At 37.1% G+C, this 72089-nt stretch overlaps 2 protein-coding genes, 1 long non-coding RNA gene and 1 pseudogene across 3 annotated transcripts in view; 3 read left to right on the forward strand and 1 right to left on the reverse strand.

Annotated features, from left to right (window-relative positions):
* The window catches only part of LOC129022354 (olfactory receptor 4K5-like), a 4122-nt gene extending 3611 nt beyond the window's left edge, over positions 1-511 (forward strand). Inside the window, exon 1 of the mRNA XM_054468463.1 lies at positions 1-511. This exon is cut by the window's left edge and continues 3611 nt beyond it. The gene's annotated coding sequence lies outside the window, so the exon portion shown is untranslated.
* A 12498-nt stretch (positions 512-13009) lies between these two features.
* Positions 13010-14656, forward strand: LOC129022355 (olfactory receptor 4K1-like). The gene has a single exon (XM_054468464.1). The coding sequence runs from the start codon at positions 13024-13026 to the stop codon at positions 13957-13959; it is 936 nt and encodes a 311-aa protein (XP_054324439.1). The 5' UTR covers positions 13010-13023; the 3' UTR covers positions 13960-14656.
* Positions 14657-26296: 11640 nt separating this feature from the next.
* On the reverse strand, positions 26297-38178 carry LOC129022359 (uncharacterized). Its single transcript, XR_008496381.1, has 4 exons — positions 38088-38178; positions 37107-37255; positions 28269-28387; positions 26297-26442 (listed from the first exon to the last, which is right to left on the reverse strand). It is a non-coding gene; the product is annotated as an uncharacterized LOC129022359 (long non-coding RNA).
* A 790-nt stretch (positions 38179-38968) lies between these two features.
* Positions 38969-40013, forward strand: LOC129022352 (olfactory receptor 4K15-like; annotated as a pseudogene).
* The last annotated feature ends 32076 nt before the right edge of the window (positions 40014-72089 follow it).

Genomic DNA, 72089 nt, shown 5'->3' on the forward strand with positions numbered 1-72089 from the left:
ACATAGACCTCTTCCGTCACTTCAAAGAAACTTTCCTGGGCTGTCTCCCCTGTGATCTTAGCCCTGGCACCAATGGTCTGTCCCCATCACTCCACTTTTTCATTTCAAGATTGTTGTAAAGTTTATCAGCTGTTTAAATGGCCTTTGTAATAATTTAAAAAAATTAATGTGGTTGGATTTGTGAATCATTTTTGGTATAATTTTGGGTGTATGTGTCTGATTTAAGAAATCCTTCTGTCTGTCAAGATCATAAAGATATTATATAGACTTTCTTCTGTAAATTAAAACATATTTTGCTTTTTATACTTAAGAATTCCATCCCTTTGTAGTTCATTTTGTACATTTTGGGAGCTAGGAATCTATTTTTATATATTTGTAAATATGCAGAAATCAGACTTGGTATCATTTATTTAATAGTTCATCATTTCCCTCAATTTGCAATACTACCTCTCTTATATTTTCGGCTTCAGTGTATGTATGGATTTGTTACTAGACTCTATTCTGTTTTGTTAATGTATGTGTTTAGCCCTGCACCCATATTACACTGTTTTAATTTAATATAGTTTTAAAATAAATCTTGATGTCTGATAGATTAAGTTCTCTCATCTCTTATTTTTCGCAGCGTCCTTGTTAGTTTTATCCCATTTATGTTCTGTAAACATTTTACAATCAGCTTGTCAGATTTCTTAAAATATTATTTCAGGATTTTGTTGTAATTGCATTGGATTCATGTGTTAATTAACATACAAAGATATTTATTATATTCATTGTGTATCAACATATTTATTAGCTTATAGAGAATTGATCTCTTTTACAAATAAATCTTGAAAAAAATATGTCAACAAAAAATTACAATTATTTACGTAAAAAATGTAACTTGCAAAACAACAAATACTCTAAGCTTATGTACAAATTTAAAGATGTGCACTTAGAGAAAATTATAAAACTTAACAAAAGGTAGTAATGAAGAGCGTATTAGTAAATAAAACTTAAATAAATGAAGATAGACATTATATTAATAAATAGAAAAACAGTATCGTAAAAGATGTCAATTCTCTCTTAGGGTATTTTTTTAGAGTTACTTTTTATTCTCCTTGTAGTAGCTAATTCCTATTACCAGTTGCTAATTCTTTATATTAAGTATTCTCTGTTCAAATTACTCATGTGGGTTCTGTCTCCTGACTAGACTCTGACACATACAGATACTTTTAAGTATTTTGAAGATATCGAAAAATCAGAAGCATCTCATCAAATATGTTAATGAGAGAAATCAGGAGCTAGTTGAATAAAAAAAGTCAGTAGCTTCATCTATTTATGCACTAAAGTGAAATTCATCTATGACATGCTTGAAAATATACAAAATGATAGGGCTGGGCGCGGTGGCTCACGCCTGTAATCTGAGCACTTTGGGAGGCCGAAGTAGGCAGATAACCTGAGGTTGGGAATTTGAGACCAGCCTGACCAACATACAGAAAACCCCTCTCTACTAAAAATAGAAAATTAGCCGGGCGTAGTGGCGCATGCCTATTGTCCCAGCTACTCGGGAGACTGAGGCAGGAGAATCGCTTGAACCTGGGAGGCGGAGGTTGCGGGGAGGCGGAGGTTGCCGTGAGCCAATATCGCGCCATTGCACTCCAGCCTGGGCAACAAGAGCGAAACTCCATATCAAAAAAAAAAAAAAAAGATAGCATTTATAAAGTGAATGCTATCATTTGGTAAACTCAAATTTATTTCTTGACTTTTTAATACTCGCCATCCTGACTGGTGTGAGATGGTATTTCATTGTGGTTTTGATTTGCATTTGATGCTGGTGAAACTGTGGAGAAACATTAATGCTTTTACACTGTTGGTGGGAGTGTAAATTAGTTCAACCATTGTGCAAGATGGTGTGGCTATTCCTCAAGGATCTAGAACCAGAAATACCATTTGACCCAGCAAACCCATTACTGGTTATATACCCAAAGGAATATAAATCATTCTATTGTAAAGACACATGCACATGTATGTTTATTGCAGCACTATTCCTACAAATTTTTCAAATTACTCTAGTTCCAATAAAAACAAGAGACATTCCTAATGCTAATAGCAATGAATTTCCAATTTAATTAATTCTTATTTAAAGGAAACTATTAAAGGCACATAGCATTGTATTTCGGTTAGGATTGTGATATTATATACTGTAGAATCCCACCTTAAATTTTGTTTAAAATATAAAAAATAAAGCAACTATCAATATAACTGGGTAATCAACTTTTTACTACACACATTTCAAAGTAATAGGATAGTATTAAAAATTCTTTTTTTTTCTCTCTGGTTTACAGAGCCTATAGACTTTCCCTGCACTGCTGACAAATTGACAGAGAAATATCTTTAACTGAATAAAATGGCAGAAGAAGTGAACATTTTAGTAAATGTGGAAATAACTCTAGTCAATTGAAAAAGTGTAAAGGAAAGTGTCTTGAGTTGGCTGTCAAAAACTGGGATTTGAACACTGATTATATTACTATTTTGTGACATTGAACAGATTACTTAGCTTTTGATCAAGTCACCAATCTCTTCATTCTTTTAATTTTTAGCTATTTCTCTTAGAATAAAGAAAAGAAAAAAAAACAACCTTTTTGGTTCAAACAGGCTCTGTATTATATGGCTTCCTCTTCACGATAACCCACACCATGAGTTAATTAACATATTTCTCCCTGGCTAAGCCAAACTCTACCATATTAGGGGATTTGTTTATGGTAGATGAATATATTCCTAAATTGCTTTTGATAATCTGAATATTTTAAAAAGTAAGAAGGGAAGCTACCAAACCCAGGGCAAACTTTTGTTTCCTGAGATCTCATAATTTAAGCTGCTATGCTTATGAACTAAGTTGATGAGTAGTCCTTCTGACAAGGAACAGCCCTTCAGACAATGCCCAGCACAGAAGCTGTTCGAAGGAGCTGATGTGATGCCTCAGACTTTACAGAGAGACAGTGTCATGGCTAGTGGGGAGAGTACCCCAAAAGGCCAACGGGATAAAAGATGAAGCTTTAGTTCCATTGACTAAGTATAGACAACTAGCAACAGTATGAGTCAAGTTAGTCACAGGACAAGGAGGAAAGTATCAGAGGTACACTTTCCAGGAATGCAGAGTAACAGAGTCCTCCAGGAAAAAACAGAGTAGGTGATTGCAAAGGCACTTCAGGGTGGTCTTTAGAGGAACATAAAGGAGGGGTGTGGGTGGAATGGATCTGTCAGCAGAGCCAAGATCCAGTATTTCACCATAGGTGTTTTACTTTTTAAACAAATTTACGTTTCATCATAAATATTTTTCCATGGAGAAGATCCTTGCCACATTGTATGTTGTATTTGCAATATCTTGAAATTCCAATAGATTTAACCTCATATCGAGTACATGAAGGATATCATAAAACTACTAATATGTCAACAAAAAGTTGTGGAAAACCTCTCAACTTTGTCTTGTGATGGAGTTCTCACCCTTAAAAAGTCACATTTCTTACTCCATAACTTTCTGAATATTTATAGTTTGTTCAGCTTTTTCAAACTCTTTTACTCTCTGTCATAATATAGTCCTTAGGGAACTTAATGGTCATGATAATCTATAGAACATCATATTAGTCACACATCGAAGGCATGCACTGATTAGACCTGTGAGTAGGAAGTGACATACAAGAAGGTTAGCAATAACCCTTAGATGTTTTCAGAATTCTGCCAAATCATTTAGGTGTTGAGTCCAATACACTAGGGCAGGCCATCCTCCCACTACATAAAATACACATTAGTTTGTTTTATATTCTTTACCACCAAGAAAGAGGCACAGTTCTTGCAAGATCATTGAATGTTATAGGCAGCATAAAAACTGCTTTGTAAATATTACTTTAGATCAACTTTAGGTTGATTCATAGGATTTCCAGTTTTCAGTGGGTCCTTGTACTAATTCTGGTCTTCAGTGCAAACTGCCCTGCCATTTAGGCTATGTCAACCAGGAATCCAATGAAATGGAGATATCCATGATAAATAAGGACATTGTGTAGATTACTTACAAAAGTCAATTAGATAAATAACAATACTTTGAGGATTCCAGATAAAAAACTCTGCAGAAGACAACTGCTTACTGTTTAAACAATAGATCTTAGTATGCTGTTGGGTCTTATCTGGGACTAAGTACCTGATCATTGATTTCCAAGTGACTGCCTATGTGAAAAGCACTGCTCATCGTGAACTGTTATCAGATTTATTAAATCATAATTTCTAGCTGCCACAGCAGCAAGCCATCACACATTGGAAATGGCATGTGTAGGACCATGCTGAAGCAGGTATAAAGGCACTAGGAATTGGTATGAACAGGTAGTCTAAATCCCTTATCAAGTATTTCTGTGGCATTAATATATTTTCTTAAGGTCAATATTATGGCCTCATGGGAGAGTTTCTATGGATGACTTCATTCTATGTCCCGGTGCAAGCCAAAAAATGGACTGCTGCTGCATTACAACTCACTCAGATGACCTTCACAGACCCTCAGGAGGAAGAATTCTCTCATGGGCCACAGCCATAAAAAATGGACTTGCTGTCGCATTACAACTCACTCAGATGACCTTCACGGACACTCAGGAGGAAGAATTCTTTCATTGGCCAGAGCCATAAAAAATGGACTGCTGCTGCATTACAACTCACTCAGATGACCTTCACAGACCCTCAGGAGGAAGAATTCTCTCATGGGCCACAGCCATAAAAAATGGACTTGCTGTCGCATTACAACTCACTCATATGACCTTCACGGACACTCAGGAGGAAGAATTCTCTCACTGACCAGAGCCATAAACATTGCACTTAGTTATCAAATTTAGATGGAGAATTGGTCACAAGTAAAAATAAACATGAATTCATGGGCTTTGAAAATGGCTTTGCTAGCTTGTTAGGGGTCTTGAAGATCAAAATTGAAAATTGGAGGAATGTAGTCTGGGAGGGAAGAATGAGGATGAACCTATGTGAGTGGGCTCTAAGTGTGTAGATTTTTGTACTTCACAACAATGCCTATCAGGGACCAAAAACATGGACTCTCTTTTATCAAGGTTAGTCTCATACCACTGCTACATCTCCTGAATGCTTGGTCTGCTGGCAGAAAGGAGTCATGCTGCAACCTTGTTATGGTGCCATTCCTCAGAGAGACCACATCCATTTGGTGGCAAATCAACCGTATCACACCCCTTCCTCTGAAGGGGAGGTAGTGATTTGTCTTTATTGGAATTCATTCCTACTCCTGATGTGAGTTTTCTTTCTATACCTGTAGTCCTCCTCCCCAGACACAATTCCAGGGCGCACAGAGTGTTTGATATATGGATATAGGATTCCACAAAGATTGCCTCTGGAATTATAGACAAAAGTATTTACAGTGAAGAAACTGGAATTTATTGAATTTACAGTGAAGAGGTGTGACAATAGAGACATATCATGGATCCATTTTTCTGGGAAGCTTCCAGCCACAAAGAAGATTGGAATGGCCTTTAAAAGCCTCAGATAAGAGGCTGTTGTTGAGATTATACTCACATTTTTTGAGATGTGAACTCCAAAATGAAATACACTCATTGAAATGACAGTTAATTTGCAATTTTATGTCACCAGTAGCTAAAATACTCACAATCAGATAACAAGGAATAACAAGGAATAGACAAGGAATAGATTGGACTCTCTCTCCAACATTCCCATTGATCCATTTATGGATTTTGTGCTTCCTCTCTCAACAATTCTAGGATTTACTATGATCTTTCTTATTTATTTATTTATTTATTTATTTATTTATTGCTAGTGGTTTATTGAATATCTTGCTTCTATGGCTAGAAGCATACTTCAGTTATGGAAAGCTTTTAGCCAGGATCTCTTCGGCTATTGTTTTAGTCTTGTTCTCTCTTCTTCTGTGACTTCAGTCATGTTTGTCTTTTTCCAATGTGTCTCTAATTCATGTTTTTTCTTTGCCACCTTTGCCAATTTAACAGACAACAGAAAGCTTATTTTTTTCTTTTTATTCCTATTTGTTTATTTTACATTTCTCTAAATAAGAAACAGGGTTTTTATTTTTAATTGGGCATATTTTTTGTCTCTTAAAATGTTACCTGTTTTCTGCTTTAAATATGTTCACTAAGTATAAAATGTATGTTTCTAATTAGATTTTCATTGACAATGAATTAACATATTTCCTCCCCAAATTACTCCAAATTATGTTGACATTTTTTCAATCTGTAAGGTAAAGAGATCTTATTATTGTCATAGAGTTGTAGAGTATTTCTTTTCTTTTGAACTCCTTGTGCATCTGCTCATTTTCCTACTTATTGATATTTCTTTATCTTAATTACTAATAATATTTTTATTTACAAGGAATTAGTCTCATTGGTCATATGTGTTGCACATATTTTATAGTTTGCTTTTTTATTTAATGTTGATTGTGGGGTTTTTTGATATACCAAATCTAAAAATGATTAAGTCAATCAATTATATCCATTACATAGCCATATATTTATGGCTTCTTTAACATCATGCTTTAGAGGCCTTACCAACTCCAAGATTATAAAAAAACTTCACATACTTTTTTCTAATTTTTAAAACTTAATCTTTGATCCAATTAAAATTTATTTTTCTTTTATTACTGTATGCAGATAGAAATTTACTTTTTCCCATGAATTTCATTTATATAGTAATCTACATTTCTTTAAATTATTATAAATAACTATTATTATAAACTATAATTTATATATATTTGGTTATATTTCTGGATAGTATTCTGTTTCATGTATTCTTTATATATAAATATATATAATTAAAAATAATATATACATTTTATACGTATCACACTCTGTGTGTGTGTGTGTGTGTGTGTGTGTGTGTGCGTGTGTGTGTGTGTGCGTGTGTGTGTATGGGGGGAGAGAGAGAGAGAGACAGAGAGCATGGACCAAAATATTTCACCTTGGAGCTTTTCTTATTTTATTTGGTAAAGTTACTTCTGGTTATTTTTCTCTTGCCAATATTTCTTGTCTACTCTCACACAATTTATCTCCTAGTAACCTTTGTAGGCTATTTTAATAATGATTATTTTACGTAATCAAAAGAAACGATTTCTAATCACCCTGAGCAAAACGTAATTATTAGGAGGATTTGGCATTATCTGCATGTTTGATAGTACATTTAGAGAAGCAGCCTCATAAAATGAGCAGAACCATTAGAAGCCAGACAGCATGAAAAACAGTCAAGATTATGCTTGTCTGGTAAAAACAAAAGCTTGTTGACACTGTGTCTTTCCTGAATCATTGCTGCTGAAATCTAACCTTATTTTACTATTGTGATAGACCATTAACTGTCTGTTTGTCATTGTATACCTCCCTTAAGATACTAAATTAGGCTTTATGCTTTTGAATTTTTCTTTGCAGTCTGGATATTTTAAAACTTTAATTCATGTGTGTCCATTGATTTGGTTTATAAAAGTTCGAACACAATTTTACAATCTTTAACTTTTTTTCCCTCAACATTATGTTTTTAACCATACATATTCCTGTACAAAATATTATTTAACAATTTTAATTACTGAATGTATTTCATCACACTAAAATATTATATTTCCCCACTCTCGAATTTATATATATACGTACTTAGGTTTTTTCCAGTATATCTCTCCTTCAGTCAGTGCTGCAATATGTGTCATTGTGCTCAAATGCTTATATATGTGAATGTTTTACTAAGGTGTACACATACACACAGGATAGATAGGAAGATAGGGAGAAACGCTAAGTAATAGGGAATCTTACCTTCAATTTTTTTACTTAAAGATGACCACTTGAAACATCAGAACCTGTGGAGATCTAGAAAACTTACACAAAATATAGTTGAAAAAGGCTGTTGATGTATTTTGGGAGATAAATAAATTTATATAGGGAATAAATGAGAGCCTCTTTAAATATTTGAAGAAACATAATATTGAAGTGCAATAGATTTACTCTTGAAATTACAGACGGTAGAAACAGTGGAGCACAGATTGAACTGTCTTATGAAGAAGTGGGCTCCTTGTGATTGGAGGAAACACCCTGAGGCGAGGTGATCATTTTTAAGATTGTGTGATTGTTTTATTAACAGAAAATCAGGAGTTGAATACCTGAATACTTCCTTTGCTGACTGATATTCAGTTAAAACCAAGTAATCTTTTGCTTTCATATGTATACACTAGTTGGCAAACAAACAAACAAACATTTTTTTCTTTTCCATTTCTGGAAAATTATTTTGTAAAACATAATTACTCCCACTGGGAAGTGACCTCAGATCTCTAAAGGGTGATTTCTTGCTTCACCAATGAAATCAGTTTTCTAGCATGAGGTTAAAAGGCTTTATATTGTATTGCCTTAAGATATTGTAATTGCTCGGTTGAGTGCGAGGCGATCAGAGCCCTCACTACCTCAGGACAGGACCTGAGAGGTTTCCTTCCATACGGCATAGTGTAGGGAACCAAGTTAAAATGCATCAAGTTAAGATTATATTCCAAATATTTTCAGTATGAAGACTCATAGCAGAAAGTGGGAAATGGAAACAAACTAGAGGACACCAAACTGGAGAAAATAAGGAAGAAGTCAAAGACTTGGACAACTTTTTCAAAGTGTAAGTATTATACACTCATTGTGAACATATTGTTGCACTACAGAAAAAATTGAGATCTCTTATAGATGCAAAATCAGCAACTAGAAGATAGCAAAGTGGAAGTTACTGATGTCTCAAATTGAAAACTCCCTCTGGAAGAACATTCCTGTTCTCCACTTCTCTGTCTATATCATTCTTCCACTGCACTGCTTTTGGGCAACCCTGGTAAGAAAAGGATCAGAATCTGATAAACAGAGGAACATATGTTACAACCATTGTCTGTCCCTTCTCTGACCCGATTATGCTTTCTGTTCAGTGACTCTGTAGCCATTAGTTTAACAAATATTTATTGACTATCAAACTTTGCCTCCAATGAAGAAAGGTGTAGCTATACACAGTAGAATAATGGTCAGTAGTATATCCTTTATTGTTTGCTTCTAGGGTTATAGGTAATCAAGTATTACACATTAAAATAAATACAAGAAAAAGTATTCATACTTATGATTTCAGAGTTCCATTAACACATTGTATAGTAGATATTAATGTAACAGCAACCCTTTCGTATCCAACTTGGTTTTACACCAAGAATAGGGAAATTTTCTTATGGTGTATTGTGGGATCTGAAAACACTCCTATCTCTGAGGTATAGTGGCAATGAGGGAATGAATGATTCAATAATGAGGAAGCTTCTAGGTGCTCTGTGGACTGTCCAAAGAATGCTGACTTTTATAAACTCCATGTGTTTCCATAACTGCCTCTGCACTTAGAATTTTAGAGATGAAACTAGTTTTAGAGATAATCCAGTTTTATCTTTTAAGTTCAGTCACACAGCTAGAAAGTAGCAAATGTTATTTGTCTATACTATTGGTTAACTACCTTAATTATTAAGAAGAAAATGAGATATAATGTTGAACCTGATCTGTTCTACTTGCATTAAAAAAATCATAGGAAGTTAGTTTGAAGAGGAATTTCTAGTTGTTTCCTATATTTTGAAAAATTAAGACTAAAAACCTTATCATTTATTAGACATTGAAAAGATATAATTTGTGGGAAATTTGGATATTTTCAAAAAATATATTTTTCAAAGATAGGATGATTTTTGAAAAAGGAATAATACCACTAACATTATTTAACAATTTTTTGTTAATCATGTTTTATTCTCTTTCTTCTTCCTTCTCCTTCTCCTTTTCCTTCTTTTTTCTTTTTCCTCCTCCTCTTCCTCCTCTTGCTCCTTCTCTTCTCCCTCTTTCTCCCCCTTTGTCTTCTTGAGCACCCTCTTTCATCTCTTTCAATCCCCACTCCCGTGTAAATGTCTATTATGTTCCACTCTGAAAGGTTACAAGTGACATCGCCATTTCACATGGTAGAAAAGGAGTTGAGAAAATTCAAGGAACTGTTCATTCCATTAGAAATTTTAGGAGCTGAGATTGAATCCAAGCCTGTCCCACTTTAGAGCCCCACCACCCTACCACTCATAAGATTTAGCTTTGTTTGTCCAAAAGCATCTCTCAGTCTACTGTAGGAGTCATTACTACAAGTATACAACTTACTAGTAGTATAAACTTGGGCAATTTACTTAGCCTAAGCTTCTCTGTGCCTCAGTTCCCTCAATTATAAAATGCATATTTGAACAGTAGCTACTTTGTAGGGTTATTTTGAGCACTAAATGAGTACAAATGCATGCCATATGCTTAGGAGACTTCTTAGAACATAGAAAATGCTATAAATGTTATTAATATTATTTTTATATAAAGCACATTTTCTAATATTTGCTATAATAGATGTATGTACAAAATACTGTGTGATTCATTTAAGTGGCAAATCTTATCACAAATGACATTTCAATTATGGAGCATTTTTTACTGTAATTATAATGGTTCATTATTACTACTGTATAAAGAACTGGTATATATTCTATACCAGTAGTAGTAGAATCTAAATTTATTTGCATGCTCTGTGTCAGGATTTTTTTTGCTTAATAACCTATAAAAATAATTTTTTACTCCATTAAATAACTATATTTAATAGGCTTTTCACAATGAACTGAATGCTATAAACAGTTCCTCATGGTGTCAAATTTTATCTTTTAAAATTCATAACTATAGCTCTTTAGGAATTTTTTTACTCTTAGGAATGGGAATATCTTTCTTTTTCAGTGTTTCTTTGCTTCCTCGTTTCCCCTGCTCATGTATACACATGATTAGACATGCCAGCATTGCCCCAAATCTACCACATGGAAATGAGATCCCATCATGGAAACATGTAGTTAGGTCAGTTCATGCCTCATTGATCTGTTTACATCCTTGAGTAACTTAGGTTTCTGTATTCTTCTTTTTTTGAGATGGAGTCTCACTCCATCACCCAGGCTAGAGTGCAGTGGCATGATCTCGGCTCACTGCAGCCTCCACCTCCTGGGTTCAAGTGATTCTCCTGTCTCAGCCTCCCGAGTAGCTGGGACTACAGGTGTGTGCCACCACACCCGGCTAATTTTGTATTTTTAGTAGAGATGGGGTTTCACAATGATTGCCAGGCAGGTCTCGAACTCTTGACCTCGTGATCTGCCCACCTCAGCCTCCCAAAGTGCTGGGATTACAGGCGTGAGCCACTGTGCCTGGCTTGCATTGTACTTAAAACTACATATCATAACCAATGCAAACATGGAAGCCCCTGAAGGTGTAGGATACAGTGCTTCAAAATCCAGGTTAAAACTACATAATGAAAGCTTGAAAACAGTTTAAACACTTTTTAATTTGGTTTACGATTACTTATACAATTTTAACTTTTAAAATATAAAATATTTATTCTTTTGGTCATGTCTAAATAACCTGGTTCTAACAAACCACTGAAGAATATGGAGGGGTGCAGAGCTTCAGTTAGTATAAGGACAAATGAATATCTGTTGTGTACTGTTGGATACACAGAGCCAAGGTCAAAAATGTTTCTTGAACCACTTCAGGAAGGTTGTGTAGGGTTTTCTCTGTGACCAAGTGGCCACGTGTTAAGCAAAATGTCAAAAAACATTTAAGAGCAATTTATTTACTAGTTAACTTTTCTGAGAATTTCTTATGCATTTGAAATGAACTATATAAGATATTTTTTAAAGGACCATTCCTGAAAGGTGTTAGAGATTTTGACAAATTCAAGTTTGTCAGGTATGTATAGAAAGAGATAAAACACAGTCAAGAAAGAGACTGAAAACAACATTGTTGGTTATTGTTTCATTTACAGTTAATTGGTTTTTATGTGACATAAGGTGAACTTTGATTAACTATTTGTTAAAAGGTTGAAAGAAATTGTTCTTGACCTTTAGAGAAACTTTCAGAGTGTCACCATTGGCTCTTCCTTCTTTATTATAGCAAATTGTTTCTATTGTTTTCTTTTCTTTTTTCTTCTTTTCTTTACTTTTTTTTTTTTTTTTTTTTGAGACAGAGTTTCACTCTTGTTGCCCAGACAGGAGTGCAATGGTGTGATCTTGTCTCACTGCAACCTCCGCCTCCCAGGTTCAATCAATTCTCCTGCCTCAGCCTCCCGAGTAGCTGGGAATACAGGCACCCACCACCACGCCCAGCTAATTTTTTTGTACTTTTAGTAGAGACAGGGTTTCACCATGTTGGCCAGGCTGATCTTGAACTCCTGACCTCAGGTGATCCACCTGCCTTGGCCTCTCAAAGTGCTGGGATTACAGGCGTGAGCCACCATGACTGGCTGCTTCTATTGTTTCTTAAAATACTTCCAAGGACATTATGATTCTCAGTCCCATTTTGTCTTGTATTTAAGGCTAATTGCATTCATGATTTGCTCCTGATCGACCATTCGTTAATTTAATTTTTGTTGTTTCTTAGCATGCCCTCTCCTCCAGCCAGGCCACTCAACTCACAGCTTCCTGAATGAAGTAAATCTTTATATTTTTATCTTTGTATCTTTATTCACGTTATTCATTTCACTTGAAATAATAGACTTTTCCTTCATTTTTGGCTAGGAAATTTCAAACTTTAGAGAAGTTTTAGCACAAATAGAAATTAATCCAGCTAAAACTTATTTTACCACTTTGGCATAATCTCTTTAATCTTAATGAACATTTATGCTATTAATGTATTTCACTTATACTTTCCTGTTTCTGATTTTATATTTTAGTTTTTTTAGTATGTGTAGTTTTTTCTAATTATGACAGGGATTCATATCTAATCCTCTTTTTCACACTCTTTCAACTTTCATAGCTGTCATGGGTGTTAAATACTAGTCAACTGAGTATTTACATACATAAATATATATAACCTAATTAAATTGACTATTTCTTTTGTTTATAATTGACTATATTTCTTTTGTTTACAAACTAGAGGTATTGTAATGCCAATCATTGTGACATTTTTCTGATTTCTTTTTTTTAGGTAACTGCATATTGGATACATGGCTCACACAAATGAATTGATGGTGTCTGAGTTTGTACTTTTGGGACTCTCTAATTCCTGGGAACTTCAACTTTTCTTTTTTGCCATCTTTTCTATAGTCTATGTGACATCAGTGCTAGGCAATGTCTTAATTACTGTCATTATTTCTTTTGACTCCCATTTGAACTCTCCTATGTGTTTCTTGCTCAGTAATCTTTCTTTCATTGATATCTGTCAGTCTAACTTTACCACCCCCAAGATGCTTGTAGACTTTTTTGTTAAGTGCAAGACTATCTCCTTTGAGGGTTGCATGGCCCAGATATTCCTTCTTCACAGTTTTGTTGGGAGTGAGATGATGTTGCTTGTAGCTATGGCATATGACAGATTTATAGCCATATGTAAGCCTCTGCACTGCAGTACAATTATGAACCAGAGGCTATGTATAATTTTTGTGTCTATTTCCTGGGCAGTGGGCATTCTTCATTCTGTGAGCCACTTGGCTTTTACGGTGGACCTGCCATTCTGTGGTCCCAATGAGGTGGATAGCTTCTTTTGTGACCTTCCCTTGGTGATAGAGCTGGCTTGCATGGATACATATGAAATGAAAATTATGACCCTAACGAACAGTGGCCTGATATCATTGAGCTGTTTTCTGGCTTTAATTATTTCCTACACGATCATTTTGATCAGTGTCCGACACAGGTCCTCCAGTGGGTCATCTAAAGCTCTTTCTACATTAACTGCCCACATCACAGTGGTGATTATTTTCTTCGGGCCTTGCATTTATTTCTATATATGGCCTTTTAGCAGACTTTCTGTGGACAAATTTCTTTCTGTCTTCTACACTGTCTGTACTCCCTTGTTGAACCATATCGTCTACTCTCTGAGGAATGAAGATGTTAAATCAGCCACGTGGAAACTGAGATACCATCATGTGAACTCCTGGAAAAACTAGAGATCACTATAAAGGAGCATAATCCCGAATTAGAATGAAGACCCTCCAGTGTATCTCAGTGTCATGCCAACCACCTTTGCTAGACATATGGGTTACTGAGTTACAGAATTGGCTTTTTGTTTTAAATGCAAGGGAACTGCATCAAGTCAGTCTCTGGTTCTATTTAAATATAATGTTAACTATTTTTTCCTTGTTTATAATTCTAAAGTACAAATTGTCTTGAAAATATTTAGTAATATTTTAAAATATTTTATAAAGAATTTAGAGATACCAATGTGCATAAAATGTTATTCATGTTACTAAGCTTGTGATTCTCTTCAATTGAATACATGATATATTTAGACCTGACAATCAAAATGTACAGGCATACTGAATTTCTGATATCTTTACCCAATTTATTCATAACATTACAACATACATTGACATAGTAGAAAAAGTATTACATTTTACCACGTGGATTCCACCTTATTGTTATACATTTTTAGCTTTTCTTTATCTTATGTATTATTTTAGTAATTTATAATTTGGTTATTATATATTTGTATATTTATAGTTTTCCCAAATTCTATTTTATTCCTATTTTTTTCTGTTTTCCTTTAGATTGTTTGACATAAATTTTTGCTTTCTACAAAATTTTCTAGGTATTTGGTGCCATCATCAACATATATATGTGTGTGTGTGTGTATATATATACATATACATATATGTGTGTATATATATACATGTGTGTATATTTTTCACAAGTTTATTTTTAAAGTAGAATAAATTGGCTATAATGAATTCCACATTATTCACAGAAAATTTCAAATATCTTTGAAAGTGTTTGCAAATATGGCAGATGTTGAATATTTAAGTTCAAAGAAAAAGTTAAGTATCTAAAACATACAAATGTACAGAATGACATAAATCATTTGCTACTGAAGACCCAAAGTGAAATCTATTCTTTCATATTTGTTTGAAAACAGCAGAGAGAAAAGTAAAATTTATGTACCTCTAATACTAGTGATTAAAAGCATCTCTTAAGTATTGTTTCATTTCCCAGCTAAAAGTTTTCTTACGTACTTCTCCCTGAGATTTGCATTATGAAAAGTCCTTGTAATAGAAAGACTAATTGTATTTTACAATAACAATGAATAAAAGAACTACTTAATGGAAAATATAAAGCCTTTGATTGTCATCACTCTAGACTCCTATTTTAATTATAAGAGTTATGTTAGTGGCTATGTGTACAGATATTAACTGTGCATGCTAAGTCCTAGTAGAAGCAAAATTTTAGATATAGACACACTGTCCTGTTAAATCATCATACTGTTTAGCTGGGTTTTTTTTTTGAGCTTCGGATTATTTTTGGTCAACTTCATTTGTACACTGCCAAACATAACGACTTGTTAAACTTGACTATCTGTTATATTTTTTATATGGTACCAAAAACATTTTGGACACACAATAAACATGAAAGTCGTGATGATATTTTTGGTAGTATTATTTTCTCCTCGCTACAGTGGAAGTGAAAAGGTGTTGACTTTGTACTTCAAAAATGAGGTCATTTCACTGCTCTCATTCTCAGTATTCTCATATGTAAAATAAAGTTGTTAAAAATAGCTATTTTGCAGGAACCATGTGACACAAAAGGAAGTAATGGAAATAGAGGCACTTTATGAAGCATAAAATATACAAATAGCTTTAGTGCTATTACTTTTGAAAAGGTAATTCTGCAGGCACCTGGATGGGTATGAATTCAGTACAGGTAGCTTTTTGCTCCTTCTGCCTGTCAAGTAAACAAAACTGATAATGTATGGGCACACTCCCTCTGTTTTCCCTTATTAAAATGTACAACTATAAATTAGAATTTTGCAGTGATCATTTATTAGCACCAACTTAGAAACCAAATTAAATATATTCAATAACAAATAAATGTACACTGTGTACCAAATACACTATCAGATTATACAAATATGAATTAATCCTTTCCATCAAAATCTTAGTATCAAATATGGCAGAAATTAAACACAAATACTTAAAATACAATCTAGGTTTTGATGAATGTCATAGTGGAGAAAATGTACTATAGAAATGAGAAAGAAAATTGATTTCTTACTCCTGAAGTAAAAAAGACATGGAAAGAATAGATTTGGATTTCAATGTTTGGATGTTGTATTAGTTTACTAGGGCAGCCATAACAAATTTCTACAAAATGGGTGGCTAAAAAAAAAAGAAATTTATTATGTCGTAATTCTGGAGACTATGTATCACAATTAAAATATATTTCCTTTAAGATTGAGAATGAGACAGAAGATATTATTATCATGATTTCTGTTCAATGTGCTGAAGATTCCAGACAGTTTGAGACAAAATAGCAATAAAATATATGCTTAGAAAAAATATATTTTTAGAAAAACATTTTTTTCTGTATATATATATATATACACTTCTGTATATATTTAGAAAATATTTTAAGCTATTAAAGTTAACTAGTGCATTTAGCAATCACTGTAGTCCTTACAGGTCCTTACAGGTCCTAGGCCCAGCCTGAGGAGTTGCCTGGAGTTCACATGTCTATGTTACTCCAAACAAGGAGCTTACATTGTGTCTCCTCCTGCCCTATTATCGAAGCTGCTGCAGTGTAATGGCATCTTGAGACTGAAGCCACTGCTAGTGGCTTCTCATTTGGGGGCCAGTAGCCACTGTATCTTCCCATATCCTAGGCTTCACTGCCTCTACACCACACCTACTCATGGTAGTGCACCATTCTGCAGCTGAGCAGCTACAACTTCTAACCCCATGGAAACAAACTGCCAAGAAGGCAATCCATCTTTCCATCCCAGTGACTGCAGTATCTTGGCTCTGTCTACTCAGAGCCTAGGACCAGCACAACAGCTGTAACCTTAGTACCTGAGCCCATGTGGCACCCTGTTCCCCAAAGAACAGGCACTCATGCCCAGTGATGAGGCTGTACCCAAGCTAGCACAGCAGCCTCACAAACTCCTGCAGCCTAAGACATTTTCTTATGAGGAAATCCCCCCATATGGGACTTCATGGCTGTATCTTGCTGCTTGGACTATCAGCATATTTCTCAGAATATTTCTCAACCTTGCAGGCCAGGAGAAAATGGGATAATATATTCAAAGTGCTGAGAGAAAAAAATAAAACTTCTAGTCAAGAACGGTATACTCATCAAAGTTATTCTTTAAATATAAAGTCTTTCCCAGACAAGCAAAAGCTGAGGGAATTCATCATCACTAGAATAGCTGTACAAGAAATGCTTAAAAGACGGTTTCAAAGGATGTTAATTGCCACCATGAGGTGAAAGGATGTTAATTACTACCATGAAAGTATTTAAACTCACTGGTAGAAGTAAACTCATAATTAAATTCAGAGTGCTACATTATTGTAGTGGTGGTATACAGCATGAAGGTTAAAAGTCAAAATGGTCAACAATAACCATAGCTACAATAAGTTTTTAAGAAATAAACCATATAAAAGATGTGAATTAAGACAAGAAAATTATAAATTGGGTTGGAGGGTAAAAGTCTAGAATATTTGCAGGCAATCAGAGTTAAATTGTTATTAGCTTAAAGTAAACCTTTAGAACTATAAGATTTGTTATGTAAGCCCTAGAGTAACAAAAAAGAAAAAAGTTACAGCATATATGCAAATGAAAAAGAGAATGGAATAAAACCATGAAACCACGAAAGCAAACAAAAGAGAGGAAGAAAGAAACAAAGACCTACAAAATAACCAGAAAACAATGAACAAAATGGCAACAGTAAATCCGTAACTATCAATAATAACCTTCAATATAAATGTATTGAATTCTGTAATTAAAAGATGGCTGAATGCATTTTAAAAACATACAACTATATACTGCTTACAGGAGACTTACTTCACCTGTAAGAACACATATTGACTAAAAATAAAGAAGAGAAAATTATACGCCATGTAAATGGAAATCAAAAGAGAGCAAGAGTAGCTATACTTAGATCAGATAAAGACTTTAAGTCAAAAACTGTAAAAAGAGACAAAGATGGTCATGATATAATGATGAAGGGGTCAATTCAGTAAGGGGATATAACAACTATAAATATATATGAATCTCAAACCAGAATACCCAGACATATAAAGCAAATATTATTAGATGTAAAGGGAGAGATAGACTCTAACGCAATAATAATAGAGGACTTCAATATCTCACTTTCGGCAAAAGACAGATCATCCAGACAAAAATTCAGCAAAAAAAAAAACAACAAATATAAAGCACACTCTAGATCATGTGGACCTACCAGATATTCACAGAACATCCCACTCAATAGCTGAAGAGTATGCATTCTCCTCATCAGCACATGGAAGTGTCTTCAGGGTAGATCAGATGTTAGGCCACAAAACAAATCTCAGCAAATCTGTAAAAATCAAAATCAAGTATCTCTTTTGACCATGATGGAATAAAACTAGAAATCACTAACAGTAAAAACTTTAGAAACCATTTAAATACATGTAAATTTAACAACATACTCCTCTATAACAAATGGATTAAAGAATAAGTTAAAAAGAAAATTCAAACACTTCATGAGACAAATGAAATTGGAAACACAGTATATGAAAACTTATGGAATACAGCAAAAGCAGTTCCAAGAGGGAAGTTTATAGCAATAAACACCTACACCATAAAAGACAAAAAATCTCGAATAAACAGTCTAACCTCATACCTCAAGGAACTAGAACAACAAGAACAAACACAAAATTAGTAGAAAAAAGACATAAATGAGAGCAGATATAAGTGGAATAGTGACTAAAACGATACAGAAATCCTTGAACAGAAACAAACCTTTAATTAGATTAACTTAGAAAAGTAGATGGAAGGTTCAAATAAAATCAGAGATAAAAAAGTATACATTACAACTGATGTAACAGCAATACAAAGGATTATAAGAGACTATTAGGAACAACTATATGCCAACATATACATATACAACCTACCAAAATTGAATTATGAAAAAGTAGAAAATCTGAAGAGACCAATAGCGAGCAACAACATAGAATCTATAATAAAAAGTCTCCCATCAAAGAAAAGCTCCAGATATGACGGCTTCACTACTGAAATCTACCAAACATTTAAAAGATGTTATCAATACTTTTCAAACTATTTCAAAATAATTGAAGATGAGAGAATTCATCCAAACTCATTCTACAATGCTGGCATAACTCTGATACAAAAACCAGTCAAGGACACAACAAAATATGAAACTACAGGACAATATCTCTGATAAAAATAGATGCAAAAATCCTTAAGAAAATACTAGCAAACCAAATTCAACAGCACATTAAAAAGATCATTCACCATGATGAAATGGGATTCATTCTAGATAATACAACCTACATAATACAATAAATGTGATATATCACATTAACAGGATCAAGGACAAAAGCTAATCTATCACTTTGATAAACAGAAAAAGTATTTGACCATATTCAACAATGCTGTTTGATTAAAACTCTCAACAAAATGTACCTCAACACAATAAAGGCCAAAAACGACAAACTACAGCTAACTGGAGAAAAATTGAAAGCTTTTCCTCTAGGATCTGAAACAAGACACAGATGCCAATTTTCACCACTTTTATTCAACATAGTACTAAAGTCCTAGCCAGAGAAATTAGGCAAGAGAAATAAATAAAAGGGATCTAAATTGGAAAGAAGGAAGTCAAACTGTTTCTATTTCATGATTTTATACGTAGATTTTATATAAAGGTTCAACCAAACCGCTCTAAGAAGTGATAAATAAATTCAGTAAAGTTGCAGGATACAGCATCAACCAAAAATATCAGTAGCATTTCTTTTTTTAAATAACTTTTATTTTAAGTTCAGAGGTACATGTGCAGGTTTGTTACATAGGTAAACTTGTGTCATGGGAGTTTGTTGCACAAAATAATTTCATCACCCAAATACTTATTTGTTCTATTGGCTGCAGGACGACTATAGTTAATATTGCATATTTCAAAATAATTAGAGAAGAGGATTTTAAAAGACCTTACCACAAACTAATGATCAATGTTTTAGATAATGAATATGCTGAATACCCTGATTCTATCATTATTGAATATATGCATGTATTGAAACATCACACTGTGCCCCATAAATATGTGCAATTATTATGTGACAATTAAAAGAAAAATAAAACTTTTCAAAAATTAAGATGGAAGAAACCTGGGTTGCTCAATCTCTGACAGTGACCAGTCACCAACCATAACACTACTGAGCATAGGTACATGAGCAGATATATCATTTCATGTGGCTAAGTGCCTAAAATTTTATGATATTTTGTTACAATAGCTAGAATTACTCAAACTAATAACAAAGAGAGTGAGATATAAGCCTGGGTAGAAAAATCAATTTTAGAATGATGTTGTTAAGTCTTACTAAGAAATCTCAACTTTGCTAAAAGGACAATGGAAAGATTGCGGTATTTTAGGAGGTTTAATGTTATATATTTAGACTAAGCAATTTGATTTTTTACAGAAAATGTATTACAAATAAAAAATCATAAAGATAATAAGATAAGTTGATGACACCTATTGCATTAATCCAGTGTGTAATGAAGTTGGGCTAGTTGAGGATCATAGTAAAATAGAATTGAACAGGCTCAGAAGTATTTAAAGTTTATATAGATAATGCCTATTACTTGACTACATTTGACGGTAAGGGAGAAACAAAATTGGTGCAAAATTTTCTTGTTTGAGGAGCTAGCAAGACAATACACAACTCCAGGAGTTCATTCATTTAAAAAATGTCTTCATGATTTGTTATATAAGGGAAAGATACGTTGAATATTGTCCATAATGAATTTGAAGTGTGCATATGAAAACAAGTGGAGATGCTCAGTAGGTAATTGAATATATAAAAAAATACAGAAAAAAAGCATGCTATTTAAAAAAAAACTACCTTTAGCACCTTCTCACAGGAGAGTGACAAAATTCCCCCTAAAACCAGAAGCCATTTATTTAGTGAAATAGCTTGGTGGGTCACATTTTTGTAAGTGTTGAGCAAGAAGCGGACCCATTACAATGGGTCAAGAAGTGTATTAGTCAAGGTCACAGAAGAAAACATATAACATATTTGGCAAAGGTTTTCAATATAATATGAGAATCAACTATCTATAAAAATCTTGGCAGGATTAAATGAAGCATCCTACCACCAGAACCAGCAGGAAACTTTATTACTCTTGGCCTGAAGAGGCAAGTAGAGGGTTAGAAATTGTTGAGAGCTAGAGCCATAAAGGGACCTACAAGGTATAAATACTCAAGGATAGATTACTGGAAGAATTCTAGTGAAGTGGCAGGGAGGAGAAACCAAGTAAAATCCAGACCTTTCTCTCCTTTTTCCCTCTAATCTCCTGCCAGCTCCTTTTATTCTCCAATCTCAATAAAGGCTAGAGGCAGAAAAGCCCAGATAATGTAGCCATGACAATGAGCCAACAGGGGCCTAGAACAGAAAAGGGTGGAGAATGAAACAAACAACTAAAGAAAACTTCAAGAGAAATCAATGGGAAATGATGACCTGGGGACAACTGACATGATGTAACAGTTGATTTCAAGAATTTAGGGTATAAATGGGAAGAGATGAATTTATAGTTGGGAGATGATGTGTTAAGAAAGTTAGATACTTAAGAGAGAAAGTTGAAGGAATTCATAGTAATGGTAATGGGTTTGGTTTTACAAAGTAAGAAATGAGTTTATACAGTACATATATACATATCCTAAGAGCCCATGTAAAGAAGAAAATCCAAATATCTTGTTCTAGGGTGTGAGAATGATCATCAAGACTGTTTTCTGTGCTTCCTTCCCCTTATCATTACATAGGTCCATAATGGTTAAATCTCTTTACTGTCCAACTGTACAAGAAGGGACCTAATTCTGAGTGGTCTATTTTGTTTCATTTCTATGCAAATTATCCGGCATTAAAATTCAGTTTAAAAAATTAGCTCAGCTCCTATTGTGCCACCAGGATGATTTAAATTCTGTTTTTTCTTAAAAGAAAAGGAGCAGAACATCTCTAAATCTTTGTATTTCAAATATTTGGTTTCAGTTTTGGGTCTGGTTCTCAACACTGACCACTAGTATTAACATACAGTTTATTAGAGGAAACTTGTGTGAAATTTTCTATAACAATAGTCACAACAACATATAATGAAAAGAAAAAAATGCAACATCAACTAGGATGGGATGCTAGCGTCGACTGTTCATTTTTACTCCTGGTATTACAACCTATATTTTCACTGTTTAAAAAAAATAATTCAAGTTCCACATGAACCCAGCGGTACACTAGCAATATGACAAAAACGTAGCCACTTATCTCAGTAAAACAAAAATTTTACTACTTTTCATGGTGCCTTGCAGACTCATTTTTTTCAGAAACTGCTTATCATTTGTTTATTTATAATATTCAAGATGCCCATAGGTGATATGGAATGAAATGACAGCCAATTGTATTCATTAGATTTTGCTCCATATTAAGCCACCTCAAAATTTATTGAATTAAACTAGGAACCATTTTATATTTGTTCACAAACCAGGTGACTACCTTTTCTGGTCTGGGCCAAGATGTTTGATCTCTACTAGGATATCTGGTAAATCTGGGTGAGCTGGACAATCTATACTGACCACCCTCATATGTCTGGTAGCTGCCAGGTTAGCAACATGAGCTGGTTTACTGTCAGCCAGGCCCCAAATTCTCTCCACATGGTCTCTCATCTGTCATCAGCTGGAGCTGACTTTATACCTGAATGAGAGCTTGTTTCACATTATCAGGGGTTTTGTGAGGTAGTTATTATACACTTGGTGGCTTGAAATCTGCCATAGTGGGAGTATTTGTACCACAGACACAGGAAAATACTACAAATCAGAGCCTTCTCTGCCCACTTTACCCCAAGAACCAGCTCCTAAACATTTACCAGGACATCATTGCTTCTTGTCTTCCAAAAGACTGGCTTAGGCTCAATTCCATGGTGGCCTCAGTATTCCAATAGTAACAATAGAGGACAGTCCCAATGCAAAACTCTCTTGTGCTATTATTCCTTTCGGCAGAACAAGACACATGGCCAAGTCCAGAGTCAGTGCAGAATACCACTCATCAATTTAAAGGAACCAACTATTGATTCACAGAGTAACTGGGGTGAATCTCAAAGGCATTATGTTGAGTAAAAGAAGCCAGTGTCAATAAAAACATATGTATGACCCCATTATAACATTCTCATTTTTTAAAAAAAGAGTTTTATGGTATTTTTGAAAGGTAAAAAGTAACCACCTCATGGCCGCTTGTACATTCATTTATTCAGTGGAATCAATAATATTCTGTGGGCATCTATTATTTGCTAGGTTCTGGGCCAGGTGTTGGGGTGATGATAGTGATCCTAAGACACTCAGTTTTTCCCCACATGAGTCCCACAGTCTTGGAGTGGAGATGCAGGAAGGAGAGAGAAACAAAAACATGTAAGAAAATCAAATGAGCAAATTAAGTTTAATGAGTGTTATGAAGGTAGTAAATAATGTGAGATGAGAAAAAACAAAGGAGTGAAGAGGGGGGAATGGTGCTCAGAAAAAGCCTCTCTGTGCTCTGTGTAATGAATAATCTTTTATTTAGTTCCAGTGAGAAGGATACACAATAGAGGAGCCAAAGGAAACAATATTCAGGCAGACAAAAGAGAAATGGAAACTCCCTGAAGTGGAAAGGAATTGTGTGTTCCAGAAAATGAAAGCAGGAATTTAGTGAATGACCAATGAGTGAGAAGAGATAAAGCTGAAGGTTAATATGTAAAATACAGGATAGCAAGCGCTCATTATGGAGATTGGATTATACTTCTAGAGCAATGGGGACTATGATGGTCCCTTGGTGTCTATGGGGAGTTGATTCCAAGACCCCCGCAGATACCAAAACCCATAGATGCTTCAGTCCCCGGTATAAAGTGGTGTAGCATTTGCATATAACCTATGCACATTCTCCCGTATAGTTTTAAATAATCTCTAAATTACTTATAATATCTAATACAATGTCTACATACCACTTTGTTTAAGTGAATTCAATGTAGTACTTGGTGTGTTGCAAACTTCAGTTTTGATTTTGAAGATTTGTGGAATTTTTTTTTCTTAATACTTTTGATCTGTGATTGATTGAATCCATAGACACAGAACCCATGTATACAGAGGAATGACTGCATGTTTATCATTTTAAAGTTGTTTGACTTATTTATCTTATTTTTAAAGACTGCTCTGAGCATTCAGGAGAAATTGACCGGAAAAAAAATCAGTGCAGAGAGTTGGAGATTATTAGAAGCCCTTTGAAACATTTAAGGAGAAAGAAAGGGAAGGTTTAGACAAGGGAAATTGTAATAGAAAGCTTTGATGGAAGTGGGAGTGAGAAAATGGAAGGAGTGAAGTTTCTAGTTGAAACCACTGCGGGAAGACAAATGCCATTACCTGGGTTAAGGGAGACTAAAGGAGGACTAGATTTGGAAACAGAAGAACTGAAATGCCTGTGAAAATTAAAGAGAAGATGTGAGGAAGAAACGTGGTCTATCAGTCTGGGCTGACGATTGGGCTCCTTTCCTCAATTAGGCTCATCAAATTTCCTGGGCACTCACTCTGTGTCACAACATTTACTTTTGTCTTTGTCGCCTGCTCTTCTCTGTAGATTTCCTAAGTCCTTCTACAGCTCTAATGGGATATGTTTCCACAATATCCCAAAGCAAGCTATTTTTATATCTGGGCAGTTTTACCCACTTATGTCTGTTGTATGGTCAAGTACTGTGTAGTGATAATTAAAATATTGGATAATTTTGGCAAAATATTGTGTTGTATGGAATTTGAAAACCTTTGACATAAAAATTTTCAAGAAAAGAAAGATGATTAGAGAAAACAAAATTCTAATTTTCTTAGACCCATTGCCGGATTTATATTTCTTTGGATCTAGTTTTCTTCAGGCCCTGTGCATGTGTGCTAGTGCTTACTGGCACAGTCACTATAGATAAGGACAAAGAAAGCATAGAGGCAGAACATTAAATGAGGGCAAATGTAGTTGTTGCAAACTTTGAGGTCTCTATATTTCTGTCTCATGACATATGTTCTCATTTGCAATTATGGGCAAACAATTTAAAAGTTCTTACCATCTTGATATGGGGGAGGAGCAACCAAAATAGTGTTAATAACTACCATAGCAAGATGAATTCACTTAATAAAGTTCGTTTTTTAATTGGCTTTTGCAATTCATGGGATTGGCTATCTGAGACTTTGGGGAGTATATAGTTCCCCAAATAGTTCCTTTATAGACTCCTGTGATTTCCTTTTTAAAATTATTTTTTAAAAAGTTTTGGAAGCTTCTCCTCTTCACCTTTTTGTTACTTTCCTGAGATTTATCTCAAAATAGGTATGTGGAATTTAATCGCATCAAGCTTAAAAGCTACTATACATGTTGCCATTCAGAGAGAAACGGATTCTGGGCTAAAGTTATTACCAAATCAAGGCAACCTGGGTTTTTGAGCATGAGGACTTGGGGTTTGGGTGTGAGAGCCTAATATAAAACAAAATAGTGAATTATTGCTGATTATTGTTACTGCTAACACAAGCATGGGATTGAAGTAGCAAGATAAAAGCGAGCATGCTGATGTATAGTTCAGAAAGAGCAGAGAATATAATTGGGCACAACTTTGTTATTTTAGAGGTAGGAGGATCACTTGAGGCCAGGAGGTCAAGGCTGCCGTGAGCCATGATCACATAGTTGCACTACAGCCTGAGCGAGAGAGCAAGACGCTGTCTCTTAAAATGATAATAATAATAATAATAATTTATTTTAAAGACCAGGTAGACATCCTTAGATAGAGGTTTTCCGTAATCAGATCCTTATTTAAGCAATATATAGCAGTTAAACATATGTTCTTTGTGCATTCAAACCTTCAGACTACCAGTGTGCCTTGTGACACTAACTTTAGCACTAAATTGTAGCTGCTTCTAACACAAGGTTAGGATTATAATAATATCTACTTTATAGTATTGTAAGGATAATAAGGTAATTATTGGTTACATATCACTGCAAGATAACTAAATCAATCTCATCATAAATTCACATATGTTCTCTTACCCATTATACATGTTTTTAGAACTTAACCGTCTCTCTCAGACTTATTTTATTACTTATAAAGTTTTGTGAGTCAAATATTATGAGAATATTTTTTAAAGATATACAAATAGAAAACAAAAGTAGCAAAAAAATTGATCTAATAGATAATAAAAATGGACCCCTATTAGATTAATAAAGAATAAAACAAAAGGATATTACTAAATAAGACAGAAAATTTGAAAACATGGAAGCTCTATTTGGTAAAAAAATTACTGAACAACTTTTAGAAAGCAATTTGCTGTATTTATCAAATTATGTCCATATTCATGAGCTGATAATTGTATTTCTAGGAGTCTATCTTGAATAATTTCTTCCCTAATTCTGTAACATAAAATTAAATGCAAATATATATACATATATACATATGTATATTGGAAATGATGAACTGTAGAAAATATAGCCTCATGAAGAAATGGGTAAAGCAAGTCATAAGGAGAAAAAGAAACTGTTGATTTTCTCAGTGCAAGAGTGTCCTCTGAACACCTACTATCTACCCACAAAAACTGAAAATTAAAATTAAAAAATTAATAAAGTGTCATCTGAAACAGACTGACATTGTTTCCTCTTTCTGAGAAAACGTTGCTCCACTCACATAATGAGCTAGAATAATTCTGACTTCAAAATTTGAAAAGGGTCATATAAGAAGGAAAAATTGTAGGCCAATCTTACTCAAAAACAAAAATACAAAATTCCTTTAAAAACAGAGCAATACAAATTCAGGAAAATAGAATAATAAGATAGTATCCATTTGAGATTACACAGCAATGCAATGTTGATGATGAACTGAATGAATGAACATTTGATAATAATTTAATACAATTCACTGTATTAACAGAATAAAAGAAAAACTGTATATATGATATATATACAGTTACTTCAGTAGGTGCAAAAACTGTTTAAAAATAATAATTATTGTTGTAAAGAAAACTTTCATAAACAAAGAATATAAAAAGTATATATGGCCGAAAAGTTTAATATCAGCCATAAGCACACAATGCTATCTAGGAATGACGCTGTTATCTACTCCACTTATTTGAAATATCAACGCAGAAGGCAAAAATAATTTTAACAAAAAAGCCAAAAATGTAAACATAAAGTAGAAGGAGGTGAGGTTCACAGCACATGAGGTGAGGAGGTGAGGTTCACAGCACATCTCATTCAAGAGGACTTTAGAGGCCAACTAGTTGTTGGTTATCAGATTCATCTGATCATCAGAATCCCTGGAAATTTTTTTTTCTTTTCAATTTTTATTTTAGATACAGGGGATAAATGTGTAGATTTGTTACAGGGGAATCTTGTGTGATGCTCACACATGTGATGAGATCCATACTCCAAACCTCACATACTGAGTATGGATCTCACAGGTAGTGAGCATAGTACCTGATAGGTGGTTTTTAAACCAAGCTCCCTTTTCACCCTCTAGTAGTCCACAGTGTCTATTGTCACCATATTTGTATTTATATGAGCTCAATGTTTAACTCCTAGTTATAAGTAAGAACATGCAGTACTTGGTTTTCTGTTCCTGAGTTAATTTGCTTAGGATTATGGCCTTCAGCTCTACCCATGTTGCTGCAAACAACATGATTTTATTCTTTTCTATAGCTGCAGAGTATTCCATGGTGTATATTTACCATTTTCATAAATCCAAACTATTATACCACTGATGGACATCTGGGTTGATTCCATGTCTTTGCTATTGTGAATAGTGCAGTGATGAGCATACAAGTCCATGTGTGTTTTTGGTAGAATCATTTGTTTTCTACTGAATATATATCCAGTCAAAATGGTAAAAGAAAAAACACCCTACAAAATAGAGTGTTATGCCACCAAAAATATTAAAGTAAGGAGCTAATCTAAAATCCCTCTTCCATAAAGAAATGAAAATTTGACAAAAATTTACAGAGCCACTGTTTCCATATCCCGGAGATTAAGGAAAGGCTTAGAGCAACCCAGGGAACATTTATTAAAGAAAAGTAGTTTGGTTCTTAACAGTGAATACTAAAAAGAGCCCGTTAGGTTGCAAGTAAAAGTCCTAGACAGTAACTTGAATACATATGAAGAAATAAAGAGGACTAATAAAGGTAAAGGCATATGTAAATGTAAAATACATAAATATATATTTTATTCGTAATACTTTTTTCTCTTACCTGATTTAGAAGGTAACTTCACAAAGAAACACCTACAAATCCACTTGTTGTTCAGCACAACATGTATAAAGATGTAATTTGTATGACAATAACAGCCTGGAGAAAGGGTAAAAACAGAACTATATGGAAGCAAAGTTTTAAAAATATTATTGAAGTTAAATAGATATTAATCCAAACTTGATTGTTGTAAGTTAAGGTGATAATTGTAAGCCCCAGGGAAACCACTAATACAAGATAATTAAAACGATATACTAGCAAACATATGTTTAACATGAAACAAGACTATAATAAGAAATAGAGAAACATAAAAGATACAAGACATATAGAAACAAATAACAGAGTAGCAGATGCCCTACCTTATTATTAATGACTAAATGTAAATAGATTAAATACTTCAGTTAAAAGGCAGATATAAGCAGAATGGATTGAAAACATGACTTATCTATATGATGCCTATAAAAAACTCACTTTTGATTCAAACATACAAATAGGTTGACAGAAGATTCATGAAAAAAATATATAGTATGCCAACAGCCATAAGCAAAAGAGAGTTGGAGTGGATATATCAACATCAGATAAAATGGACTTTATAACAAAACATCTTTTTATATATATATATATAAAATACTTTTAAGTTTTAGGGTACATGTGCACAACGTGCAGGTTAGTTAAATATGTATACATGTGCCATGTTGGTGTGCTGCACCCATTAACTCGTCATTTAACATTAGGTATATCTCCTAATGCTATCCCTCCCCCCTCCTCCCACCCCACAACAGGCCCCGGTGTGTGATGTTCCCCTTCCTGTGTCCATGTGTTCTCATTGTTCAATGCCCACCTATGAGTGAGAACATGCGGTGTTTGGTTTTTTGTCCTTGCGATAGTTTAATAGAGAGAGAAGGACATTGTGTAATGATACAAGCATAAACCCCTCAAGAAGATTAAACAATTTTGTACACATATGTGTATGTGTTTATTTATTTCATTAAATGGCAACAGAGTCCTAAAATACATAAAGAAAAAACTTACATAATTCAAGGGAGAAATAGAGTTCGACAATAATAGATAAAAATTTTAATACTTTTAAGTAGAGCACTAAGATAGAAGATCAGCAAGGAAATAAAAGACTTGAAAAACTCTGTAAGTCACCTAGACTTAATGTATTTATAAAACACTCCACCAAACAACAGTGGAATACATAGTTTCCTCAAGTGCACATAGAACATTCTCCAGGATAGACCATGTATTAGGCCCTAAACCAAGTCTCACTAAATTTAAAAGGATTAGAATCATGCAAACTATGTTTTCTGATTACAATGGAATGAAATTAGAGATCAGTAACACAATAAAACTTGAAAAATTAACAAATAGTGGAAGTTCAGCAACATATTCCTAATATCCATTGGACCAAAGAAAGAATTAAGAGAAATTATAAAATGCTTTAAGATGAAAATGAAAACACAGCATACCAAAACATATGTAAATCTTTGTGACTTTGAATTAGGCAATAATTTCTCTGATTTCACACCTAAAACACAAGTAACCAAAGAAAAATAGATATTTAATTTTATCAAAACTAAAAACTGTTGAGGTTTAAATGACACAACCTAGAAAGTTCAAAGAAAACTCACCAACTGAAAAAAAAATTGTGAAGTTATGTCTGACACGGGTCTTGTATCCAGAATATATAAAGAACTCTCAAAAATAACAACTAAAGACAAATAACCTACTTAAAAATGGGCAATGGATTTGAATAGACTTTTCTCCAAACAAGACATGCACATAACCTTAACCACATAATATTGCTCAACACCATTAGTCATTAATAAAATGGAAATTTAAACTACAATGATATACCAATTCACAACCATTAGGATAGCTGTAAGTAATTCAAAAAAATGGAAGATAACAAATGCTGTCAAAATTGTCAAGAAATTAAATTCCTCATCTATTGCTTGTAAGAATGTAAATTGGCGTAGCCACTCTGGAAACCTGTTTGGTAGTTTCCCAAAAAGTGAAACATATGCCCCAGAAATTCCAATTCTAGTCAGAGTTCATGGGTTTTTATTTCATTTCAGAGAAATAAGATGTTTATCCAAAAACTTGCACACAAGTATTCATAGCAGCAGTACTATCAACAATCACAACTGAAAACAACCTAAATTCCCATCAACTGATGAATGAATAAACAAAATTTCTATATCCCTACAATGGAATATTACATAGCTATAAGAGGGAATACAGTATTGATACATGCCATAACATGGATGAAACTTAAAAACAATATGCCAAGTTAAGGAAGCCAGACACATTATTATTATGTCATATCACTTATTAGAAATGTCCAGAATAGGCAATTCCAAAGAGTCAGAAAATAGTTTAATGGTATCCGAAGGCTGCATTTAGGGAGAATGGAAAGTAAATGCTAATGGTTACAGGGTTTCTTTTGGGGTTGTGGAAAATATTTTAGAGTTAGACAGTAGTGATAGCTGCATAACCTTGTTAACATGATAAAATTTACTGAATTGTACACTTTAAAGGATTAAATTTCAAGGTAAATGAATTAGAAATCATTTTAAAAGAGAAGTAAACAATATTCATGATTTTTTTATTTTAAAAAAAACAGTATGAACTTCCACTTCCAGCCATGAGGTACTACTGGATTTAATTTCCCTTCATAATCAACAAGAAAACTGGATAAAATATACCACTACATTGTGTTTAAGCATTAGTCAACATGCAACACAAAACTAAGATCCTTGAGAGAATAAAACATAAGATTAATATTATGATCAACCTAGTTTCCTCCTTGGAGGTACTTTCTACATTTCAGGGCAGCAAAGGCAATTCAAAGCAGAGTACAGTTGACCTGATGAGTTAGAAACAGAAAATGGAGTTCAGAGAGCTGGCGATGGCCAAAATCTACTTCCAGGACAACAACAACAACAACAACAACAACAAACAAACAAACAAAAAAACAGAAAAACTCTCCAGAAGTTTCTGTGGGGCCCACTTGAGTTGTTATTGAATAGTAAGATGAATACACAAAGGCTAAATCTTCTAAAATCAAGGAAAAATTTTGTAGAGCTATAAGCTGAACTGTGTGAGTTTACTCAGGAGACGTATGATGTCTGATAAGCCAGAGAAGACAGTCTTTTAAAAACACCCAAGACTGGCCGGGCGTGGTGGCTCATGCCTATCTATAATCCTAGCACTTTGGGAGGCCGAGGTGGGTGGATTACCTGAGATCGGGAGTTTGAGACCAGCATGACCAACATAAAGAAACCCCATCTCTACTAAAAATACAAAATTAGCCAGGCTTGGTGGCAGATGCCTGTAATCCCAGCTACTTGGGAGGCTGAGACAGGAGAATGGGTTGAACCTGGGAGGTGGAGGTTGTGGTGAGCCGAGATCATGCCATTGCACTCCAGCCTGGGCAACAAGAGTGAAAACTCCATCTCAATAAATAAAATAAAATAAAATAAAATAAAAATACCCAAGACCTTAGTCGACCCTGGGCAATTCCTTAAATATCAGATAATTCCTTTATACTAAGGCTAAAGTAGCTTAGAGAAGCCTACTCTAAACCCATCCTAAAATATTTAAAAATAAAATGACATAATTAGCCTAGCCCACGACTAACTTTGCGACTGAACAAAGACTACTATTTTTGAATAAAAAAAGAAATAATCCAGCACTTAGAAATATTTTTAGTGTCCACCATTAATAAATGTAATAAAGCATAAAAATATACATCATAATGAGTAGAATTGGAAACTGATTCAAATAAGCTCAGAAATTACCAAGATGTGGAAATTAGAATAAAATAACTTTAAGAGAGCTGTCATAAATATGCTCAAGTATACAAATAAAAAATATAAACAGAATGAAGAGAGGAATGGAATACATTAACAACATCAAGATTTCGTGAGGTGAAAAATGTTAGACACCACGAAGGAAATTATCAGTAAACTAGAAGACACAGCAATAGAAAATCTCTAAACCAATGTACAGAGACAAAAATAGGAAAGGAAAAATTGAACAGAGTCACAGCAATATGCAAGAGAATGCCAACTGGCCTAACACATATGTAACTGGAGTTCCAGAGGAAAGGATAAAATGGGGACCAAAATGTTCTGAATTTGATTGAAAGTTATAATAAAAAAAGTCAAGAAGTTCTACCAACCTCAAGCAAGATAAATCAAAAGAAAATCACAAGAAGACATACCACAATTCATATGGGAAACTTGTCATACAGAAAATATCTTACGGTAGCCATGGATAAAAGAACAACCATATACTGAAAAACCAGGATTTGAATAACTGAATACTTATTATTATAAAACAGGATTAGAATTGTTTAAAAAACAGAATGAAAACAATAGAGTCAACACAATCATTTATGTATGAAAAATATCCTTCAAAATGAAAGTGAAATGAAGACTTTGTAAGTCAAACAAAAGTAAGACATATAATGGTTGATATAATTCAACCACAAAAACGGAAAGTAAAGGAAGTCCCAAATTAAAAAAAAAGTAGCAAGGTAGTAGATATAAACCCAACATATCATTTACATTTTATGTAAATAGTATAAGAAGTCTACTAAAAGGCAGACATTGCTAGAATGAACAATACAAGCAAAAGCCAACTATTTGCGCCTACCTTGAATCAACTTTAAATATAAAGACACAGACTACTTAAACATAAAAAGATGAACAAAGATATACAATACAATGCAAATAGTAATTATAAAGGAGCTAAAGCAGTCACATCAATATCTGACTCTGTAGATTTCAGAAGAAAAAACATAATCAAAAGTAAAGAGAAGCATGTCATATAAGGGTCTTAATCAATCATGAAGACATACCAATCCTAATCTGTTTGCACCTAATTTCAGAGTTTAAAATAGATGGAATCAAATATTTCTTCTTATCAAATCAAATCCTCCACCTGACTTGAAAAATAACATAAACATAAAAACCTACAAAAAATGTTTATAGCAATTTTATTCATAATCACCAAAAACAGAGAAAAAGCAACCAAGAAGCCCTTCAATATACAAATAGATACACAAACTGTGGTAGAAATACAATGGGATACTACTCCATATAACAAAGAAAGAGCTATTAATCCATGCAAAAACAAGAATGAACCTTGAATGTATATTGCTAAATGAAAGAAGACAGTTGAAAAGGCTACACATTGTACAATTTCATTTGTCTCATGTTCTGGAAAAGGCACATCTGTAGGCATGGAAAACAGATGAATGGTTTCCAGGTGTTTGAGGAGGGGAAGTGGTTATCTGTAAAGGGGTGCACAGGGGAGTTTTGATCATGACACATCTAGACTGTATGGTACTAGTCTTGAGTTTTGTATTATGAACCTAGAGTCCCATTAATGCTCAAATTCTTTATTTGAACTCAGAAGTATAAATGTTTGCAAAATTATTTGGAGTCTCTTTACTAGAATCTACTCTGTAGGATACAGCATCTCTATTGTATTAATAAAGCAGCTTTCACTTTTTTACTCTAAAATCCTTGCCCTAGAAACCAAGCATATGGCTTCTTACAGAACAAAGCATTTCCCATTAGGCCTGCTGCTTCTTCCGTTTGTGAAATCCTCAAGGTGATGCACTATAATTATTGTGGGCAAACAAATTGTCTCACATAATTATCCCTGATTAAGGTGATTTCTGCTATCACAACTCTCCTCTGGGTCTCTTGGTCACTACAGTCCAGTGACGTCAAATTCCTAATTAGCTTATAATAATCGTGATGGCTTTTGTTATATCAGTGTGCTGAATATACTGATACTTCAGAGTGTAAAGGGTGAAGACTGAAGTCTGGAAAGACATGGGTTCTCTATCTTTGTCCCTCATCCAATGGCTCCTGGTGAATTTTGTTTTCCTGGGTAGGTGCTGATATTTTAAGGCCAAGGACAGAGATTGAGTCAGAACAGAGAACAGAGACCAGAGACAGTCAATTATCCTCCGTATTGTTTTAAATTAATCTTTGAATATTCTATGCCTATTTTACCTATTTACTGTTGTCCCAATACCTACCTCTGAAGAGTGACTGCTGCATCACTTTACTAAAACCAGGTGTTTTACCCTTTTCATTGGATATACTTTAATTTCAATATAATATTTTGTAATTATTCTTATCTTTGAATTGACTTCCTCATTTTGGATCATGTTTTTCAAAAACCGGAGACTGCGTTTGGGAGAGGGAATTCTACTCTTTTCTGAGGAAACACAGAGCACCTGGAAGGGTATGTAATTTGCTTACAATTATAAAGTTATTTAGTGAAAGATAGAATTGGAAAATATATTTTCTATATCCTAGGCTAATACATGTATTTAATTTTTAAAAATTAATATATTCTTTTATCTCAATAACTTTTAGGATACAAGCAGTTTTTGGTTACATTGATAAATTATATAGTAGTGAAGTATAAGATTTTTAGTTCACCTATCACCCACAAACACAAGTAGTGTACATTGTACTCAATATGGCTAATACATTTTTGATAGTCCATAATGTCTTTGGCCAGCATCCATTGATTTGAATTTCAGGTTTTTCAAGCTTGTAGTTTAGAATGGTCCTTGTTAATCTATGACTAGAAAGTAGTAATATAAACCACTAATGAAATTCAACATTTCTTGCTGGATATATATTCTATTTGTGAACAAAAGCATATCCCATGTATAATTTCTTAAAAAATATTTTAAAATATTACTACTATTATGGTAAATTCATTACATCACTACTGCACAAGATGTTTGATTTAGTTATATAATGATTATATATATCTGTCAGAAGCAAGTAAAAAGTCACCTACACTTTGAATCAAGGGAAAGTCAGATGAAAGGAAGAAAACCCTAAATCTTCCCTGATGAGATTTTTGATAAAATGATGCAATATCCTACTACTTCAGAGTCTTTACAGATCCCAAATCATATAAAAATCACTATTATTGATGGTACTTCCTAAAACATTCTCCAGTTTTATAGACCCAGTGAGGCTGAATCCTTTGCAAAATTGTGAAGCAGAAGATTTTGTTTTCAGCATTTCTTCTTTTCAGTCTACTCTTTTTCTCCTTTCAGATTTCTGACTGCTCCAAATGCTCCTCTAGTTGCCTAAGACTTAGATTAAGATACAGCATCCAGACCTGTCTCACCTCCTTGAAGACAACTCAGCTACAGACATCCTGAATCAACTTCTGTCTTGTTTAAAAAGTAAATTCTTTATGACTTATCTCCTGAGGGATTGTTCTGTTTTCTTAGGAGATGTGGAAGTAACAACGAAATTCTTCCCAAGCATTAATGACTATAGATTATAGGATAGCTCCACACTTTCCATTTCATCTTAGGTAAGTGAAAGTGTTTTGTCAGCATCCTTCTGAAGACCATGCACCAGCATTTGTCTCTAATATAGTCTATAATAGAGAGACTGCTATTTCTCTGATCTGCATTTGGAGTGGGAGGGGGGTCAGGGGAACAGCAATATTGGCAAGTTTGTGAAAGATACCTATTTGAACTTGTAGAGTTTGGTGGTCCCTGTAAACGATACCTATTTATTTTACTTCATCTGTCAGTCATAATATGAGATAGAAATATTGAGGCAAGATTCATTTGACAGAATTTAAAATAGGAGGGAACTGAGGTTTGCTGAGCACAGCCCTGTATACATGCATTAATTCATCTTCAAATTTTCAAGAATTTTTTTTAAAAAAGGTCTTTACATAAAACATCTACTTATTGGAAACTCATTCTTGTGTGAGTCAGACCACATAATGTAAAATTATGAGAAAATATTTACTTCTTCTGATCTAAAATAATACATTACTAAGAATGCATACATATACTTAGTGACTACAGTTGGTTAAAGAATTTTCATTTATATAATCTTTTAAGAAATATTTTTAGTGTCTCTTTGAGGTTAATAGTCTCAAGATTTAATATTTGATGATAATAATCCTGGAATGGTTAAAGGAACTGCTCAGCATCACACAGTTACCCAATGATACAACATAGAACATTTTAAAATAATAGCTTTGTTTTCACTACAGTACAGTGATTTTATTTGGAACAAAAATACAGTCCATTTTATCTAATAGGGAATGTACTGGGGGTAAAGGGAAGCGAATTCATCAGCTTATCTAAAGAAGCAAAGAGTTATTAATATTAGCAAATAATTTTTAGGGAGACAAGTCATAAACCTAACTGCTTCATCACCAGTGCATAGCACAGTGCCTGGGGAAAAGCAGGCATTTAAATTTATATAAAGCAAGTGAACTAAAAAAGAATGGATTTAGGTAAGAAACAGGTTCAGAGTTCATGTGTTCCACCACTTTCATCTTCTATACTAAGAAAGTTCTTGATTGAATCAATTTGCCCAATGTTTCCTCCATGAAAAACAGGGTCTTTTCTTTTTCTGAGCACCTGAAGAAGCCAATGAAAATGGAACAATAGAGCTCTGCAGAAGAGTCAGAAAAGCTATCGGGAGGATGATTCTTATGACTGTCTTTCACACAGTTGGATTATGTGTCTTAGCCTAAAGACACCAGGAAGTTTCTGTGCTCAGAAATGCCTCCTGATGCCCCTCTCTGCTGCAGCACCGGAGGGTCTCCATAGGACACTCATTCCTTGTGCTTATGGCTTTGCTCTTTCTGATGGAGTACCTATGAACTCCTATTCGCTGATTTTGTTAGATTTTACTTCTATTCATGCCTTAGGGATTCAATGCAGTATTTACATCACAGGATTGAAGGGTCAGGACTTCTGGGAAGTGAGAAGAAAGAGAGGTTTGTATAATTTTTTTTTGTAGCCTGCTTTACCTTCAAGCTCCAGTTGTTAAACTCTTCTAAAAAGCCTAGAGCCATAGTTTTGATATAATCTGTGATAATACAAGGGTCCTCCCTTATCCATTGTTTTGTTTTCAGCAGTTTCAGTTACCTCAAGTCAACTGTGGTCCAAAAATATTAACCTATTTTGAGAGCGAGAGAGAGGAAAAAAAGAAACACATTCACATAAATGCTATTTCAGTATATTGTTATTTTTTTATTTTATTGTTAGTTATTACTGTTCATCTCTCACTGTGCCTAATTTATAAATTAAACTTTATCTTAGGTATGCATGTATAGGAACAATATAGCTTATATAGGAATCAGTACTATCAGTGGTTTCAAGCATCCACTGGAGGTCTTGGAACACATGATCTGCAAATAAGGGAGAAAATTTGTATTTTTTTGGGAGAATTGGAGATTTGAAATACAGAGGTGAGTCTAAATTTGGTTTCTGGGAGCTAAAATTATTTATCACACGTTCTGTTCTTATAAATAAACCCTCCAGTCTAACCCAAAGAGAGACTAAGCAATTTGCAGCTATGATCTAAGAAGACATCACTATCAAAAATTGCAAGTGGTTAGAAATGAGTAAAATAAAAGACATCCTCTCCCAAGACCTGATTAAGATGTAGAGAAAGATTCTTCAAAATCAGACAGTGTAATGCTCCTTTAAAATTCACATTTTATGTTTTCTTATTTACCATAAAACTTTTCTAAGTTCTAAATAGCTTCTACAAATAAAAATAACATAAAAGGAAGAAAGTTCTGATAACATAGAATATAGAGTAACTGAGTAGAAAAGAAAAATCTTTTTTTCCTGGTCTGATTTCCTTAGTAATAATAATATAACTTATTAGTTATATTAGTATTTATAGTAAGCAATATAACTTATAAGTTTTTAAGCCACATCACATCTCAATAAACTGTCTATGGTTAGTAACACCAATGGCTAAGTTTAAAGAAGCTTCATACCTTCAGGGATTAATTGAAAAGAACCAATGTGCTAGATTTCATGATAAAGTAGAACTCCATGAAAAGCTGAATCATAAAAGAGTTCCAGTAATATTGGGGCCTTTCAATTTTGCCAGGGTTCTGTACTTTAGTTTATATAATGTTTAACCGTAGAGAAGAAATAAGATATAATCACTTAAGGCAATGATTTCTCCTGTGAGCTCTCTTACACAAATCTAATGCTGTCTCTCTTTTTCTCTCTTGTTTTAATTTTCATACTTATGCAACTTATGTATACAAAAGTGAAAAAAGCAAAAGTTCATATTTCAGTAAGTTTTCTTAAAGTAAACACTCCCATGTAACTATCAACCACATCAAGAAAGAATATTACCAGCACTTCAGAAACCCCTCCCATGACCACTTCCTGTCCCTTAAGGATAACTGCTATGAGGTTTTTCTACACCTTAGTTTTGCCATTTTTGAACTTCATTTAAATAGACCAATACAGTGTACACTCTTTTGTGTCTAACCTTTTTAGTCATCAAGTTTGTGAAATTATCTTCCTCTGTGGCAGATGTTCAAAAAATTTTTATTATCATTTACTTTAGAAAAATTGGTTTAGATTTTGTCTCTGTAGACTTTTAGACTGGATTTCTGTAGTGTCACAAAAACTTCAGATGCTCAAATTCATTTTTAAATTGTCGATTTTATTTCTTAAATTAATGTATTTAGATATCCCAGTTGGCTGAACAACTCCTTGACAACTCTCCCCTTTAACCCAATCTTCCATATTTAACTGTACTAGCTGTATAAATTGTAATAACTCATGAAAACCCAGATGCATACACAGGAATAGGAATTGGAATTCTTAAAAGTTTAAGTGTAATTGGAACACCAAACCCATGCTCACTTCATTAACTGATCTCTGTTTCTCTTCTATTCAGGTAGCTGAAATTAAGTCCCTTCCAAAATTCAATGAATGAGACAAATCATTCTTGGGTGACAGAATTTGTGTTGCTGGGACTGTCTAGTTCAAGGGAGCTCCAACCTTTCCTGTTTCTTATATTTTCACTACTTTATCTAGCAATTCTGTTGGGCAACTTTCTCATCATCCTCACTGTTACCTCAGATTCCCACCTTCACACCCTCATGTACTTTCTGCTTGCAAACCTGTCATTTATAGACGTACGTGTTGCCTCTTTTGCCACCCCTAAAATGATTGCAGACTTTCTGGTTGAGCACAAGACTATTTCTTTTGATGCCTGCCTGGCCCAGATTTTCTTTGTTCATCTCTTCACTGGCAGTGAAATGGTGCTCCTAGTTTCCATGGCAAAAGTTATGTTGCTATATGCAAACCTCTCCACTACATGACAATCATGAGCCACTGTGTATGTATTGTGCTCATCCTCATTTCCTGGTTTGTGGGCTTCATCCATACCACCAGCCAGTTGGCATTCACTGTTAATCTGCCATTTTGTGGTCCTAATAAGGTAGATAGTTTTTTTCTGTGACCTTCCTCTAGTGACCAAGTTAGCCTGCATAAACACTTATGTTGTCAGCCTACTAATAGTTGCAGATAGTGGCTTTCTTTCTCTGAGTTCCTTTCTCCTCTTGGTTGTCTCCTACACTGTAATACTTGTTACAGTTAGGAATTGCTCTTCTGCAAGCATGGCAAAGGCCCGCTCCAAATTGACTGCTCACATCACTGTGGTCACTTTATTCTTTGGACTGTGCATTTTCATCTATGTGTGGCCCTTCAGCAGTTACTCAGTTGACAAAGTCCTTGCTGTATTCTACACCATCTTCACGTCTATTTTAAACCCTGTAATCTACATGCTAAGAAACAAAGAAGTGAAGGCAGCTATGTCAAAACTGAAGAGTGGGTATCAGAAGCCTGGTCAGGTTTCTGTAGTCATAAGAAATGTTCTTTTCCTAGAAACAAAGTAAACTTATGAGACTGTTACCACTTTAGCCCTGTCTCCATACACTTACAAGTGGATTCACCGTAATCTTAAAGCAAATCAACTTGGCCTGTGGGAAAGGTCAGTTGATTGATTTGAAGCAAACTGTAATGATAATAAAAACTCATGAAATAAACTTTAGCGATTTTAAGTATTCTTTCTCCATTGCATATTTTTTAATTTCCTACTTTGTATTCTTTAAAACTTAAGATATAGACTTTGATGACATTGAGAAAATGACATTGCCTTATAAATAAATGGTTAATATACTATTATCTCTCCCTTTGAAAACAGTACTACTCACACCAACTTTGGAGTAATGATAGGTGCATATCTCCAAGCCACAGAGATAACAGATCTATTTATAAGTATATGATATCTGATATACAGCATGTGATAGATCTAGATACGAATGCATTTTATACTGCACTATATATCTGACAGCACATGAAGACATGTCTATGAATGGTGTGAAAGATACAGTAAAATGTAAAAGGGCATGACTAACCAGCAGAAGGCATTTACATTCAACACTTTCACAAACCCTTCGTCACAGCGGCTGCTTAATATATGTTGTTCATGAAAAACAACCACCTGAACAAATTATTTACTGGTGTGTTTTGTATTGGCCTATGTTAACTTCTGTTTAATACCAATAAAATAACTGGGGAACCAGAGATGAGTTATAATTCTCTACCACTTATCTTCATGATAGTAGGAGTCTGAATCTTAGTATAAAATATTTCCCCCTAGATTTTTATGATCTTATCTTCTTAGAGTATTTTTATATTAGTACTTGGTAGATATTATAATTTTTTCTATGTGGACTTTTTAATTCAGTTGACATTTCATTTTTAAATTCCCCAAGTAAGCTCTGAAAATGACAGAACCCTATTTCAAGACCTTAGATTTCATCATAAATTTACCCCTCCTTGCTCACTTACAAGACCAAGATTTTTGGGGATTCACCACTACAGGCTATTTTAGGCTCTTCCTCTTTTATAGCATTCAAGGCTATTTCTGTATTTTTTTAGTGGGTTCTAGTCACAGTCTGGTATAATGTTAACCAATTGTTTTCCAGACTCAGTCTTTAAAGTTTCCTAAAGGGATTCAATAATTCCTATTAGTGAAAGGAAAAACATGTTTCTGAGCCAAAGCGTTCCAAGTTATTTAAGAAATAACAAAATGAAAATAAAACAAATGTGCATTAGCATTTAAGAAAAAAATTAAATACAAAAAAGTATAAGTAAAAAAAAAAGTGTAAAAACACAGTAAAACTTTTTACAATAATACAACACTTCCAAAATTTTACAATATTTTTGCATATTCTAATTTTATGCATAAAACAAATGATATCTTGTGGTACTAGTACTAATTACAACTGAGTTGACATTGAACAACAAGAAATGTAGTAATAGTTTTACATCTTTTTAAGCTTTAAAATATCTCTAGGATAAATTCATTCCTTTCATTTTACATATGATAAAAATAAGATAAAGAAGCATTAAGAATATGGTGCAATATTATAAAGCTAGAAAATAGCAGAATGGATTTCCTATGCAGGTTTTGTGGTGTTTTGTTTTGTTGGTTTCTTTGACCCAGATGGCACACTTTTTAAATGTATTACTGCTTAGGGTAATACATTTACTGTGTGTTATATTTGCAGTACAGTGTGCCTTGTCCAGAAAATATGATTCTCTGGTTATCCTCTCACACACTTTTTCCTATTGCTAGTATGCAAAAAAGTCTCTGAATATTATGTTTTTCACTAAAGAGGGTACCCAAGTTCCTTGCGAAGTTACTCAGATAACAAGAGCTCAGGCTGACTGGTACAGTTTTTCTGTAAACTGGACATTAAAATAAAAGCACAACGGGTTTTTCTTAAAGCACTAACCTGTTCTTTAACAAAAATTATAAAGGCTTAAAAAGAGTCTATAAAAATCTTACCTTACGGTCAGACATTAAAATTGGATAAATATGCCTACAAGGTTTTATTAAAATTGAGTTTAACATTAATGACACAGTAATATAAAAGTGAAACTTAGCTTATCTGGTATAAAATCATACAGGAAGCATTGTCAAATATAAAATGGTGTTTGGCTTTCTTTGGTCTAAAAACTAATAAAAATAGGTGCTAAAGAGAATGCAGAAGGAAAATGGATATTGCTAGACCAGAGAGAAATGTTATCCAAGCCCCTTATAAGGGAGCTCTTGTTCCAACTGCATCAAGGGACCCATTGTGGGCCCCAAGCCATGTGTGACGCAGTCCTCAGAGTTTATGGGTGCATAGGAATTTATACCCTGGCCAAACAGGTTACAGACAGTTGCTTAGTAAAAGATTACCCCTTCGGGGAAGGAGTCCAGGCTTAAGGCCATTCCAAAGTATCCAGATTGATTACACACAGATGCCTCCAATTGGTCATCTAAAATATTTATTAGTAATAGTAGATCACCTTAATCATTGGATAGAAGCTATTCCCTTTTCAAGTACAACTGCTAATAATGTAGTCAAGGCATTACTTAAAAATATTATACCCAGGTTTAGATTAATAGAAAACATTAATTCAGATAATAGGACTCATTTCACGGCACATATCATTAAGAAATTATCCCAGATACTGGATGTAACATGGGATGATCATACTCCCTGGCACCCATCTTCATTAGGGAAAGTAGAAAGGCCTATTACCCTGTTAAGAGTCTGAACTGCTCCATGAAAAGACATAGGCCTATCCCCTTAAGAGATGCTTTATGGATCACATTATCTACATTCTACTACTGATCTTCCTACATTTGAAACAAAAGATCAGTTTCTCAGAAATTATATACTTGGGGGGGAGGAGCCAAGATGGCCGAATAGGAACAGCTCCGGTCTACAGCTCCCAGCGCGAGCCACGCAGAAGACGGGTTATTTCTGCATTTCCATCTGAGGTACCCTGTTCATCTCACTAGGGAGTGCCAGACAGTGGGCGCAGGTCAGTTGGTGAGTGCACCGTGCGCCAGCCGAAGCAGGGGCGAGGCATTGCCTCACTCGGGAAGCGCAAGGGGTCAGGGAGTTCCCTTTCCAGGGGAGACAGACGGCACCTGGAAAATCGGCCCACTCCCACCCGAATACTGTGCTTTTCCGACGGGCTTAGGAAACGGTGCCCCAGGAGAGTATAGCCCGCACCTGGCTCAGAGGGTCCTCCGCCCACGGAGTCTTGCTGATTGCTAGCACAGCAGTCTGAGATCAAAGAGCAAGTCAGCAGCCAGGCTGGAGGAGGGGCGCCCGCCATTGCCCAGGCTCGCTTAGGTAAACAAAGCAGCCTGGAAGCTTGAACTGGGTGGAGCCCACCACAGCTCAAGGAGGCCTGCCTGCCTCTGTAGGCTCCACCTCTGGGGGGCAGGGCACAGACAAACAAAAAGACAGCAGTAACCTCTGCAGACTTAAATGTCCCTGTCTGACAGCTTTGAGGAGAGCAGTGGTTCTCCCAGCACGCAACTGGAGATCTGAGAACGGGCTGACTGCCTCCTCAAGTGGGTCCCTGACCCCTGACCCCCGAGCAGCCTAACTGGGAGGCACCCCCCAGCAGGGGCAGACTGACACCTCACACGGCCGGCCAGGTACTCCAACAGACCTGCAGCTGAGGGTCCTGTCTGTTAGAAGGAAAACTAACAGAAAAGACATCCACACCAAAAACCCATCTGTACATCATCACCATCATCAAAGACCAAAAGTAGATAAAACCACAAAGATGGGGAAAAAACAGAGCAGAAAAACTGGAAACTCTAAAAAGCAGAGTACCTCTCCTCCTCCAAAGGAACGCAGTTCCTCACCAGCAACGAAACAAAGCTGGATGGAGAATGACTTTGACGAGCTGAGAGAAGAAGGCTTCAGACGATCAAATTACTCCGAGCTACGGGAGGATATTCAAACCAAAGGCAAAGAAGTTGAAAACTTTGAAAAAAATTTAGAAGAATGTATAACTAGAATAACCAATACAGAGAAGTGCTTAAAGGAGCTGATGGAGCTGAAAACCAAGGCTCGAGAACTACGTGAAGAATGCAGAAGCCTCAGGAGCCAATGCGATCAAATGGAAGAAAGGGTATCAGCCCTGGAAGATGAAATGAATGAAATGAAGCGAGAAGGGAAGTTTAGAGAAAAAAGAATAAAAAGAAACGAGCAAAGCCTCCAAGAAATGTGGGACTATGTGAAAAGACCAAATCTACGTCTGATTGGTGTACCTGAAAGTGACGGGGAGAATGGAAACAAGTTGGAAAACACTCTGCAGGATATTATCCAGGAGAACTTCCCCAATCTAGCAAGGCAGGCCAACATTCCGATTCAGGAAATACAGAGAACACCACAAAGATACTCCTTGAGAAGAGCAACTCCAAGACACATCATTGTCAGATTCACCAAAGTTGAAATGAAGGAAAAAATGTTAAGGGCAGCCAGAGAGAAAGGTCGGGTTACCATCAAAGGGAAGCCCATCAGACTAACAGCGGATCTCTCGGCAGAAACCCTACAAGCCAGAAGAGAGTGGGGGCCAATATTCAACATTCTTAAAGAAAAGAATTTTCAACCCAGAATTTCATATCCTGCCAAACTAAGCTTCATAAGTGAAGGAGAAATAAATTACTTTACAGACAAGCAAATGCTGAGAGATTTTGTCACCACCAGGCCTGCCCTAAAAGAGCTCCTGAAGGAAGCGCTAAACATGGAAAGGCACAACCGGTACCAGCCACTGCAAAATCATACCGAAATGTAAAGACCATCGAGACTAGGAAGAGATTGCATCAACTAACGAGCAAAATAACCAGCTAACATCATAATGACAGGATCAGATTCACACATAACAATATTAACTTTAAATGTAAATGGACTAAATGCTCCAATTAAAAGACACAGACTGGCAAATTGGATAAAGACTCATGACCCATCAGTGTGCTCTATTAAGGAAACCAATCTCACGTGCAGAGACACACATAGGCTCAAAATAAAAGGATGGAGGAAGATCTACCAAGCAAACGGAAAACAAAAAAAGGCAGGGGTTGCAATCCTAGTCTCTGATAAAACAGACTTGAAACCAACAAAGATCAAAAGAGACAAAGAAGGCCATTACATAATGGTAAAGGGATTAATTCAACAAGAAGAGCTAACTATCCTAAATATATATGCACCCAATACAGGAGCACCCAGATACATAAAGCAAGTTCTGAGTGACCTACAAAGAGACTTAGACTCCCACACATTAATAATGGGAGACTTTAACACCCCACTGTCAACGTTAGACAGATCAACGAGACAGAAAGTCAACAAGGATACCCAGGAATTGAACTCAGCTCTGCACCAAGCGGACCTAATAGACATCTACAGAACTCTCCACCGCAAATCAACAGAATATACAATTTTTTCAGCACCACACCACACCTATTCCAAAATTGACCATATACTTGGAAGTAAAGCTCTCCTCAATAAATGTAAAAGAACAGAAATTATAACAAACTATCTCTCAGATCACAGTGCAATCAAGCTAGAACTCAGGATTAAGAATCTCACTCAAAACCGCTCAACTACGTGGAAACTGAACAACGTGCTCCTGAATGACTACTGGGTACATCACGAAATGAAGGCAGAAATAAAGATGTTCTTTGAAACCAATGAGAACCAAGACACAACATACCAGAATCTCTGGGATGCATTCAAAGCAGTGTGTAGAGGGAAATTTATAGCACTAAATGCCCACAAGAGAAAGCAGGAAAGATCCAAAATTGACACCCTAACATCACAATTAAAAGAACTAGAAAAGCAAGAGCAAACACATTCAAAAGCTAGCAGAAGGCAAGAAATAACTAAAATCAGAGCAGAACTGAAGGAAATAGAGACACAAAACACCCTTCAAAAAATCAATGAATCCAGGAGCTGGTTTTTTGGAAGGATCAACAAAATTGATAGACCGCTAGCAAGATTAATAAAGAAAAAAAGAGAGAAGAATCAAATAGATGCAATAAAAAATGATAAAGGGGATATCACCACCGATCCCACAGAAATACAAACTACCATCAGAGAATATTACAAACACCTCTACGCAAATAAACTAGAAAATCTAGAAGAAATGGATAAATTCCTCAACACATACACCCTCCCAAGACTAAACCAGGAAGAAGTTGAATCTCTGAATAGACCAATAACAGGAGCTGAAATTGTGGCAATAATCAATAGCTTACCAACCAAAAAAAGTCCAGGACCAGATGGGTTCACAGCCGAATTCTATCAGAGGTACAAGGAGGAGCTGGTACCATTCCTTCTGAAACTATTACAATCAATAGAAAAAGAGGGAATCCTCCCTAACTCATTTTATGAGGCCAGCATCATCCTGATACCAAAGCCTGGCAGAGACACAACAAAAAAAGAGAATTTTAGACCAATATCCTTGATGAACATTGATGCAAAAATCCTCAATAAAATACTGGCAAACAGAATCCAGCAGCACATCAAAAAGCTTATCCACCATGATCAAGTGGGCTTCATCCCTGGGATGCAAGGCTGGTTCAATATACGCAAATCAATAAATGTAATCCAGCATATAAACAGAACCAAAGTCAAAAACCACATGATTATCTCAATAGATGCAGAAAAGGCCTTTGACAAAATTCAACAACGCTTCATGCTAAAAACTCTCAATAAATTAGGTATTGATGGGTCATATCTCAAAATAATAAGAGCTATTTATGACAAACCCACAGCCAATATCATACTGAATGGGCAAAAACTGGAAGCATTCCCTTTGAAAACTGGCACAAGACAGGGATGCCCTCTCTCACCACTTCTATTCAACATAGTGTTGGAAGTTCTGGCCAGGGCAATTAGGCAAGAGAAGGAAATCAAGGGTATTCAATTAGGAAAAGAGGAAGTCAAATTGTCCCTGTTTGCAGATGACATGATAGTATATCTAGAAAACCCCATCGTGTCAGCCTAAAATCTCCTTAAGTTGATAAGCAACTTCAGCAAAGTCTCAGGATACAAAATCAATGTACAAAAATCACAAGCATTCTTATACATCAATAACAGACAAACAGAGAGCCAAATCATGAGTGAACTCCCATTCACAATTGCTTCAAAGAGAATAAAATACTTAGGAATCCAACTTACAAGGGATGTGAAGGACCTCTTCAAGGAGAACTACAAACCACTGCTTCAAGGAAATAAAAGAGGATACAAAGAAATGGAAGAACATTCCATGCTCATGGGTAGGAAGAATCAATATCATGAAAATGGCCATCCTTCCCAAGGTAATTTACAGATTCAATGCCATCCCCATCAAGTTACCAATGACTTTCTTCACAGAATTGGAAAAAACTACTTTAAAGTTCATATGGAACCAAAAAAGAGCCCGCATTGCCAAGTCAATCCTAAGCCAAAAGAACAAAGCTGGAGGCATCACGCTACCTGACTTCAAACTATACTACAAGGCTACAGTAACCAAAACAGCATGGTACTGGTACCAAAACAGAGATATAGACCAATGGAACAGAACAGAGCCATCAGAAATAATACCACATATCTACAACTATCTGATCTTTGACAAACCTGACAAAAACAAGAAATGGGGAAAGGATTCCCTATTTAATAAATGGTGCTGGGAAAACTGGCTAGCCATATGTAGAAAGCTGAAACTGGATCCCTTCGTTACACCTTATACAAAAATCAATTCAAGATGGATTAAAGACTTAAATGTTAGACCTAAAACGATAAAAACCCCAGAAGAAAACCTAGGCATTACCATTCAGGACATAGGCATGGGCAAGGACTTCATGTCTAAAACACCAAAAGCAATGGCAACAAAAGCCAAAATTGACAAATGGGATCTAATTAAACTAAAGAGCTTCTGCACAGCAAAGGAAACTACCATCAGAGTGAACAGGCAACCTACAAAATTGGAGAAAATTTTCGCAACCTACTCATCTGACAAAGGGCTAACATCCAGAATCTACAATGAACTCCAACAAATTTACAAGAAAAAAACAAACAACACCATCAAAAAGTGGGCGAAGGACATGAACAGACACTTCTCAAAAGAAGACATTTATGCAGCCAAAAAACACATGAAAAAATGCTCACCATCACTGGCCATCAGAGAAATGCAAATCAAAACCATAATGAGATACCATCTCACACCAATTAGAATGGCAATCATTAAAAAGTCAGGAAACAACAGGTGCTGGAGAGGATGTGGAGAAACAGGAACACTTTTACACTGTTGGTGGGACTGTAAACTAGTTCAACCCTTGTGGAAGTCAGTGTGGCGATTCCTCAGGGATCTAGAACTAGAAATTCCATTTGACCCAGCCATCCCATTACTGGGTATATACCCAAAGGACTATAAATCATGCTGCTATAAAGACACATGCACACGTATGTTTATTGCGGCATTATTCACAATAGCAAAGACTTGGAACCAACCCAAATGTCCAACAATGATAGACTGGATTAAGAAAATGTGGCACATATACACCATGGAATACTATGCAGCCATAAAAAATGATGAGTTCACGTCCTTTGTAGGGACATGGATGAAATTGGAAATCATCATTCTCAGTAAACTATCACAAGAACAAAAAACCAAACACCGCATATTCTTACTCATAGGTGGGAATTGAACAATGAGAACACATGGACACAGGAAGGGGAACATCACACTCTGGGGACTGTTGTGGGGTGGGGGGAGGGGGGAGGGATAGCATTGGGAGATATACCTAATGCTAGATGACGAGTTGGTGGGTGCAGCGCACCAGCATGGCACATGTATACATATGTAACTTACCGGCACGTTGCGCACATGTACCATAGAGCCTAAAGTATAATAACAATAATAAGAATAATAATAATAATAAATTATATACTTGGTTTATCTTCCATTTTATCTTCCCTCAGAACTAAAGGTCTTTTAGCACAGGTGCCACCTCTAGAGTTTCTAGTACACCAACATCAGCCTGGGGACCACGTCCCCATCAAAATTTGGAGAGAAGGAAAAACTGGCCTGGGAAGGACCTTACCTAATGCTCCTAACTACTGAAACCGCAGTCCGAATAGCAGAAAAAGGATGGACCCCTTACACGTGAGTCAAGAAAGCACCACCCCCTCCAGAGTCATGGGCCATAGTCCCAGGGGAAAACCCTACCAAACTAAATCTAAGAAAAAATTAACTTCCTTTCATCTATTCTATTACTCCTTCTTCTTTCCTCACTCTATTGCTGACCACCTAGTAATTAATGTAACCAAGTCCATTTCACCTCAATCTATTACATTTGATGCTTGCCTTGTTACATCCTGTGGAGACTTTTTAAGTCAAAGACAGCTCTCCACTTCAGAAAAGTACCTCTGTCCTTCCTGGCTCTTCTCAGACTGGACATTATTGAATTGGGATCATTTAGTCTGGGAAGATTTCAGTGAGGACCCCGGCGTCAGCTGGGAGACATCCCCCCCATAGACAGAGCTTTTATGCTGCAGTGGTCCAAAGTTCTGTGGACCACTAAAGAGCAAGGATGGGCTGCCTCAACCAGTAGTTGTAATTTCCTAGCGCCATACATTCATTTTACTAAAGGAACAGCTTCACCTAGCTGTCAGCTAAACCAGTGCAATCCAATACAGGTTATTACCCCAAATCCTCAAAGATCTTCCCCTTCTCTAAGCTGGTTCTCTTCTTTAAGCCGGTTTTTATGGTATCGGGGATGAGGTTTCAGGAACAGACCCTATCAGATACTTTGAAATATGTTTCATTGATCCCCCACCACCTACACCTTCCCCTTAAGCCTTCTTCCAAAACCTCTCACAATGAAACAGTTGTTCCTCCTCCATCTAATGATAGGACCAAAGTAGATGCTGTAGAAGTAAATGATTTAAAACAAACTTTAGCAATAGAGACAGGATATCAAGATGCAAATGCCTGGTTGGAAAGGATCAAATATTCTGTCCACAGGTTAAACAAAAGCAATTGTTATGCTTGAGCGCATGGCAGGCCAGAGGCCCAGATTTACCCCTTTCCACTAGGGTGGTCCTCCAGTCAACCAGGCATGGGCTGCATGGTAGCTCTTTTCCAGGATTACACAGCCTGGGGTAACAAGTCATGTCAAGTTCTCTCTCTGCTATATCCTGAAGTTCAACACTCTGCAGGTCAGCCCCCGAAGGTCATCCAGCTTCCATCTCCCCACATTAATTTCACTTCTTGTCTCTCATGACAGGGAGGAAACTTAGCGTTTCTTGGAGACCTGAAAGGATGCAATGAGCTTAAGACTTTCCAAGAGCTTACCAATCAGTCAGCCCTTGTTCATCCCCGAGCAGATGTATGGTGGTATTGTGGTGGACCTTTACTGGACTCTCTGGCAAGTAACTGGAGTGGCACTTGTGCTCTTGTCCAGTAGGCTATCCCTTTCACCCTGGCGTTTCATCAACCAGAGAGGGGAAAAATACAACATCGTAAAACAAGGGAAGCCCTTTATCTGTCTTCTGACTCTCACATTTATTTAGATGTAATTGGGTCCCATGAGGAGTACCAGACAAATTTAAAGCCAGAGATCAAATAGCTGCAGGATGTGAGTCAATATTTTGGTGGGTGACAATGAATAAAAACATAGATTGGATAAATTACATTTATTACAACCAACAGCGGTTTATTAACTACACTAGAGATGCTGTTAAAGGAATAGCTGAGCAATTAGGGCCTACTAGCCAAATGGCTTGGGAAAATAGAATAGCCTTAGACATAATATTAGCAGAAAGAGGAGGAGTCTGCATCATGATTAAAACTCAATGTTGTAACTTCATCCCAAACAACACCGCCCCTGATGGAAGTGCAATGAAGGCATTGTAAGGTCTAACTGCCCTGTCCAATAAGTTAGCCAAAAACTCAGGAGTGAATGACCCCTTCACAGGGTGGCTGGAAAAATGGCTCAGTAAATGGAAAGGAATCATAGCCTCAATTCTTACTTCTCTTGCAGCTGTAGTAGGTGTACTCATTCTTGTCCAAGTGTTGTGTCATACCATGCATCTATGGGCTAGTGCAAAGACTTATAGAAGCAGCATTTACTAAAACCTCCCTTAGCTCTCCTTCACCTTATTTGTATCAGCTTTTTCTTTTAGAGGATTAAGTTGAGCAGCAAAGCCAAGATATGTTAAAAAAATTTTGAAGAGGAAATACTATGAAAATTGAAAGGGAGGAAATTGTAGGATATCATAAATTCCTCCTCAGAGGTTTTAGCCTTTAAATTGTTAAGTACAATGCATTCTGAGATACTCTCCAAAGAACCAGTGTATCAGTATGTTCGGCTCCCCGTTCTTTGCTCTTCATTTTAAAGTTGAATTTCCTTGTTATGTCTCCTTGCCCCTAGTTTCAGTAAACAACTTCCTCCTACCCTCTATCACCTGCTCTGATCTTAGTCACCCTTGTTCACCTGCTCTGATCTTAGTCATCCTTGGTCACCTGCTCTGTTCTTAGTCATCCTGAGTCACCTGTTCTGTAACTGTCCTTCCCACCAAACTACTCATCCTGCCACTCTGGCTTGTACCTTTGTTCTCTTTAAAATAGCCAATCTGAATTAGCTTAGATGTGCGGTCCGACCCTAGCCAACAGGGGAATGACACAGCAGTAGGGATGTCAGGGATAAGAACCCCTTCCCCTCCCTTGTTCAGGTGTGCTCTCACCATTGCTCCATCCATGAGACACACTCTTCTATAGAAGTAAAAATTGCCTTGCTGAGAAAATTCATGTTCGAGTGCTATTTCTTTTGCGGCACTAAAAATTTATTTCCAACACTCTCTTCTAGCTATTTTGTAATATACAGGCTACCACATATATATGAATAGAATAGGAGATAATTGATCATACAGAGTAGAGATTGGCAAATTTCTTCTGTAACAGGCCAGATATTAAATATTTAGACTTTATGAGGTGCATATAGTCTCTGTTGCATATTGTTCCTTACTGTTGCATTTTCTTCTTTTTTACATCCCTTTAAAAATATAAAAACTCTTCTTAACTTGTGGGCCATACATAAACAGACTATGAGTGAGATTTGGCCCATGGAGCCGTAATTTGCCAACCCTGGCTATAGATAATCAATTATAGTAGGGGACACAGAAAGCAAGTAAACAAGCAAACAAACAATAAGTAAGTGCTAAACTAACAAGAAAACATCACTACCTATAACATACAAATCACTCCCAAGGGATCCTTTGTAATACTATGGAGATCCTATCTACTCTCCTCCCCTCAGAGAACCACTGGCCTACTTTTTGTCACTTTAGATTAGTTTGAATTTTGTAGAGTTTTAGAAAATTGAAATCATACACTAAGTACTAATTTTTTAATCTGTTTTTCACTCTGTCTAATCATTTTTTTCAATTCATACATGGTCATTACAGGAAAGGTGTCTGGATCCAGACTCCAAGAGAGGGTTCTTGGATCTCATGCAAGAGAGAATTCAGAGTGAGTACACAGAGTAAAGAGAAAGCAAGTTTATTAATAAAGTAGAGGAATAAAAGAATGGCTACTCCGTAGACAGAGTCATCACTACTGCTGCTGGTTGCCCAATTTTTATGGTTATTTCTTGAGTATATGCTTAACAAGGAGTGGATTATTCATGCCTCCCCTTTTTAGACCATATAAGGTAACCTCCTGATGTTGCCATGGCATTTGTAAAGTGTCATGGTGCTGGCAGAAGTGTAGTAGCGAGGACAACCAGAGGTCATTCTTGTCACCATCTTGATTTTGGTGGGTTTTGGCTGACTTCTTTGCTGCAACCTGTTTCATCAGCAAGGTCTTTATGACTTGTATCTTGTGCCGACTTCCTATCTCATCCTGTGACTTAGAATGCCTTAACCTTTTAGAAATGCGGTCCAGTAGATCTCAGCCTTATTTTACCTAGCTCCTGTTTAAGATGGAGTTGCTGTGGTTCAAACATCTCTGACATTTCCCCCTCACTTGTATAAGAGAATCCTTAATACTGAGGGCTGCAAAGGGATGAAGATCCATCTTCTGAAACCTTTTCAGGCTGAATAGGGGTAATGATATTCCTGCCTAATTATTAGGGTCCCCTGTATTTGGGGTAGAGAGGAGCTCAGTCAGAAATCATCAGTATGGTGAGGGCCATTCCTAACTCTGAGTTCTGACAAAAGGTGATATCTGGGAGATTAATAAGTGTTTAATTTAAGGAAACATTGAATAAGTTTATCCTATGTTCCTACACAGAGAGTACAACAGCAATATATTCCACAAGAGTAGAGCAAAATAAGTAAAAATATCTGAAGTAAACTGAATTAGAAGGCTTTCCATGAACTGGGCAGTTGTTGGAACCAAGCTAATATGAGATTACTCGCCAATTCCAATATGTGCCCAGAATTAGAAATATTGATTCAGATTTTTACATTATCCATCCCTCTTGTTTCTTCTGAACAGCAGTCAGAGATCACTGGTTGGCTTAGGAGGATTCTTGTTAAAGGCTGGCCAAGAACTTAGCTATCAAAGCTTGGCAGTAAGAAAATGAATTTGATTTCAAGGTTTCAGGGATTCTTACCAAACTGACTTAACAGGATTTTTCACTAAAACCTGGCTAGGTAAGTCAACAGAGTAGGGTGTTGTGTCAAAAGAGAACAGGGGTGGCTATACTAATATCAGAAAAATTCCGATTTAAATAAAAATGTTTACAAGAGACATAAAAGGACATTATATACTGATGAAGGGTTAAATATAATAAGAAGATATAACAATCATAAACGCTTACAAACCATCAAAATATTTGAAGCAAAAACTGACATAATGGAAGGGAGAAATAAGCAATTCTACAATAACAGTTTAAGACTTCAATACCCTACTTTCAATATGGATAAAACAACCAGATAGAAGATAGGTAAGGAAAATAGAGGACTTAGAATAAACCAAATTGTTCTAACATATATACAGAATATTTACCCAACAACAGCATACACATTTTTCTCAAGTGTATATGGGATATTTTCCAAGACAGAAAATATGTTAGGCCCAAATTAGGTCTCAGGAGATTTAAAAGATAGCTATCACACAAAATATCTTTTCTGAACACAACAAATTAAAGTGAGAAATCAATAACAGAAGTAAAACTGGAAAACTGACAAAATCATGGAAATTAAATACACTCTAACACCATCAGTTAATTAAAGAAGAAACCACAGTGGAAATTCGAAAATATTTAGAGACTAATGAAAATGACAACACAGCATACCAAAACTAATGGGATACAGCAAAAGCAGTACTAAGGAGAAAATTTATAGTGATAAATGTATACATTCTAAAAACAAAAAGTTTTTTTTCAAGCTGACTAGGGAAATTACATGCCAGCTCTTCTCAGAAAGATCAAAGTTACCAGTGAATGAACAAGGTTTGAATGGAAAATATAGAGAAGTGAGGACCTGTTGGAGTAACCACGGGAAGAAGCTGCAGCCCAGAAGAAGAATGCAGCAAGACTCTGGCTGATATCAACCTCTGAGCAACTCAGAGCTCAGCCAAAATGGTAGGTGGAAGTTGCTTCTTTCTACACCCCTCTGATGACCTGCCGAGTGCTAAACGGTTGGGGAGCCCCTTGTGCTTGCTAGCCAGGGCAACACAATCAGTGATGATTAGAGAATTTCCTGAGAACACAGAACCAGTGGCCAGCTCGCACAGCCATACCCACTCTCCCCTTGGACCTGAACTGAGATGGTGGGCACCATACTGGTTGTGCACCAGTGTGTCACTTTCCTTCCCAAGGATCCTCTGCCCTTAAGTCACTGCACCACCAGACCACCTGCAAATATACTCCACAACCTGCTCTGACTTTGGCAAGCACAGGCGACCAGTGGGTGCCTGGGGAATTGTAGGTTCTCTGGAGATCTTACTCTCAGCATGGAGCCACCCTTTAAGGAACTGGGGAGCACAGCCTGCGAAAGTACTCCCTGGGACAAAGGAAATACAGATGTGGCACCAACTGAGGAATGAGACAGCATCAATATCCAGGAATAATTATGAAGAAGAGGATCGTCTCCCACCTTTCATCCACTGTACACTGTTATGAATGTAGCAGCAGTTCTTCCTGCAAGAGCTGGTGAGCGTGCACTGAAAGAAAGTGATTCTTTGTGCTTTCAGCAGGTGTGGTGGATCCACCCCTGCTGAAAATGAGACTGTGCCTGCTCTGGCTTTCACAAGGGGTGGGGTCCAACTCCCCCTTCCAACACAGAGTGGCAGCACCCTGACAACAGAGGATAGACTACAAAGTTGTGTGTCCTGTACTGGAGGAAGAGGTTCTACCCTGACCCTCGTTATAGTGGTAGCCATCAGAGAAGCAGATCCATGGCCCACAAAGGCACTGTGCTGGGAACTAAAGGATGAAGATTTTACAAACAAGGTCATGAGACCTGTGACAGGGATATGATAGGGAAGTAGACTGCATTTCTTCTAGTTCAGTATGAAGAGCTGGTGCACCCCTTCATCTCTTTCCTGGAGGCTTCAGGGCACTCCATCATGATCTCTTCCTGCCATGCTCATCAGCGCAAATTCATCCACTGGGCAGCAGCTTACCTGCCATATCATACTCCTAAGTGCTATATACTGGACTACAGCCTGAACTGCACCATCAAATAAAAAATACATGGCTATACCAAACAATATCTGATAAAGCCACCACACAAAATGTATCCACATATCCACAACCAACATGTAGAGCCTTGTCCCCCACCAAAAGCATTCAGAAACTAAGCCAAAAGGTAATACATAACATCCACCAAGTTACACTCTCAAGGGAAAAAAAATAAAGAGCCCCATCCAAACAATACAAATTCAAAAATAAGAAACAACACTTTCCTTAGATGAGAAAAAACAGCATAAGAACTCCAGAAGTACAAAAAAATCACAGTGTTTCAACATCTCCAAAGGATTGCACTAGCTCCTTAGCACTGAAACCTAACCAGATTTAAATGTCTGAAATGACAGATTAAAAATTTCTAAGTATGGGTTGTAAGGAAATTCGAGATTCAAGAGGATGTTGAAATCCAACAGAAAAAAAAACAGGAAAATGATTCAGGATATGAAAGATGGCATAGGTATATTAACGAGAACCCAAACAGAACTTCTGAAATTGAAAAATTTACTACAGGGATTTCAAAATACAATCAGAAGACTTAATTGCAGACTAGACAAGCAGAATAAAGAATGCCAGAGCTCAAAGACCATGTTTCAAATTATCTCAGTCAGACAAAAATAGAGGGAAAGAATTTAAAAAATGAACAAAGTCTTCAAGAAATATTAAATGATATTATGTTAAACAACAAAAACCTATGACTATGGCATTCCTGAGAAAGAAGAAGAAAGAGTAAGCAAATTAGAAAACATATTTCAGGAAATAATTAAATAAAATTTCCCCAATCTTGTTAGAGACATTGCCATCCAGATATATGAAATTAAGAAAACTACTGAGAGATACTAAACAATATGACCATCCCCAAGGCAAATAGTCATCAGACTATTCATGATTAATGTGAAATAAAAAAAATCTCAAAGGAAGCTAGAGAAAAGGGCCAAATTACCCATAAAGGGAATACCATCAGACTAACGGTGGACATCTCAGCAGAAACCTTATAAGCCAGAAGAGATTGGGGGTCTATTTTTAGCATTTTGAAAGAAAAAATAAACGCCAACCAAGAATTATACATCCCACCAAACTAAGCTTTATAAACAAAGAAGAACTAATGTCTTTTCTAGACAAGCAAATGCTAAGGGAATTTGTTACCACCAAATCAGTCCTATGAAAATGTTTAAAAGAGTTCTAAAAATGGAAATGAAAGAATGATACTTGTTATCATAAAAGCACACATAAGTATAAAGCTAACAGACTCTATAAAGCAACTACACAATCAAGATTACAAAGAAACTACCTAACGACACTACAACACAACAAACTCTTACATATAAATATTAACCTTGAATGTAAACAGCTTAATTGCTCCATTTAAAAGATAGAGTGACAAATTGGATAAGAAAACAAGACACAACCTTCTGTTGCCTTCAAAAGACCCATCACACATGTAATGACACCAATAGGCTCAAAGTAAAGTGATGAAGAATGATCTATCACACAAATGGAAAAAGGGTAGGTGTCATTATTATTATTTTTTTTTTTCTGAGATGGAGTTTCACTCTTGTTGCATAGGCTAGAATACAATGGCACGATCTCGGCTCACTGCAACCTCTGCCTCCCGGGTTCAAGTGATTCTCCTGCCTCAGGCTCCCGAGTGGCTGGGATTACAGGCGCCCACCACCACACCCAGCTAATTTTTTGTGTGTGTTTTTAGTAGAGATGGGGTTTCACCACCAGGCTGGTCTCAAACTCCTTACTTGAGGTGATCCACTCACCTCAGCCTCCCAAAGTGCTGAGATTACAGGCATGAACCACCGTGCCCGGTCATGTCACTATTCTTGTATCACATAAAACAGACTTTAAACCAATAATAGTAACAAAGACAAAGAAAGGCATTATATAATAATAAAGGACTCAATTCAATAAGAAGATTTAAGTATCCTGCATACATATGCATCCAACATCAGAGCACCCAGATTTATTAAAAAACTACTACTAGATATAAGAAAAGATACAAATAGCCATGCAATAATGGTGGAGGACTTCCACACACCAGTGACAATATCAGATATATCATCAAGGCACAAAACTCACAAAGAAATTTTTGACTTAAACTGTACATTTGACCAAATGGACTGAATAGACATCTACAGAATACTTCACCCCAAAACCACAGAGTATGCATTCTTCTCATCTATGCAGGGAACATTCTCTAAGACTGGCCACATGCTCAGTTATAAAGTAAGTCTTAATAAATTCAAAAAAATCAAAATCATGCAAAGCATCTTCTCAGACAACAGTGGAATAAAATTAGAAATCAATACCAAGAGAAAATCTCAAAACCACACAAATACATGGAAACTAAACAACTTGCTCCTGAATGACTGTCGGATAAACAAGGAAATTAAGGTAGGAATCAAAAAGTTCTTTGAAATAAATAAAATTTGAGACACGACATACTAAAACCTCTAAGGAGTAGCAAAAGCAGTGTCATGAGGAATGTTTATAGTGGTAAACTTCTACCACCAAGAAGATAGAGGCTGGGCATGGTAGCTCATGCCTGTAATCCTAGCACTTTGGGAGGCTGAGGCAGGGAGATCTCCTGAAGTTAAGAGTTCCAGAGCGGCTTGGCCAACATGGTGAAACCCCATCTCTACTAAAAAAAATATACAAAGTAGCCTGGCATGGTGGTGGGCGCCTGTAATCCCAGCTACTTTGGAGGCTGAAGCTGGAGAATCACTTGAACCCACGAGGTGGAGGTTGCCAGCAGAGATCGCACTATTGCATTCCAGCCTGGGTGAGAAGGGTAAAACTCCATCTCAAAAAAAAAAAAAAAAAATAGAAGATAGAAAGATCACAAAAAAATAACCTTTCCTTGCCTCTAAAGGGACTAGAAAAATATGAACAAACTAAACAAAGTTAGCAGAAAAAAAAAAAAAAACAAAACTAAGATCAGAACAGAAGTCAATAAAATTCAGACCGTAAAAAATACAAAGAATCAATAAAATGAAAATTTGGTTATTTGAAAGGCTAAACAAGAATGATAGAGGATTAGCTAGGTTAATAAAGAAAAGAGAGAGAAGATTCAAATAAGCAAAGTCAGAAATAACAAAGATGACATTACAACTGATACTACAGAAATACAAAGGATCCCCAGAGATCACTATAAACATCTTTATGTGCACAAATTAGAAAATCTAGAGGAAACTGATACATTCCTGGAAATACACAGTGTTATAAGACTTAACTAGGAAGAAATGGAAACCCATAACAGAGCAATAATGAGTTACAAAATTGAATCAGAAAAAAAAAAATCCCTACCAACCAAGAAAATCTCTGGACCAGATGGATTCACAGCCAAATTCTACCAGACATAAAAAGAAGAGATGGTACTAATCCTAATAAAACTATTCCCCCAAATTGAGGAGGAGATATTCCTCCATAACTCATTCTATGAGACCAACATTATTCTGATACCAAAATCTGGCAAGGACACAACAAAAAAAAAAAAAAAAAAAGGAAAAAAAACTATAGACCAATATCCCTGAAGAACACAGATGCAAAAATGCTCAATAAAATGCTAGCAAACTGAATATAGCAGCACATCAAAAAGATAATTTATTATGATTAACTGGGCTTTATTCCTGGAATATAAGGAGAGTTCAACACATGAAAATCAATAGAGGTGATTTACCATATAAACAGAATTAAAAGCAAAAACCATATGATCATCCTAATAGACAAAAATAAAGCACTCGATAAAATTTAACTTCCTTTCATGCTAAAAATCCTCAACAAACTAGGCATCAAAGAAATGTGATAAGAGCTACCTATCACAAAAGGAGAGCCAACATTATATTGAACAGGCAAAAGTTGAAAGAATTTTCCCAAAACTTGAAATAAGACAAGGATTTCCACTCTCATGTTTCCTATTTAATAGGGTACTAAAAGTCCTAGCCAGAACAAACAGGAAAGAGAAAGAAATAAAAGGCATCCAAATTAGAAAAAAAAAGTCAAATTATCTTTGTTCACTGATTACAATTCTATACCTAGAAAACACTGAAGATTTCTCCAAAATAATCCTAGATCTGATAAACAACTTTAGTAAAGTTCAGTCAACATACAAAAATAAGTAGCATTTATAAACACCAATAACATTCAAGCTGAGAACCAAAGCAAGAACATAATTTCATTTACTGTAAGAAAAAATAAAATACCTAGGAATATATTTAATCAAAGAGATGAAAGATTTTTACAAGGAGAACTTCCAAACACTGATGAAAGAAATTATAATTGACACAAACAAATGGAAAAACATTGCATGCTCATAAATTGGAAGAATCAATATAATTTAAATAGCCATACTGCCCAAAGCAATCAACAGATTTAACACAATTCCTATCAAACTACCAACATCTTTTTTTCAGAATTAGAAAAAACAATCTTAAAATTCATACAGAATCAAAAAGAGCCCAAATAGCCAATGCAATTCTAAGCAAAAAAACAAGGCTGAAGTCATCACATTACCTGACTTTAAACTGTAATACAAGGCTCTAGTAACCAATACAGCCTGGTATTGGTAGAAGAATAGATATGTAGATCATGAGAACAGAAGAAAGAACCCAGAAATAAAGCCTCACACCTATAACCAACTGATATTCATCAAACCTGACAAAAATTAATAATGGGGAAAGGACACCCTATTCAATAAATTTTGCTGAAATAATAGGCTAACCATACACAGAAGAATAAAACTGGACGATTACCTCTAACAATATACAAAAATCAACTCAATGTGGATTAAATACTTAAATGTAAGTCCTCAGAATATAAAAATTCTAGGAGAAAGGCTAGGAAAATATCTTCAGGATATTGGCCTAAGCAAATAATTTATAACTCAGAACTCAAAAGCACATGCAACAAAAACAAAAATTGGCATCCCAGCACTTTGGGAGGCCAAGGCAAATGGATAATCTGAGGTCAGGAGTTCAAGACCAGCCTGGCCAACATAGTGAAACCCCATCTCTACTAAAAATACAAAAGTTAGCCAGGTGTGGTGGTGGCCGCCTGTAGTCCCAGCTACTCAGGAGGCTGAGGCAGGAGAATCGCTTGAACTTGGGGTCGGAGGTTGCAGTGAGCCAAGATCGGGCCACTGCACTCCAGCCTGGGCAACAAGAGCAAAACTCTGTCTCTAAATAAATAAATAAATAAATGGCAATTGTGACTTATTATACTAAAGACCTTCTGTACAGCAAAAGAAACTATCAAGAGTAAAAAGAAAATATACAAAATTGGATAAAATATTTGCAAACTATTCATCCAACAAAAGACTAATATCTAGAATCTATAAGGAAATTAAACAAATCAACAAGAAAAAAACAAAACCCATTAAAAACTGGGCAAATAAAGAGACATTTCTCAAAAAGAGAAATACAAGTAGTCAACAAACATGAAAAATGCTGAACACCACAAATCATCAGAGAAATACAGTACAAAACCACAATGAGATTTCATCTCACACCAGTCACAATTGCTATTATTAAAAAGTCAAGAAACAACAGGTGTTGGCAAGAATGCAAAGGAAAGGGAACACTTATACAATGTTGGTGGGAATGTCAATTAGTTCAGCCACTGTGAAAAGCAGTATGTAGATTTCTCAAAGAACTAAAAACAGAAATATCATTTGACCCAGCATTAGATACCATTATTGGGTATCTACTCAAAAGAAAAGATATTGTTCTACCAAAAAGACACTTGCAATCCTTTGTTTATCACAGCACTATTCACATAGTAAAGTCAGAAAAGTCAGAGTATCACCCTAGGTGCCCATCAATGGTAGACTGGATAAAGAAGATGTACACATACACCACTGAATATTATGTAACCATAAAAAAGAATAAAATCCTGCCCTTTGCTGCAACATGTGTATTAGTCCATTTTCATACTGCTGTAATGAACTACCTGACACTGGGTAATTTATAAATAAAAGAGGTTTAATTGACACACAGTTTCACATAGCCTCAGGAAACTTATAATTATGGTGGAAGGTGAAGGGGAAGTAAGCCACATTTTACATGGTGTCAGGAGAGAGAAAGAGGGAGAGGGGAACTACCAAACACTTTTAAACCATCAGGTCTTGTGAGAACTCACTCACTATCACAAGAACAGCATGGGGGAAACTGACCCCATGAATGCATCACCTCCCACCAGGCTTTCCCTTGACATGTGGGGATTACAATTCGAGATGTGATTTGGGTGAATCAGCAAAGTCATGGTATCAACCTAAGTGCCCATCAATGGTAGATTGAATAAAGAAAATGTTTATTGTCACTGAATATTATATAACCATAAAAAGAATAAAATTATGCTCTTTGCTGCACCATGGATGCAGCTGGAGGTCGTTATCCTAAGCTCATTAATACAGAAACAGAAAATTAAACACCACATGTTCTTACATATAAGTGAGAGATAAAAAATGGCCACACACTGACATAAAGATGGAAATAACAGACACTGCATTCTCCAAAATGGAGAAAGGAGGGAGAGGAGCAGGGTTGAAAAACTACCTATTGGGTATTCAGCAATCTCATTACTGTGTATTTACCCTGTATTAGTCCATTCTCACGCTGCTATGGAAGAAATACTTGAGAAATACCCAGGTAATTTATAAAGAAAAGAGATTTAATTGACTCACAGTTCTACATGGGGAGGCTTTAGAAAACTTACAATCATGGTGGAAGGCGCTTCTTCACAGGGCAAAAGGAGAGAGAATGAGTGCCAGCAGGGCAAATGCCAGATGCTTAGAAAACCATCAGATATCGTGAGAACTCACTCATTATTATGAGAATAGTAGGGGGAAAACTGCTCCCATGATTCAACTGCTTCCCACCAGTTCCCTTCCATGACACATGGGAATTAGGGGAACTATAATTCAAGATGAGATTTGGGTAGGGACACAGCCAAATAATATCATTCTGCCCCTGGCCCCTCCCAAATCTCAGGTCCTTTTTACGTTTCAAAACCAGTCATGACTTTCTAACAGTCTCCCAAAGTCTTAGCTCATTCCAGCATTAACTAGAAAGGCCAAGTCCAAAGTTTCATCTGAGACAAAACGAATTCCTTTTACCTATGAGCCTGTAAAATCAAAAGCAAGTTAGTTACTTCCTAGATACAATGGGGGTACAGGTATTGGGTAAACAAACCCATTCAAAATGGGAGAGATTGGCCAAAACAAAGGCGCTACAGGCCCCATGCAAGTCCAAAATCCAATAGTGCAGTCATTAAACCTTAAAGTTTCAAAATGATCTCCTTTGACTCCATGTCTGACATGCAGGTCATGCTGATGCAATAGGTGGGCTTCCATGGTCTTGGGCAGCTCTGCCCCTGTGGCTTTGCAGGGTACAGCCTTCCTCTCAGCTGCTTTCATGGGCTGGTGTTGAGTGTCTGTAACTTCCAGGTGCATTGTACAAACTGTCAGTGGAGCTACCATCCTGGGTTCTGGAGGATGGTGGCCCTCTTCTCACAGCTCCATTAGGCAGTGCCACAGTGGGGACTCTGTGTGGGTGCTCCCACCTCACATTTCCCTTCTGCATTGTCCTAGCAGAGGTTCTCCATGAGGGCCCCACCCCTGCAGCAAACTTACGCCTGGATATTCAGGTATTTCCATACATCCTCTGAAATCTAGGAGGAGGTGCCCAAACCTTAGTTCTTGACTTCTGTGCACCCACAGGCTCAACACCACATGGAAGCCACCAAGGCTTGGGTCTTATACCCTCTGAAGCAATAGCCTGAGCTGTACCTTGGACCCTTTTAGCCACAGCTGGAGCTGAAGCAGCTGGAATGCAGGACACCATGTCCTGAGGCTGCATAGTGCAGGGGAGCCCTGGGCCCAGCTCACAAAACAATTTTTCCCTGGTAGGCCTCTGGGCCTGTGATGGGAGGGTCTTCTGGGAAGGTCTCTGACATGCCCTGTAGACATTTTCCCCATTGTCTTGGTGATTAACATTCAGCTCATCATAACTTATGCAAATTTATGCAGCTGAGTTGAATTTCTCTTCTATCGCATCATCAGGCTGCAAATTTTCCAAACTTTTATGCTCTGCTTTTTCTTGAACACCTTGCTGCTTAGAAATTTCTTCAGCCAGATACCTTAAATAATCTCTCTCAAGTTCAATGTTTCACAGATCTCTAGGGCAGGGGCGAAGTGCCACCAGTCTCTTTGCTAAAGCATAGCAAGAGTCACCTTTATTCCAGCTCCCAACAAGTTCCTAATCTCTATCTGAGACCACCTCAGCTTGGCTTTCATTGTCCATATCACTATCAGCATTTTGGTCAAAGCCATTCAATATGTCTCCAATGTGAAAGGAAAATAAATCTTAGGGCCCCCAAATCACTAAGTTAAAGGAAAAAGTCAAGCTGGGAACTGCTTAGGGACAACCTGCCTCCCATTCTATTTAAAGTCACCCCTCTGCTCACTGAAATAAATGCATATTTGATTGCCTCCTTTGGAGAGGCTAATCAGAAACTCAAAAGAATGCAACCATTTGTCTCTTATCTACCTATGACCTGGAAGCCCCTCCCCATTTCCAGTCTTCTTGCCCTTGCTTCGAGTTGCACCATCTTTCCAGAACAAACTGATGTTCATTTTGCATATTTTGATTGCTGTCTCATGTCTCCTTAAAATGTATAAAACCAAACTGTGCCCTGACCACCTTGGGCACATGTAGTTAGGACCTACTGACACACGGGCACATATCCTCAACTTTGGCAAAATAAACTTTCTAAATTAACTGGGACCTGTCTCAGACTTTTGGGGATCTTACTAGGAAGTTCCAAACTTTACCACATCTTCCTGTCTTCTGAGCCCTCCAAGGCTCTAGAAAGTTCCATACTTTCCAATATTTTTTTCTCTTCTTCTGAGCCCTCCAAATTCTTCCAACCTCTGCCTGTTACCTAGTTCCAAAGTTGCTTCCACATTTTTGGGTATTTTTATAGCAGCACTCCTGGTACCAATTTACTATATTAGTTCATTTTCATGATGCTATGAAGAAATACCCAAGACTGGGTAATTTATAAAGAAAAGAGGTTTAATTGACTCACAGTTCCACATGGCTGGGGAGACCTCAAGAAAACAATCATGGTGGAAGGCACCTCTTCACAGGGTGGCAGGAGAGAGAATGAGTACCAGTAGGGGAAATGCTAGATGCTTAGAAAACCATGAGATCTCAGGAGAACTAACTCACAGTCATGAGAACAGCATGGGGAAAACCGATCTCATGATTCAATCACTGCCCACTGGGTCCCTTCAATGACACATGAGGGTTATGGGAACTCTGATTCAAGACGTGATTTGTTTGAGGACCCAGCCAAACCATATCATACCCAAAAGAATATAAATCATTCTACAATAAAGGCACATGCAAATATATGTTCATCACAGCATTATTCACAGCAAGGACATGGAATCAACCCAGAAATCCATCTATGGTGGATTGAGAGAAGGAAATGGGGTACATATACACCATTGAAAACTATAAAGCCATAAGAAAGAATGAACTCATGTCCTTTGCAGCAACATGGATGGAGCTTGAAGCCATTATCCTAAACGAATTAATGTTGGAACAGAAAGCCAAAATCTGCACATTCTCACCTATAAATAGGAGCTAAACATTGAGTATACATGGACACACAGAAGGGAAATACAGACACTGGGGTTTACTTGAAGGTGGGGGGTGGGAAGAGAATGAGGATTAAAAAACTGCCAATATGGTTCTATACTCATTACCTGGGTGACAAAATAATCAGTCTACTAAACCCCCGTGACATCCGATTTACCCATGTAATAAAGATGCACATATAATCCCAAACCCAAAATAAATGTTGGAAGGAAATTAAAACTACCTATTGGAGATTATGTTTACTATTTGGGTGGTGGTTTTTACAGAAGCCCAAACCCCAGCATTACACAATATATCCATGTAACAAACCTGTATATGTACTCCTTGAATCTAAAATTTAAAAATATTACATTAAAAAATAAAACCTAGAAGGTTTTCAAATCAACAAGTTAACTTTACAACTTAAAGAACTTGAAAAAAATAAAACAAACTACACCTGAACCTAGCAGGAAGCAGGAAATAATAAAAAGTAGAGATAATTGAAATAGAGAACATAAAAAAATAGAAAAATTCAATGGAATCATAGTTGGTTATTTGAAAAGACAACAAAATTGGCAAACTTTAGCTAGATTAACTAAGAAAAACAGAGAGAAATCTCAAATTAATAAAACCAGAAATAAAAATGAGAACAGTACATTACTACCAACTCAAGGGAAACAAAAAGGATTATAAAAGAGTACTATGAATAATTGCATGCCAATAAAATGAATAACCTAGACGAAATGTACAAATTTCTATGAGTACAAGACCCAAGAAGACTTAATAATGAAAAAATAAAAACTATGAAAATATCTATAACTAGTAAGGAGATTGAATTAGTGATCAAAGTCTCCCAACAAAGAGAAGCCTGGACATAGTGGCTTCACTAGTGAATTTTACTAACATTTAAGGAAGAATTATTTTGCACCCATTCTCTTCAAAATTTTTTCAAAAAATTTAAGGGAGGGAATACTTCCTAATTTATTCTATGAGACCAGTATCACCTTGACACCAAAGCCGGACAAAAAACTACAGGAAAAGAAAACGATAGGCCAATGTCACTTCTTAACATTGTTGCAAAATCCTCAACAAAATACTAGCAAACTGAATTCAACAGCACATTAAAAAGATTATATACTATGACCAAGTGGTATTTATTCCTACGATACAAAGATGTTTTAACACAAAAAATCAATGTAATATATCACACTGCATTAACAGATGAAGGGGGAAAACGATACAGAAAATCATCTGAAAAAATTCAACACCTTTTCATGACAAAAGCACTTAACACTAGGAATAGAAGGAAATTGCCTCAGTACAAATTAACAGGATACAAAAGTTATCACATAACAATTGTATTTCTATACACTAACAATGAACAGTCAAAAAAAATTAAGAATATATACTATATATCTCTTTATATAGAGAGAGAGAGAAAGAGAGAGGGAGATGAGAAAGATGTGAGAGAGAGAGAGAGAGAGAAAGAGAGAGAGAGAGAGAGAGGAGATTTATTAGGGGAAATTGGCTCACTGATGATGAAAGCTGAGAATTCCTCCACTTGGACCCTCAGCTTCTTGGAAGTTACCTGTTCACATTGAGGGAGGATATTCCCTACTCAGTCCCCCAACTCTCACAGCAATCTACATAAACTCCTTTACAGACACACCTTGGGCAGCCCAATCATTCTAATCAAGTGCCAAACCATCTGGATTTCCATTCCAGCAGGAGGACAGGTTCAGTGCCTACTGAAGCATTGGGAATAACTAATACAATGACTGAGACTAAATAATGCTTTATCAAATATCTGGGTATAGAAATACATTGTATTAATTGTGGTTAATTTGCATATCCTTGATAAGTAATGATGCTGAACTTTCTTAGTGATATCATTTAGTAAACAGAAGTTCTTAATTTTCATGAAGACTAATGTGGTAGTTGATTTTTAGTTACAAATGGACTGCATTAAGAACTTCTGTTTACTAAATGATATCACTAAGAAAGTGAAAAGATAAGCCGCAGATAATATTAGATAACTGTAATACATATATCAACAAAGGAGTTGTTCATATCATATATAACAGATTCCTATAGGTCAGTAAGAAAATGCAAGTGACTCAATAATTGAGCAAACAAATTGAATGGATATTTCATGAAAAAGATTTTCAAAGAGAAAATAAACATATGAGATGTTCAGCATCATTACTTATCAAGGATATGCAAATTAACCACAATTAGTACCCAGGAGAGTGACTAAATTATTTTTCTTTTTAAAGGTAGATATCAGTAGAATAAGGAGCAATGTAAACTCTGTTACAACAGTGGTGGTATTGTAACTTGATACAACTGTATCTGAAGAATGTTTTATAGTTTCTCATCAAATTAGATATACATCTACTTTAGGATTGAAAAGTTACACTCCTAGTGTACATCCATCAGAAATGAATGTAACGTCCATCAAAATATGTACAGGAATATTCATAAAAGCTTTTTTTGTATTAGCCAAAAATGAGAAACTACCCAAATGTCCAGCAACAGTACAATGTATAAACAAATTGTAGTATGCTTAAATAATGGAATAATATTGTTAGTAATAAAAATATACCATGATACATGCAGTAACTAGAATAAATTTCACTCATAATGTCAAATCAAAGTAATCAACACACATAGAAAGGGTATATATTTTATAATCCCATTTAAACAAAGTTCAAACACAGGCAAAATTAATCAGAGGCGATAGAGCTTATAAAAGAGGTTAGCTTTAGATGTTTTCTTGGGAGAAGGAGTGAGGAAGTCATTTGAGGCATTGTTAACGTTCTGTCTCCATCTGGTTGGAAGTTTACACAAGCAAAAATTCATTCAGCTGTAAATTTAGGTTTGCAGTAAGTGTTCCAAACATTTGCATTGTCTAATATCCTTTAAGTCTAAGGAAATTTCATACATTAATAAAAAAAAAAATAAACAGAAATTAAAGTGACGAACATGCAATTTTTAGAATTAAAAGATGTGTGACTAATAAAAATCTGAAAAGATGTTCATTCACAGTGCTGCTGAGGCAAATGCAAACTAAAATGTACTATCATTATTACATTTCATATTTGAAAAATTATCATTAAAATTTAAGAATGATGTTATCTAGTGTAGGAAAGAATACGAAAATAGCATCACATACTTGGCTCATGGAAGTATATACACTACTACAGATTTTGGGGGAGAAATACCTGTCCTGTCCACATTTGTCTCAGAAATTTTACTTTCAGCCTCTGTCTCTTACAAATACTGCACAGCAGTCTGAAGAAATACGAACAAATTGTTCACTGTAGAATCTTTTATTATAATGATAAAATAACAGATGAGCTACATACCCATCGATAGAATATTTTCTCTTCGGCCTCGCCGCTTTTTCTCCACAGCCTGCCTCAACCTCCCCCTGGAGCCCTGGGCACCTGTCCCCGTCCCCCAGGAAACTTCTTGCCTCTTTGGGGTGCCCCCGTGGGGAGAGGCACGCACCCTGGGTGGGAGCCAGGGACTCCACGACCACCCCGGGTCCAGCGCGAAGGCACTGACCTCCGCTGGGGGACTCCAGCCTCTTCGTCAGCCTCGCCTCTTCTTTTCCGCGGCCTGCCTGAACCTCCCCTTGGAACCCTGGGTGCCTGTCCCTGTATCCCGTGGGGCTTCTTGCCACTTTGGGGTGTCGCGGCGGGGGGGGTGGGGGAGAGACGCACCCTGGGTGGGACCCAGGGACCCCATGACTCCCCCCTCCCCGCCGGTTCCGGCGCCGAAGCTGCCTGGAAGGCACTGACCTCCGACTGGGGGGCCCGAGTTTCGTCTTCGGCCTCGCTGCTTTTTTTCCTCGGCCTGCCTCAACCTCCCCCTGGAACCTTGGGCGCCTGTCCCCGTCCCGCGGGGACTTCTTGCCTGCCTTCGGTGTCCCAGAAGGGAGAGACATTCAGCCTGGGTCTGCGCCAGGGACTCCACAACCCCCTCGGGTCGGGCGCGGAGAATGCAGGGAAGGCACCGACCTCTGATGGGGGACCCGAGCCTCTTCTAAGGCCTCCCCGCTTTTTTTCCATGGCCTGCCTCAACCTCCCACTGGAACACTGGGCGCCTTTCCCCTTCCCCCGGGGGACTTCTTTACGCTTTGAGATCCCCCTGTGGGGAGGGACACGCACCCTTGGGTAGCCAGAGACTCCGCGACCACTCTGGGTCGGGCACGAGGTCTGCCAGGAAGGCAGTGACTTAACCTCGGGGGACCCCAGGCTCTTCTTCAGCCTCGCCGATTTTTTTTCCGAGGCCTGCCTCAATCTCCCCCAGGAAGCCTGGGTGTCTGTCCTCGTCCCCCGGGGGACTTCTTGCCGCTTTGGGGTGCCCCCGGGGGAGAGACACGACCAAGGGTCGGAGCCACTGAGTCCACGACTCGCCCTCCCCCCCCCGTTTCGGACGCGGGGGCTGCGACAGCAGCAGGGGGATCCCCGGACTTTGCCCACACCACCAAGAACCCTGACACCGGGGGCAACGCCGCCTGGGCGCCTAACCCAGGCAGTCAGCCCCGCAGCTGCAGCAGGGCGGGAACCTGCCCTTGGCCCGGTCCCCTCGGCTACACAGTTCTCAGTGCCCGAGACCCAGAACTCTGGGTGCAGGCCAAGGAACGGCGGACCCTAGGATGGATTAGCGGTGCACTCCACAACCCTCAAGTTGTCTGGGAAACGTTTTGCCGACCTCTGCCATGGGCTCAGCTGCAGCAGCACATGGCGCACGCAGCAGCAGGGGACCCCAGCCTCCTCTTTCGCCTCACCGCTTTTTATTATACTTTTAAGTTTTAGGGTACATGTGCACAACGTGAAGGTTTGTTACAAAAATGGGGAATTCATGTCCTTTGTAGGGACATGAATGAAGCTGGAAACCATCATTCTCAACAAACTATTGCAAGGACAAAAAAGCCTCACCGCTTTTATTCCGCGGCCTGCCTCGACCTCCACCTGGAACCCCGGGCGCCTGTGCCCGTCCCTCGGGTGACTTCTTGCCGCTTTGGGGTGCCTCCGGGAGGAAAGACACGTACCCTGGGTGGGAGGCAGGGTTTCCACGAGCCTCCACACGCCCCCAGTTTCCGGCGCTGAGACTGCCAGAAAAGCATCCCTTCCTCCAGAGGAACCCAGCCGGGCCGCTTTTATTCCGCGGCCTGCCTCATCCTACCCCTGAAACCCTGGGTGCCTGTCGCCGTCCCCCGGGAGACTTCTTGCGGCTTTGGGGTGCCCCCCCACCCGGGGAGAGAGACATACACCCTGACCTCGAGGGAGCCACCCCCCTGGGTCAGGCACAGGTGCTGCCGGGAAGGCACTGACCTCCTCCGAAGGACCCCAGCATCTTCAGCCTGGCCGTTTTCCCTTGGCCTGCCTCCAACTCCCACTGGAACCCTGGGTGCCTGTCCCCGTCCCCCGGGGGAACTTCTTGCCGTGTTCTGGTACCCTCGTGGGGACAGACACGCACCCTGTGTGGAAACCTAGTACTCCACAACCACCCTGGGTCGGAGCGGGGCGGCTGCAGTGAAGGCACTGAACTCTCCCGGGGAACCCCAGCCTCTTCTTCGGCCTCGCGGCTGTTTTACCCCGGCCTGCTTCAACCTCACCCTGGAACCCTGGGTGCCTGTGCCCATCCAATGGAAGACTTCTTGACGCTTTGGGGTGCCCCCGAGAGAAGAGACACACACCCTGTGTGGGAGCCAGTGCACGACCCCCCGCCCCCCGGGGGCGGGGGCTGCAGGGAAGGTACTGACCTCAGCGGGGGACCCCAACCTCTTCTTCGGCCTCGCTGCTTTTTTCTCCGGGGGATCTGACTCAACCTCACACTGGAGCCCTGGGCAGGCGCCTGTCCTTGTTCCCCGGGGGACTTCTTGGGGCTTTTGGGTGACCTCGTGGGGAGCGAGACGCACCCTGGTTTGGGAGCCAGGGACTCCAGGACTCCTCCGGTTAGGTCGCGGGGGTTGCCGGAAAAGCACGGACCTAAGCCAGGGGACCCCAGCCACTTCTTTGGCCTCTCCGCTTTTTTTCCGCGGCCTGCCTCAACCTCCCGCTGGAACACTGGCGCCTGTCCCTGTCCCATGGTGGACTTCTTGCCGCTTTGGGGTGACCCCAAAGAAGAGACAGGCACCCTGTGTGGGAGCCGGGGACTCCACCCCCTCCCTCAAGCTTCTGGCGCGCCACCATCCTGTTGGCCAGGATGGTCTCCATTTCTTGACCTCGTGATCCGCCCGCCTTGGCTTTCCAGAGCCCAGAAGCCAGCAAGGACACAGGTGAGAAGCTGACCACATGAAACTGACATCAAATTTATCTTCGCCTGTAGCATGAGCAAGCACAGCAAGGGGTGTGGGCTGCATTTGTGCAAATATTTGTAATAAGAGCATAGATTTTAGGCAGACACATGGCTGGTGCCTGTAATCCCAGCGCTTTGGGAGGGGGGATGCAGGAGGATTGCTGGAGGCCAGGCGTTCAAGAGTAGCCTGGGCAACAACATAGCGAATTTTTTTTTTTCTTTGAGAAAGAGTCTACCTCTGTTGCCCAGGCTGGAATGCAACTGTGTGATCTCCGCTTCCTGCAACCTCCACCTCCCAAGTTCAAGTGATTCTCCTGCCTCAGCCTCCTGAGTAGCTGGAAACTACAGACATGCACCACCACACTCAGCTAATTTTTCAGTATTTTTAGCAGAGACAGGGTTTCACTATGTTGGCCAGGCTGGTCGTGAACTCCTGACAGGAGGTGATGCACCCACCTCGGCCTCCCAAA

This window comes from Pongo pygmaeus, chromosome 22, assembly GCF_028885625.2.
Source record: "Pongo pygmaeus isolate AG05252 chromosome 22, NHGRI_mPonPyg2-v2.0_pri, whole genome shotgun sequence".
NCBI classification, from domain to species: Eukaryota; Metazoa; Chordata; class Mammalia; order Primates; family Hominidae; genus Pongo; species Pongo pygmaeus.

Bases quoted from the DNA above. Each gene is read 5' to 3' on its own strand.
- LOC129022355 (XM_054468464.1), top strand. From the start codon at position 13,024: ATGGCTCACACAAATGAATTGATGGTGTCTGAGTTTGTACTTTTGGGA.